The sequence below is a fragment of the Tasmannia lanceolata genome, unplaced genomic scaffold (assembly GCF_043159265.1).
Source record: "Tasmannia lanceolata isolate RefF3 unplaced genomic scaffold, GAP_Taslan_0.1 ptg000007l, whole genome shotgun sequence".
NCBI classification, from domain to species: Eukaryota; Viridiplantae; Streptophyta; class Magnoliopsida; order Canellales; family Winteraceae; genus Tasmannia; species Tasmannia lanceolata.
In genome coordinates, this window is record NW_027518684.1 from 12552223 (window position 1) to 12609252 (window position 57030).

At 37.8% G+C, this 57030-nt stretch overlaps 4 protein-coding genes and 1 long non-coding RNA gene across 9 annotated transcripts; 3 read left to right on the forward strand and 2 right to left on the reverse strand.

Annotated features, from left to right (window-relative positions):
- Positions 1-2492: 2492 nt before the first annotated feature.
- LOC143881928 (uncharacterized) lies at positions 2493-8835 on the reverse strand. 2 transcript variants are annotated; one of them, XR_013252046.1, is made up of 3 exons: positions 8668-8831; positions 4095-4367; positions 2493-2703 (listed from the first exon to the last, which is right to left on the reverse strand). It is a non-coding gene; the product is annotated as an uncharacterized LOC143881928 (long non-coding RNA). The 2 variants fall into 2 exon arrangements; XR_013252045.1 differs by having other exon boundaries at positions 2493-4367; positions 8668-8835.
- Positions 8836-10689: 1854 nt separating this feature from the next.
- On the forward strand, positions 10690-15642 carry RTL1 (RNAse II-like 1). Of its 2 annotated transcripts, none has more exons than XM_077383969.1 (4): positions 10690-10813; positions 13860-14185; positions 14999-15145; positions 15227-15642. In XM_077383969.1, exons 1-4 carry the CDS (start codon positions 10720-10722, stop codon positions 15548-15550), a joined length of 891 nt encoding a protein of 296 aa, XP_077240084.1. In that variant the 5' UTR covers positions 10690-10719; the 3' UTR covers positions 15551-15642. The 2 variants fall into 2 exon arrangements, with proteins under 2 accessions (XP_077240084.1, XP_077240083.1); XM_077383968.1 differs by lacking the exon at positions 10690-10813 and adding an exon at positions 11030-11143.
- Positions 15643-23823: 8181 nt separating this feature from the next.
- LOC143881929 (large ribosomal subunit protein uL3-like) lies at positions 23824-31142 on the forward strand. The gene is made up of 6 exons (XM_077385269.1): positions 23824-23957; positions 25114-25215; positions 25868-25978; positions 27577-27881; positions 29395-29804; positions 30666-31142. The coding sequence occupies exons 2-6, from the start codon at positions 25131-25133 to the stop codon at positions 30922-30924; spliced, it is 1170 nt and encodes a 389-aa protein (XP_077241384.1). The 5' UTR covers positions 23824-23957; positions 25114-25130; the 3' UTR covers positions 30925-31142.
- A 3154-nt stretch (positions 31143-34296) lies between these two features.
- Positions 34297-42145, reverse strand: LOC143881930 (uncharacterized). Its single transcript, XM_077385270.1, has 9 exons — positions 41988-42145; positions 41620-41742; positions 39986-40066; positions 39771-39859; positions 39595-39669; positions 37849-37910; positions 37705-37767; positions 35357-35563; positions 34297-34648 (listed from the first exon to the last, which is right to left on the reverse strand). The coding sequence occupies exons 2-9, from the start codon at positions 41740-41742 to the stop codon at positions 34560-34562; spliced, it is 789 nt and encodes a 262-aa protein (XP_077241385.1). The 5' UTR covers positions 41988-42145; the 3' UTR covers positions 34297-34559.
- A 5985-nt stretch (positions 42146-48130) lies between these two features.
- Positions 48131-55926, forward strand: LOC143881931 (polypyrimidine tract-binding protein homolog 3-like). Of its 3 annotated transcripts, none has more exons than XM_077385271.1 (15): positions 48131-48284; positions 49796-49893; positions 50003-50074; positions 50186-50262; positions 50492-50579; positions 53165-53297; positions 53578-53642; positions 53731-53780; positions 53881-53922; positions 54062-54113; positions 54228-54285; positions 54382-54395; positions 54581-54688; positions 54775-54918; positions 55317-55926. In XM_077385271.1, the coding sequence occupies exons 2-15, from the start codon at positions 49837-49839 to the stop codon at positions 55704-55706; spliced, it is 1350 nt and encodes a 449-aa protein (XP_077241386.1). In that variant the 5' UTR covers positions 48131-48284; positions 49796-49836; the 3' UTR covers positions 55707-55926. The 3 variants fall into 3 exon arrangements, with proteins under 3 accessions (XP_077241386.1, XP_077241388.1, XP_077241387.1); XM_077385273.1 differs by having other exon boundaries at positions 54228-54276; XM_077385272.1 differs by having other exon boundaries at positions 48156-48284; positions 49810-49893.
- Positions 55927-57030: the final 1104 nt, after the last annotated feature.

The following is a 57030-nucleotide window of genomic DNA, read 5'->3' on the forward strand; positions in this document are numbered from 1 at the left end:
GCCACCATTTTTTCTTGGATTTTGATGTGTGTCCCACAATCTCCACCCAAGCCCATGCATAGGGCGGGAACAACCATTTTGCACCCAGTGTTCTGATGGGGTGGGGCCATTATTTTCCACCCATGCTTAGCAAGTTAGCATGAGCCAAGAATGCTGGTAAGGTGATAATCATCAAAGATTGTCGATGAGTTATTGAAAATAGCAAGTGCAATAATATCTAAATCACAACGGGTTCTTGCCTTCTTGCAGAATTTAATAAGCCAAAAGTCTCTTATCATTGAATCCCCTTCAAGCATATGGCTCAAAGCCCTTCTTAGGACAGATATGAGTTAAAATTCTTATTCGACTGCCCACTAACCATTTCCTTTAATTGTTTAAGCAATTTCATGACTATTTTCTCTCTGTGTTCATCCGCGAAAGTTTTATAAGATCACCTTCCTGGTTCTTTATTGCTTTGGAAGACGGAAGACTGGAAGAACTGACATACTAAATGCAAAAATTACTTATAGCCACTTAGAATAATTATAGGGGCTGTTTGGTTTGTGGATAGTAGAGTCGGACTAATGGATATTCCAGGTTTCTCTGTAAATCCATTGTTTGGTTGCCCAATTAAAGCAGAATAGAGATCCTGCAGAACCATGTTTTCCAGCTTATTCCAAAAGCATGAGGGTAACTCTGTCCACACAATTCAATTTTGGGGGTAAACTGGAACTGGGTTTCCATGGCATTCCATCCCCAGTTTCAAGGATATTTTGTTCCCGGGATTGGCTATCCTGCTCGGATAAGTTTACCTTGAAATTATCTCCTCTGCTGTACATCACTTTTATTCTGATAATATCTTGTCCAAGAACAAAGGACGAAGTGAAACCCAAGCTTTGGATAAGCAAGTCTATCCAAAGATAAAATAGACCCAAGCTTAGGGGTGTTCATTATTCGGTTAAAACCGAATAACCGAACCGAATTGGTCGGTCGGTTCGGTTTTTTTCCGTTTCGGTTCGGTTTCGGTTTTTTTTATTTGGCAATTCGATTTCAGTTACCGAAATTTGATAACCGAAATTATTTCAGTTATCAAATTTCGGTTATTTCGGTTCAGTTATAACCGAATAACCACCCCTACCCAAGCTTGCTATCTCCATTGGGAATGTTTCAATTCTAACGAAAGGTTCATACCATTTTATACAGAAACATAAATGCATGGCATCCTCAAGGACGTCCCAAGTAGAAAAATGTTTTTTCTAGTAATTTTTTGGTGTTTGGTAGCCAATTTAGCATCACAATCCCTAGAGACTGGTGACAAGATTCAAAGCTAATTGTTTCTTGTCTAGTGAAGTGGCATCCATGTTCCTTATACCTTCCATGCCATCCTACTCAAAAAATGAGAAATTTTGTCAAGTAGAATGTTGACTTTTCTCTTTCTCTCTCTTCCCTCTATCTCTTCTCTTTCTATATATCGGTAACGACACCGCTCCCATTACTCTTGAGAGATTGGCAACCCAACATCACTTATCACTATTCTACCAGGTAAATCCTAGGTAGATCAAACATACATATATTTTTCTCCTCCCTATAGACTACTTATACCACTAATCTACTAGGTAACTATCTGCATCCAAACAGACCCACTCTTATTCCATGGGCTTTGATTCATGAGCAAACAAATAATCTGCATAGCTTCCTTTTAAAATTGAAGCCTTTTTCCATGGAAGAGCAACAACAAAAAGTACATAGCAAACATTCTTGTCTTGCAAGAATTACTATTAGATTTGACTCATTCAAGTACACCCGTTTTGAACCAAGATTTTCTCTTAGCGTTGGCCTACATGCTCTGTTAATCTTTGAAAATTTAATCAAGATGGGCACGGCTACCATTGTTGGACTTCAACTAGGAATTATTTGTAAGTACGAGCCATCAGGTCCCTGCCCTTTGTACACACCGCTCATTGCGCCCACCGATTGAATAGTTATCATTCAAAAAAATACTAGATCTGTTTTTGTAAAATGACAAATTTAAATTATGCGAAGATCAACAAGCACATGTCTTCTCATTTGATTGAGAGATTTCTAACTTAGCCAATGGTTTGACCTTACCAGGAAGGTCAGCACTTGATTAAGCTGCAGTTATTTCTACATGCAAGCATGCTCATTAGGAACACTAAATAATAAATGGTATGTCATGTTGGTTCACCGCCCTAGGGTAGTCTTTGGAAAAAGATGAATCATGGATGGATGATGATAATTAAGGGAAATGATATTTCCCCCCACTTTTCCAGCATTTATTATCATAAGCATTTCGTTTGACATAAAATGAGTGTAAAACAAATTTTACACCCATTTTTTACGACCATTTTACATCCAAAGAAATGGAACCTAAAGAGTCAAAACAAAGAGAGGGAGCAAATGCTATCATTTTTAGAAGAAAGATAACTGGAAATACCATTTCCCTGATGATAAATGCACCCTTTTGTTTAACTATAAACACCTCTTAATAGTGCTTTTGAGTATAATAATCAGTTTTGGACTCAAAATCAGTACTCAAAATCCAAAACAAACAGGGCCTAAAGAGTACCTGTCAAAAAATATTTATGCATCTAGACCTTTTTGCCTTTTGGTCACCATCTTATTCTGGTACACAATTTGAATACAGTTGCTTCCTGCTTGTTACCAAGATACCCACATGAAATTTGACACATCATTACAAAAGATCTGCAAGAAAAAATAATCAGTTTAAGAGAACAGAATTAGCAACTAAACGGAAAGTAATTGCTAAAAGACACCTGAAAAGATAGAGACAGGTCAATTAATTCTGTCTAACAAGCAAATCACTATGGTTTGTATTGTCAATAACACCAGTGACACCACTTTGAAAATATTCGCCTGCACAATAAGAAAATTAGAACAAGCCTTGGGGCCTCCTTGGATACCACCAAAACCAATCCTTATTTGCAAATAACATTATTTTAACTCAATCTTATTTGCGAATTGAAAACTAAGCCAACTTTGGAAGCCATTAAGACAGATAAAAGTATTATAACCATTATTTGGATATAATATTATCTGCAAACAAGACTATATGCATAAAAGATCATATGCAAATAAATTTTAAGGGTATCTAAGGAGGCCCTTAAGTTGCAATATAATAATAACAAAGTCTTCGGCTGCAATATAATAAAAACAATTACTTCCAAAAATATATATACAATAAACAAAATCCGTTTAACATCTTTTGGGTTTCAACACATGATCAAAACCTTAAGACTAGGGCTCTTTACCTCGACCTTTTAGGTTTGATTCTTCATGTGCTAATAATACCCATCAAAGGCATTCAATGTTCATCTGATGGGAGATTAATGCATATAGAAATGTAATAGATATCCCTAAAACAAGTAAAAGAAAAGGATAAGAAAAGAAAGATGATTCAACAAATAAAAAAAGTAAATTCATGACATAAGCTTTTCATTAGCCTACTTTTAATACATGAAATTTACACCCATTGTGATAAGGACCCCTTGCACCATAATATGAATATGTTGCTCTTTCAATTTGGATAAAACACATTTTCCAGTGACTCTTCTTGATACCTTAAATCATTTCCTGACGTAGGGATGATCGGGCCAAAGTTTTTCTCATAGCAAGGTGATTCAAACTAGTTTTGAATGTACTTGGCAAACAACTTTCAAGCACACTTTATTGCTCAAATTTGGCTCTTAGTCAAGTAGGACCCTTGGTTGTGTTTAAGCTTTAATGAATGTTGAGCTAAGAGTTTGAGGAAAACCGGACAATTGCCAAGTTGGTAGGTTCTTGTCACAAGTCCTGAGTACCATGTAATTTTGGGTTTACTCTCTTCAATTTGACTAGAGACTAGAGATAGATGACTCCCATCAAATTATCAGCTGAAAAGTTTCTTCAAAAGACGAGCTAAGCTGCCTTAAGTATTTTAAATGTTGTTAGTGATGATCCTTAAATAAGGCAACTCAAAAACATATGGCATAATGTTAATTGGCATTTCTCTCAATTTCTGCCTGTTTATCAAACAAAATATGAAGACACACCATGGTTGAGGCATTCATACAAATAAGAGCCAAGCAGATTTTTACCTCTGAGCACCAAGTTCCAGAACGATCAATGATAATCCATTACGAAACTGAATATTAGAAGAAAATAAAATGATCGGCCAACTGTTCTAGCAGATCAGTTGTATGACCAATTCAATTTACTAACTCTAATGGAACCGAATAGCTTGCAAGTGAATCTGAGTGGATTGGCTCCGAAATCTGAGTGGAATAGCTTTCTGTTGTCTTGTATTGCGTGGGTTTTGATTTCCAGTCCATCAGAAAATTTGGAGCTTTCTGGATTGATTTCCAGTTCCTCTGCAAATTGCATCTAGACATACTTTAGTTTCTAAATTGTTATAATCAGTTTTACACATGACAGAGATGGGCAATCTTGATTTATTTCAAAGAAGAAAAGCCTATAAGCCAATGCCTAAATTTCACATGTGACTTACACTTAAATCATGAAAGAAGGATTATTGTCATGTATAAGTACTAATCCAACCATCGCAAATCCAATCATCCCAAGAATCAGAAAATACAGAAGATCTAGTCATCCACAAGCACAAGTTACAGTAAAGTCCATTGCTAATTTGCTATGAACCAATAAATCAATAGCCGAAAATAATTACATGTGAGGGGAATCCAATGCACGATATTCAAAACTAATAAGCCTAAAAATAAAATAAATAAATAAAAACATGCAAAGGCAAAGACATTCATGTGAATCGAACAAAAATATCAAACCTTCAGAATAAATTTTAAGAAACCTTACCATTCAAAAAAAAATTAAGAAACCCTACAAAAAAGTTGGTGCATAGTATAAACTGATAGATTTGGGTTTGTATGTTTTCTTAAATAACTTTAGACTTTCTCTAATAGACATGGGAATTGGGGTGCGAACAACCCAAAAAAAAATGGCTTATAAAATAGTCTTTCTTTTTACTAATTTTTTAATAAAATTTCTCATCATTCAAAAAAAAAAGACATGGGAAGCCAAAAGACCTAAAAGGCTAAAACCTTCCCTTTATATGAATTTTGTATGGTTTTAGCATGGTGTATTTGCAATTGTACCCAACTTTAAAATGTCTATAAGGATTTGGAACAGGATATAATGAATGGGATTAACCATCCATCAAAAGATGGCAGAGAACTTATGGTCAAGAAACACAGAAAATAATCTCTATTAGTCAGTGTGACCGAAACCTTCACCACATCTACAACAAGAAGTATCATACTGACTATAACAAGTGTTGGTCATATAAAACGTCTCTTAAGGATTTGGACCATCCACTAATGAATGGCATTAATCATACATCCAAAGATGGCAGAACTAATGGTCAAGAAGCACAAAAATAATCTCTATTAGTCAATGTTTCCCGAACCTTCACAACATCTCCGACAAAAAGTACCATACTGACATTGGCCGAAAAAAGTTTTGGGTATTTTAAAAATCATAAAAGCCTCAGTCCCATTTAAGAGTCTCAAAACTAGTTTTTTAAATGCAACTTCTAGGAATCTCAATCCAATATATTTCAGAACCTCCTACTACCATGATTCTATCAACTTCACATTTTGTGTCGCCAATCCTTCATTGTTTGAAGATAGTCCTGTTTCTGATTCTAGACAGTACAATATTAAAAAGTTAGCTATTTTCATATTTTAATGAATGTAAAAATATATTTGCATATTAACATTATTGTCTAGAGGCCCTTTCCTAACACCCCTGCTTCCTAAACACACCAGTCATGTTCGATCAACTGAGCACCATGGAATATGAACATACTATGCCTACTAGAAAGAGAGAAAAAATGACATCGTTAATCATAGTCCTCAGTTCCTATCCATACTAGGCAGAATTTCAAGAATGTTTCACTCTGGTAAAGAAACCATAATGGGGCCTGAATCCAATTATACCAGCTTGTGCTCTGAAATATTCCGAGTATCCTAGACCGTTATTGTCGCTGTAGCCCTTGTTAATCAGTTCCCTTTTATCACTTTTCCTAAGATGCCTTTAACAACTTTGTTTGAAAAAACAATCGCCAGTTGACTTTGGAGGATCTTCTAACAATAGCAAAAACCTTTATTTATGTGAATTGTTTGAATGATACTAACATTAAATTCATTGCATATGGTTGTTAACATGATATTTGTTTTTTCTTGTTTTTCATCCTAATTCTTTAACTTAAATTTGACATGTGTATTTTCCGAAACAGGTGGACCATTTCCAAAAGAAAAAATAGGACGCCCATCAGAATTGAATAAAAAAACTATGTTCGCTAACCTGTCATGACCTATGGGATTAGAAAAAATTATCAAAATAGATACAAAAGGACCGAAATGTTTCTGTCTCCATCCCCACCGAAATGCATACCGAAACCAAAACCGTTGGTGTACTATATCAGTACAATGAAACATCGTGGTGTATTAGTGGGATACTATATCAGCATGTAAGGCATAATTATATTTATATTAATTGCATGTGAAATGTGGTGTTTGTTTTATGTATAAATATTTTACATGAATTACATGTGAAATGTGGTATGCATTGAAATACCAGAGATTCATGATAGCGAATGTCACTAAGTGTTCACCGTTGTTAAACAATTATGAATGGTCGGCTTCCATATGTGATAGCTTCTAAGCGTGTATTTGTGCTTATTTTAACATTTCTTGAAGTTTCATCTTAAACTTCTATTATTTGCATATGTTTCCATCGTTCTCATGATTTTAAAGAATTTCTACTGAAATTTCCAATCTACTGAAATTTCCAACCTAAACTGAAATGTTTCTGCTTCTATGTTGACAGAAGGCAAAATTTAAAACCTTGCATAAAGTGAGCTTGCAGAAGTTAGCAATCTTGAAGTTGGAAGCATGAATAAGCTGAAGTGAGGCATGAAAGTTGCGGATTTGTGAAGTTTCATTCTCCAAAAAAGTCAACAATTATTCCTATAGTATCAATAAAATGACCACAATGAATCTCAACAAAACAGACAAGAGAAAAGAGCTCTTCTGACACTGCTAGAAAGGATTATGAGGATTTAGCTGAAGAAAGGAAACTATAATGTGTGATATGTCAAGCAAGAAGATGGTAATACCTTCAATTTCCTTGACGTGTGATGTGCATACTAGTCAACATTTTACTTGTAAAATGTCAAATTAGTATTAGTAAAACAGCTTTTGACAAGCATCTACAAAGCCATTCATATCCTTACAGTTTGATATTCTTTCACCAAGCTAGATCCCATGATATATGATGCATATGCAAATCCCACCAACAAATTGTCAGATTATAAACAATATGTTACAAGTGAAGGACTCTGGGTATTTAACAGAAAGAAAAGCTTCAAGCACAATCCACATTTTACTTGTAAAACTTCAATGTTGTGTTCTTGAAGACTTTCAAAGATGAAAATAAGAGGTCCTTTTGTGGTCTTTGAACCAGATAATAACCCACTCTGTTGAAAGACTTATCCTATGCATCCAACAACCTGCCCAGCACACCTTTACCAAATGATCAATAGGTACTTTCATTGGTCAGAATAACTGTTATTTTTTAAACACATACCACTTTTCATGAATTAACTATCATGTTTTCTACTTGTTATTGCTAGGCATTCGCAATTATAATTTTGCGGCCGTCCACCTTTCAGAAAATTACTATCAACTGCATCTTATAAGCTTAATCTAATAGATTATTATTATATTTTATTTGTACATGTCTTGTGTCTTATCTCATGGTTCTAGATAATATTCATTTCACTTCCCGCACTTTTATATCTACAATGTTGGTTTTCTTATCTTATAGTATTGGATAATATCCATATGATTTCCTGTACTTTTAACAGGGTCAATTTATATCTCCAATGTTGGTGTTCTATCTGGGTATCAGTATCAAAGAATACTATTGCCTCCAACCTACACACAAAGTTGTAAAACCAACAAGTTCCCAATGTAAACATTGTCAATAGCTTGTTAGACATAAAGGCCAAAAAGAACCCACATCAATGTGTACAAAAACATTGAGTTATAATGGTAAAATCAACCTCAGAATTTTAACAGTCACTAAGTGCCCACTATAGAAGGCTAGAAGCTTTCATACATAGCCAGAAGCTGATTTTAGAGTTCCAAACAAGTAAGAAGCACCCATCAAAAAAAAAACAAGTAAGAAGCTCATAAAATTAAAAAGGCACTTTAAAATCATCCAAACAGTTCAAATGTATAAATCAAATGAATAACAGATAAAACCCAATTAAAATCAGTCAGAAATCTCGTGTGGAAAATGCCACTCATCGCATAAAAAATGCTATGTTAGCACAAGATATTCATCATCCTGAAAGGAGAAAACGAGTAATAAAATGTGGGTAAAAACAGCAAAACCGGGTAGACTCATGAGGGTTTATCCAAATCGATAATAAAAAGTTGGGAAAATGGGCAAGAAAATCTGAGATGTGGGTTTTGTGCAACTCATTTCTATCATGTGAAAAATGAAGCAAAAACAAATTAATGGAAATTTTCATGGTAATAGGAAGGTAACAAAATGGGAATACGTTGAAGAGCTAGATAGAAGAAATACAGGGCTATGGTTTTATAGAAGGGGAAAGAGTGAAACCCTAACCTGCAAATGCATAGATCCGCTCATAAGTACAAGATCGACGGTCTTGATATCACATACATGTCTCCTATGGGACCTAAATATTTCCTTTTAAAGTTTTAACCATTCATCCCTAGATGGACTTTCTGCCAAGTCATCATCCTCTTTTTTCTAGGCCACTCATAATGGCACTACCATGTTTTAATTATTACAAAAACTCAGCTTGTCCTTCCTCTTCATTTCTCTTCCAAGGCCTTGGTACGGTGGAGTTACCACCCTTGATATTTGATCCAACAGCAGCTTCTCAAGAAGCGAGCTGATGATGACTTGCACCATATAAATACTCTACTTTCTAGATAAATATGAATATGAGTGTGAAAGTGCACCACGTGTACGGTTTACATTGTACTACGTACCACATCTATCCACCACGTGTATGGGCAGACTCATACCATATAAAACCCACTTACTATATAATTCCCTCTTTCTTAATTGGGAAGTGAATTATTCGCCCCCTGTTCTTTCCCGGGCCACCCCTTGTGGTGTAAAAGGAATAGTCATAAACACATTAACGAGGGATTTGGTTGGGTTCAGAGATTAGGATCTGACAAGATATGATTTGCCCAAACTAATTCAGACCGAGTCAGCTGATATCACTTTCCAAACAGGACTACCGTGTCTTTAAGACTAGAGTATCCGTGTTCATTTGTATACTTTTAAGTCGGTTAGAAAGTTTATGTTGGCTGATTCATGTTTTTAGGGTTCTCATGGGATGAATGCTCGTAAAAATATGAGAGGACAAAATAAAAGGTGGGAGCCCAGTTAGATGATCCTAATCCTGTGTAATTGTTAGGCACAGCCGCTTAATGAACGGTGAGAAAGTTAAAAAATAAAAAAAAAGAGCGGTTGGATTTTGCTGCATAGCACATCCATAGTAAGTCCTAGGAAATAGCCAATGTTTTATTATGGCCAGGATTGCAGGAATTTAATGAAGAAGATTGGAAAAGAAAAAGTTTTTCAAAATTTCTTGTTTTTCCTTTGTTAATTTACAAACTAACAAACCAAGTTTAACAATGGTAGTTCAAGTTTTATTTATAGGGACCTTTATTTAGGGAGCAATGATAGGGAAACTTGGAATAGGACCTAAAGGGGGACCGAGCAAATTGATTCACGCCACAACATCGCATGTGACGTGAGCCGGTCCGAATTTTAGAGAAATCATCAATAAGTAAATTATTTTGAGCACAAGGTATATTCTCATGAGAGAGAGGGAGAACGCGACAAAAACTAAGCCTATGAGATCAAAACGCTCATTACTTGTGAATTACATAATTAGCTAATTTGGAAGGAGTATGTTGGGCTCTTTGTGAACGTTTTGGCCAAATTTTCTAGTGAACTTCCTGCTATGATTCATTTGATTCCTCAAGTCATGGAGTCTCTTCTTCACCACAATCCTAATGCTCGATTGGAATCGGGTGGACTTGATTACGTTCATCCGCCAAGAATGCATTCTTTTTTGAAGATTCTTTGGGACCTTTTGTGTTTGTTTGATCGTCCTCCTTTTCTGAGGAGGATTCTAATGAGGAAATCTCTTCGGGGTAGTCCTCTGATCCAGTGTCTTTTTCACTCTCTTCATCATCAGTCTTTGCATCCGAGTCCTGATTATCATTGTCTTTGATGGCTTCTGAGTCCAGGTCTTTGAGAATGTTGAATGTATTGGGTCTCTTTCAGTCTTCTTATCATCTGGGTGGGTATAGAGAGGTTCTTCATGTGCATTTTCTGAGGTTTCTTCTTGATCAAGGAGAGAAACTGAATTCGATATATATGTATCCATTTCTTCTCTCCATACTTCGGGTCATGGGAGTTGAGAAAGAAAAAGTGCCGTTGGATGTGTACTTTTTAGAGAAATCAATAGGGACGGTGGGTGTTGAAAAGATCTTGGGACACCCATTTAAAAGTCCTAAGCTAGTGGAAGAGGCTTTGACACATCCGTCATATAATAATCCGCCCACGGACAAGCTGTGTAATTCATATGAGAGACTCGAGTTTATTGGAGATGTAGTGCTCAACATTTTGATGGCTAAAGAGCTCTTCAACAAGTATCCCAACCTTTTCATATTAAAGCCGGCCGCGCCCATAATTTGTCGTTTCGTATTCACTCTTTCCTACGGTATAAATTTAGGTTCTTAATTTGTTTTTAATGCTTTCTGGTCCAATCTCTTAATGTTTTCTAGTACGTCTTTGGATTTTCAAGTTGAAATTGCTTTGTTCCGAACAGAAGTTGTTATGATTCCCTCTCTATACCTCGATTGAGTTGAGATTTTACGTTTCTTCTATTTCACCTATTTTGAAATTTTTTTCTTCCATTTCAATTTTTCAAGGTTTTTGTATATTGCAGTTCAAATGGCTTTGTTTCTTTATATTGCCATTGAAATGGCCCCTAGAATGATAAGCTTGATTTCTATATCACCGATTTGGCCTGAATGTGCACCAAGTGGAGGTACTTACGAACTCAATGTTCATTTTCACAGTTTTATTGGAATATACATCCTTACCTATAGATTACAACCAATGATCAGTTTTGCTTGTATCCAAAGAGGGTTTGGTCTATTTTTTATGGTTGCATGTGTAATCTTATAATTTCATTCTTTTATTCATAGTGTTACTTCATAATTCTGTCTTTTCTTTCTTCTATTTTTACTTACTAATTTGTTTGTACATTTAGCTATTCTTTCTTTTCTTTTTATAGGGTTGTCAACATTTATCCTCATGGTTCTCTTTAAGAATGCTTCTTTAATTTTAGAACACTATTAGAGCATGAATTTTTTCACAACTAGTTATATACGTGGAATTGAATTGTTCATTGTTTATTAGAGCTACCATCCATTTACGTGGCACCAATCAAGCAGCGTGTTTAAGCCCCCCAGCCACGTGTTTACCCTAGTCGCGTGTTTAATCCCCCCACCCACGTAAACCCCATGCATCTATGCTCACAAGTCTCTAAAAAGGGTATTTGTATTATTTACCATCTGAGTTAGAGCGGAAAAATTGCGAACCTACTGAAGATTTATTAAATGTTATAACTCCGGATTTTAATTTTTTTTTCATTATTACCTGACATTATTAGTTAAATTCGCCTCGACGCCCGTGAACTACGAATTCGCCTCCAAAATACAATGAAGACATGTGAGAGTGTTGGAGACATTTGGGCCAGATACCATTTCAGCTTCTTGCCATTTCAACAAAGTTACCGCTTCAGCCTTGTTGCTGTTTTGGGATGATTGGCTGATTCTTTTGGATTAGACTGAAATCAAATCTTGGCGAGATCCTTGTATCTTCCTCTTTATATATACGTATGTATCTATGTAATATCCATGAGTGAGAGACAAAACATCTATCTTCACCGTGGAGTAGGCAATTGCCGAACCACGTAAAACCCTTTTATCATTTGATAGTATGTGTGTTAGCTAGACGAGCCAATCCAGTCTAACCGAGAGAGTTTTTCCTTTGGGTGATTGCTTAGTAAAAGTTCAATCGAATACATTGGCAGGTATTTTCTTCTAATTCTCAAATTGCTTTCAGTTGTAAACTCAATCTGAAAACCCTCTCTTTCTTCCCAAATACTCTCCTTTCCTCCTAACTTTAGTCCACTACACCCCATCCAAACCTTCCCAAAGTTTCAACCGTGAACTCCCTTTATTTCCTGATCTTCTATCTGGTAACATCACCTTGCTTTCTTTGATTATTATTTTTTAAACCGAATAACCAAAAACAAACACCACCTTCTTTATTCTTGTTTACTACCCATTCTTCAAGCCATTCATGAATCCCTTTAAAAACAAAGGGAAAATTACATTTACACGCTCTCTAGTTTCTGACACATCCACTTCCACCCCTATAGTTTAAAACGTGACAAATACACCCCTGTAGTTTCAATTTGTTTAAGGTAGGCCCCCTCAGCTGAAGGTTCGTCCATAGATTGAAGAGTTAGGATGATCCGATGGAGCTGATTTTTTTGGCACACCGTATCTATGACAGCGCCCATCAAATGAACGCTTTGGATCATCCAAACAATGTGGGCCCACATTATTTGGATGATTTTTTGGTAGTGTTTGGATTCGGGTATGGGCCCACATTATTTGGATGATCCAAAGCGTTCATTTGATGGGTCCTCACATAGATAGGGTGTGCCTAAAAAATCAGCTCCATCGGATCATTCTAACCCTTCAATCTATGGACGAACCTTCAACTGAGGGGGCAAACCTTAAACAAATTGAAACTACAGGGGTGTATTTGTCACATTTTAAACTATAGGGGTGGAAGTGGATATGTCAGAAACTAGAGGGGGTGTAAATGTAATTTTCCCAAAAACAAAAGCAATTCTTGAAATAAATTCAAGAATTTCCTTCCCTCTAACAACCTTGACTCCGTTGAAACCACCCCATAAACACTTTCCATGTAGATGATTTGCGAGGTTCATCTTATGGCATGACGAATGAACAGTCTGGATCATCCAAAAAAAAATATAGGCCCCACAGTACATTTTTAAAAATACTATACTTCATGCGGCTGAACAACATATAAAATCTCGCCATCCAACATGAACCTTATCCTCGTAAAATTTTCATCCCCCAGCAGGACGCACCCGCCCCCCTTATGACGTGAACCGTGGGCTACTTTAACGCTTTTTTGCCCGGGCCCACCCATACACGTGTACGTGTACTTTTCTTCCTTAAAAAACCGTGCACGGCTCCCACTAGCTGCGTGTGTAAACTGTATAGACACCCACCCAACGTGCCCCCCACGACATCTCCAGATCCAGTAGAGAGGGTATTTGTGTAATTTACAATCCTATAATAACCTTATTGCCAACAGTATTATTATTATTAATTACAATATATTTGGGTCAAGTCAATTTTTAATATTTTCCATTATTAGCTGTGTCCTTACTCATAAATTCAACATGCCGCCCTACGGACCCAACCCAATTCTAATACAAAAAGGGCTCTCCTACACTCCTAGTTCAACCATGAGAATTTTCCTACTTATTCACAAAACTTCTCCTCCAAGCATATTGATAAGTACACGTCTTCTCTCCATAATTTCATATCTAATCTATTTTTACTCTCCTCATTTCTTCTCTACCCGATAATATTCTAGATTTTAGATCATGGGTGTTGAGGAAGAACATGAACCGTTGGATCTGTGCTGTGTAGATGAACCAATGGACGTGGCAGGAGTAGAAGAGATCTTGGGATACCAATTTCGAGATCCAAAGTTGTTAGAAGAGGCTCTGACCCATTCATCATTCTATTATCCGATGAAGCCCTTGATTTCTTACGAGAGGCTAGAGTTCATTGGAGATGCAGTGCTCAACTTTTTAATGGCGAGAGAGTTCTTTGACTCCTACCCTGAACTCTCTCCTGGACCTCTCACGCGTCTCCGAGCGGCCAACGTTGATACAGAGAAATTGGCTCGTGTGGCTGTCAACCATGGTCTACATCGTTATGTTCGTCATAAGGTGCCTGCTCTAAATGTACAGGTAAGGAAAGACAAAATTATTTGTGTTTTGTTATCACTGTTTTTCTTTAATTTATCTTGACTGATATTTGCACACCCATCGTTTGATATTGTACACCCCCCTCTTCCATTGAGCCCACCTTTGGTCTTATGTTCTAACTCTAATGCAAATAGGAGAGATAGATAGATAGATTACTGTCCACACTTTCGTGGGCCCACACGAGTGTACACACATTTTGCCACACTGTTTGATGAATAAGTGAAGTGGGCCCACTGCGGCATAGTGGGTTCCACCTCTAATTGATCCTAGCTATCCATTTGAGGGGCTACACTTTGCATCTCAAAATCATCGACCTATATTTGGTTAGATCAATTTGGCCACTGTTGGATACCCATAAGATTTAGATTTGGATTTCTCATATTTGGCAGTTGAGATTTGCATCTAGATCAATAGGATTCATTTCACAGAAAAGTGGCAAAGTTCACTGCCGGCTGCCAACCTGACGCCTACCCTTGTCCTTTATCTTGGCTTGGGACAGGTTGTGAAGAACACGGGCAAAGTTAAATTTACAAATCAGCTACGACAGTGAAAAAAGATCTGATTTTTCAAATTTGTTCCGCAAGATATTATTTAGAAATCAATATTTATGGCAATTACTTTCACCCTCGCTGCTCCTCGACCTTGCTGCAGCAGCAGCGAGATGTCCCTCCCTCCCTCTCTCGTACAGCACGAGCATGAGGCTGATTGATGTACTTTGTATCCAAAACTCAAATCCCAATCCAAATACAAAACATGAGGTATCCAAACGTGGCCTTACTGTATTTGGAAATGCAGATGGAAGATTTTATGGAAGCTATCCTTGAATATCCCATCCATTCCAATGGACTAATTGATGCTCCAAAGTTTCTCGCCGACATAGTGGAAGCACTCCTTGGAGCAGTTTCCGTAGATAGCGGCCATTCTCATGACACAGTTTGGAAGGTAGTCTCTCTATCTCTACCTCATATACATATTTCTATCAACCCCTTGTTTTGATCTTCACACTACTATATCTTATTGCAGGTATTTAGACGATTGTTGGAGCCAGTAATTAGTCTAGAAACATTGGGGAAGCATCCCATGAGCGAGCTATATGAGCTGTGTCAGAAGAACAGAATGCGATTGAGATTCGTGAGGGAACCATGGGAAAAGAACACAACAGTGGAGGTATTCGTGGATGAACATTTGATGGGGAGTGCCACTTCTAGTCAGAAGAAAGAGATAGCACAGAATCGTGCTGCTAAGATGGCATTGGACAATCTCAAGGGCATTCTATTGGGGACTAGCCAAAGTTTTAATACCAAGGAAGACATTTTATTAGGGACTAGCCAAAGTTTTAATACCTAGGAACTATGTATTACAGTGTATCAGCTTCATATGTCTATTATTTTGTGAACTAATTGTTTTAGGAAAGAGATATATTCACCCCCTATTCTACCTCGGTGCAGCCCCTTCCAGTGCATTTATGATTACACTTTAACAATACAAGCAGGGGGCACAGGGACAAAGGGGTGAATTGATTTTGAGTTCAGATAACATCATAACATAATCCAACGGCCAAGGTTGCCTATCCGATCACTGGTCTAGATAGTGCACTTTGTGGGTTTGAACTTTGACTCTCCACAACCCAATTTTCGGGCATTTAGTTCAAACCATTTCCAAATTTTTCTGTGGAAATTAGTCTTGTTGAGTCTTGAGAATTGATTTTGAGTTCAACATTGACTATTGGACTCAAAATTAAGGCCATGTTCGTTCAAGATTTTGAGAATTGATTTTTAAGTCCCAAACCAATTATTAGACTAAAAAAATAAGGGATTATTAGTTTTGGTTGTTGGGAATCAATTTTGAGTCCAAAGTCGATTATTGGACTAAAAATTTACTTCTTAAGTCTAATAATCAGTTTTGGACGAGAGGACGATTATCAATATTGAAAACCAATAGTTCCTAAACTCAATTATGAGTCCAATAATCAATTTTGGACTAAAAAATGCAACACTAACCGAACGAATTTAAGCCATAATAAATCTGGCCAAATGTTGTTAAAAACACTTTGCTCGGGGATATGGGGTTTCAATTTTGAGGTCCTTAGATTTGTAGAACTTCTTGGAGATCTGTAGATTCGTTAAGATCATGGCCGTTGAAATTACCAAAAAAAATGCCCTAATTTGCAGGTGCATAGATCCGCTAATAAGTCCACCTAGTACTAGGGTTTTACAAGATCAACGAACGTGATTTCACATACATGTCTCCCTGTGGGATCTAAAATTTGCCTTTTAAATGATATTGGCACTACCATGTTTTAATAATTGCACTGAGTCATGTTGTCCTGTCCTCTTTAATTCTCTTCCAAGCACTTTTTAAACTGTGATAACCTTCTGACAGCTGTTTAAATAATAAAAGACAAGCTGAGCTTGTGCAAATATCAAAACATGGTCCAACACCAGGAGCCTTTTTCTGACAGTAGCTTTCCAATGTGAAAACAAAACAAAAGGAGGTGGTGACAGTAGAAACAAAAGGGAGTGCCAGTACCATCTCCCTTGGATATCTATTTTTCTTGAAATGTAAATCATTGACCAGTCAAAAAGGGTTTATTTGAATTTAGGGCTGGCAACGGGGCGGGGCCGGATGTTGCATTCCCGTTCCCGCCCTGCGGGGAATACCTAATCCCCATCCCCATCCCCATCCCCACCTCACACAAAAATCCTCACCTTAAAAGAGCTTTTTAATATCCAAAAAAAGAAAAAAACAAGTCGTATTTGTGCACTTATCAAAATATGATAGTGCCAATATCACTAGCATTAAAAAAAATATTTATTGTTAACTTAAAAAACACTAAAACAATACTAAAATCAGAGGATATTGATAATGGCATGCATAGTAAAGCGTGTGGGGCGGGTCCATCTCTATCACCGCCCTGTTCCGTTCCCGTCCCAAGTCGGGGAATCCCTGTCCCGTTCGGGCGGGTTTGGACGGATCCTCGGTTTCACGAGTGAAATTGCCAGCCCTATTTGAGTTTGTATACTGACGTGACGTGCAAGAACTGATTCATAAGAGTCAAACTCAAAACTTTTGCGAACTTTCGAGATGTATGTAAATAAGTCGGCCATAATGTGAAAGTGGACAACTGTACGGTTTAGAATGTATTGCTTCCCACATCTAGTCCACCACGTGTATGGGATAGATGAGCATGCCTCAGCCCATATATGGAACCCATTTACCATATAATTCTCTCTTTCTTAATTGGGAAGTGATTTATTGGCCCCTTTTCTATCCCGGGCCACCCCTTGTAGTGTAAAACAAGTACTAATAAAAGTTTACATTCGAGGGATTTTGGTTGGGGTTAGAGATTAGGATCAGACAAGTTAGCTAATTTAGACCGAGTCAGCTGATATCACATTTCACCTTCCGAACAGGACTCCATCATCTTTGAGACTAGAAAACTACTATCCGGGTTCTTTGTACAGAAGTCCGTTTTAAAGTTTATGTTGGGAACAACGATGAAATTTCCAGCGTCTGGCTTCATTTTGAGGCTTCTCATAGGATGAATGCTCATAAAAATATAAGCGGGTGCAATAACAAGTGGCACTCGCTAAAAGGGAGTGAAAATATCATCTCCCTTTTATTTATTATGACATCCCTCTAAATAAGATACCATTTCTTTGGAAGCCGGAGAAACAAAAAAATAATTCAGAAGCGCTTCTATGCTTTTTTTCAATGCAGAGAAAGAACAAGATGTGTTAGAATATGTGAGATCCAACAGTTGGATTGGGTTGAGAACTCACCGTTGGATCATCTTGGAGGTAGATTGGGTAAGTGGGCAAAGTGAAGCAACTAGATAAGGATTAGAGTAGGCATGCAAGAGAGATTAGGAAAGTATATTAGATTAGTATTTTCTCTTTCTATGATTAACTTGATTTCATTCTATGTTTGTCATGCATGTGCTCTATATAAGGACACCCTTGTGGTTGATTGTAATCAAGCAAAATTTTGAGGCAGCTAGATAATTAGCCGAGTGGATTAGAATAGGCATGCAAGAGAGATTAGGAAAGTAGATTACATTAGTATTTTCTCTTTCTATGATTAACTTGATTTCATTCTATGTTTATCATGTATGTGCTCTATATAAGCGCACCCTTGTGGTTGATTGTAATCAAGCAAAATTAGAGCAGCCACTACATCCCGTGTTCAAGTCATGGAAGGGGCGACCTATGGACAGGACTACCTGGAAAGGGCTACCTGGTAAAAAAGCCAGAGTGAAAGCCGCCAGAGTGAAGTTGCCACAGAGTTGGCCGCCGTGGAAGGGGCGACCTGTGGAAAGGGCTACCTGGAAAAAAGGCCAGAGTGAAAGCTGTCACAGAGTGGGCCGCTGAGGACCACGGATGCGGAAGCGTGGTGATATGTTAGGTCTTATGTGCGGGCCCACCTAGGTATGGGACTGGGTGGGACCCAGCCTGGTATGGGACAGGTTTAAAGGGCCTTGCCTAACATGTTCCATCAGCTCTGAAGCTTTTGGCGCATCAGTGAGGTACCTAAATTTGGTATCGGAGCCAAAGGTTTCGAGTTCAAATCTCCTTGTTATAAAAAAAAAATCTACATGCAATGGTCAACCCACATGTGCCACGTGTTTGCCAAGTGGGTCAGAGGTGAGGGGGAGTGTTAAAGTATAAAAGATTATATACTGCCTTTCTCTTAAGCTATTGGAGAAGTTGCTAAGTTAACAAGACGAGAATGGTATTATGTAAATCCATGTTTGGTTCGTTTCTCCCACTTCTAACTTTTGAGCCGCTTTTAGAGTTGATTTGTGTTTTTTTGTGGAACGAAACCTAATCACTTCTAACAATTCCACTCTGCCCATTTCCTCCGCTCTTAAAACCCAAATACTAGAAGCGTCAAAGAATGCAATCTAGATTTTATGTGAGAAGATTTTATGATGATCCGCACCATTCATTTGATGGGCCACTATGTAAATATGAGTAAATTTGTCCTTTTTGTGTTGTATAGTTACTTTTAGTTGTTTGTTGTAGTTTTCTTTGTAGCAAGCTGGAGTTCCATAGTATATGCTCTCCAGCTTGAGGGGGAGTGTTAAATAGTGTGTTAGGGTAGTATAGTCATTACATGTTTTATAGAAGATATAGTCATTGTATCGTGTCCCCAATTTAGACCTATTTATACATCATTTTACATGGGAGCTCCTTAGTGGAGACTCTCCATCCCTCAATTCCTCTTCTTCTTCTCATCTCCACCTCATCTCCATGGTTTCTAAACACCCAATTTCAAATTTGAAATCGGTCTCATTACGACCGAGCCAACGATTGATGACTTATTCTTTGGGGTCAAGGTAGTTGCATGCCAACTGTGATTTTTCCCAGAGAACGGAGGCAACACTTATGCTCAAACTAAGTAACATGTAAAAAAAATGAAAGTGGGCAGTTAAAGAAAGTTCCCTCTCAAAGACGTCGGGTAGAAGTGAGTACAAATGGAGGCTATAAGAGGAAATGGCTCAGGAGAAGAGGTCCCAAAGCCAACATCAAACACGCCGTGGCATTATCTTTACACATAGTTAAATTTTCCACAGGTACCTTTACTTTTCAGTAGCTGTAGCTTATCTCCAAGGATTGAAATTCAGTGGCTGTAGCTTTTCTCCAAGGATTGAAAACACGACGAAATGGATGATTCATCTTCCCAGCTGAGCATTTCTCTTTAATTCTCTGTCATTCACACTTATGTTTGTCGTGTTAGTAGGAGGTTAATCGGATAATGTTAATCTCTAGTCCTTTGCATTTTGAGTGCATCAACTGCATTCTGTGCACATCAAAATTCAACATGAGTCGTTTGCAATCTGCATGTGTCGACATTGAAAGCCATCACTCCCGCATCACATTGTTCTGGAAAAGTCCTTTTGTCCTTGGCATTAAAGCCCAAGAAAGAAGTGGTGTTCCATTATCCTCCTCAATCGCCTCAAACCCATTCCCAGCAGACAGAAAATCAATCGATCACCCCATAATATCTAATGGAAAATAACCAAAATACCCGTATCTCATAAAAAATAATTTAACACCTGTCTTACCGAAAATAATAAATTACTCATATCTCATGAAAAATGAGTTTCGGGGTACTATTATAACTTGATCATACCGGCCGTGATAGTGAGAAATTTTAATACTTATAGAGGTCAATTTTTTGGCAAAGAAACATGGTAAAAAAAAATTGCTTGATTTTATGGCGTGCAAAATACCAACCAAAAATAATGTTATAGCAAAGATTTACTCTAGGGCCCGTTTGGATACCCCTCGGATTTGGATTTGGAGGGGAATTTGGATTTTTAAATCCAAATTTAGCGTTTGGCAAGCCTTTATGACATCTAGATTTGGATTTGACTGAAATCCACAAGATTTACAAATTCCTCATGTTAGTGTAATTTTTTGGATTTATAAATCCTTTTTGCGAGAGGTTATTTATAAATCTAAATATGACCCGTAAGGGGTTAAAATGACCAAAATATATCAAAAAAGTGTTAAATGACTTAAGTACTCACATGACATTAAAAACTGATCAAAATACATCGTATTAGGTAAAATGACTAGAAAACCCTCGAGTTAGGCAAAATGACCGAAAATACCCTATACCAGGTAAAAATGACAAAATACCCCTAGTCGTGCAAAATGACTAAAATACCCTTATGACATGAAAATGATAAAAATAACCTCATACAGGGTGAAATGATTAGAATACCCAATATCATGAAAAATTACTAAAATACCCTTAGATCAAGTAAAAATGACCAATGGCTCATAAAAAATGACTAAAAATACCATCATGAGATAAAAATACGCCATATTAGGTAAAATGACTAGAAATACCCCTATACCTAGGGTGGCAAAATTGGCCGAACTGAAAATTCGGTTTGGTTACACTAAACCGATTCAAATTTCGGTTCGGCTCGGTTTGGGGATCAAACCGAATCGAAACCGAATATTTCCAATGATTATGAGTAAGGGGTGGCAAAATTGGCGGAACCGAACCGAAAATTCGGTTTCGGTTCAATTTTAGTTCGGTAAAACCAAACCGATTCAAATTTTGGTTCGGTTTGGGGGTCGAACCGAACCATTGCCACCCCTACCTATACCATGTAAAAATGACAAAAATACCCCAAAGTCGTTCAAAATGACTAAAATACCCTTATGACATAAAAATGATCAAAATAACTTTATATAGGGTAAAATGACTAAAATACCCCAAGATCATGAAAAATTATCGAAATACCCCTATATCAAGTAAAAATGACCTATGGCTCATGAAAAATGACTAAAATGACTAAAAATACCCTCATGAGATAAAAATACGCCATATATTAGGTAAAATGACTAGAATACCCCCGGGTCATGCAAAATGATCGGAATACACTTATACCGAGTGAAAATGACCAAATACCCTGAGTCATGAAAAATGACTAAAACACCCTTATGACATAAAAATGATCAAAATACCCCCACATAGGGTAAAATGACTAGAATACCCCCGGATCATGGAAAATGGCTGAAGTGCCCCTATATCAAGTATTTGAGGGCTTTTTGGTTTTGTTAGATTTCAAATTCAAATCCAAAGAGCATCCAAACAAAAAAATAATAATTTAGATTTGAAATCCAAATCTATACGTGGTCATCCAAACGGCATTATTTATAAATTTGTGAATTTTAAAATTCTTGATTTCAAATCCATAGATTTTGAAAATCCAAATTCACCTCCAAATCCAAATCCAAGGAGTATCCAAACGGGCCCCAAGTAAATTTTATCCCTTAAAATTCTGTTTTGTCAAGTTTACACGGAAAGAAATGTAGGCTATGCTCACCCAAGTTTGAGGGTACTTTTGGGCAGGCACAAGCACAATGTTGTGAGCTTGATATAGAGGTAGTGGAGAGGATTTCACAAACTAGTGAATATTTGATATTTCCACTCCAAGATGCTTCGGGCAAGTTTATGGATCTAAATTTGCAGTTCATATGCACTCGAGAGGCATTGTTTGATACCACATTTAGTGCACTGGAGGGGCTGATCAACTTATTTGCCGTGCAAGAGTCGATTTTGCCGGTTTGAACATTATGAATGAATTGGGGTCGGTCTGGTTTTTGAAATGAAGAGAGAAGGCTTGCAAATATGAAGTGAGATAAAGGTTGCCCATATAAGATCATGGGTCGCCATGTAATTGTAAATTTTATATGATGTTTTCGCATGAAGTCCAATATTTTTTAGAAAATACGGTGGGGCCCACTTCTCAGGATGATCCAAACCATTCATTCAATGGTCCATCATGTAAATATGCCAAATCATCTCCATTGGATGATCCTAACCCTCCGATCATCCTATCGAGATGATTACAGATTACGGCCTATTTACACGGCTGCCCATAAATGACCGGTTTGGATCATCCTAAGAAGGGGGCCCCACTTTACTTTCTAAAAAATGTCTGACTTCACTATGCAAACCATATTAAACCTGCTATAATTGATATTGAACCTCATATAAAAATCAACCGTTGAGATTGCATGTGTGGGGCCCAGCAGTATTATTTTCTTTTTTGTTAGTAAGGGGAAATGCTATCCATTTTCACTCAGGACAGCCTCCAATAGGGTAAAAGAGTAGTCATAAATACACTAGAGGGGGCTGTCCCAAGTGAAAAAAGGGACGAATATATCACTTCCTACATGCATTGAAAAAAGGAAAAATTGCAAATGGGGGATACCAAAATACGAGAATTGCCACTCTTTTGAAAAATTACAAATGGTGGTCAAAAATGGAATTTGCGGGATAACCTGACCAAAATGTCCCTAGCGCTTATCAAGTCTAAAAAGTAGTTATCAACTGTTAGTCTAAATATGATTTAACAACTCCTAAATAGGGTTATCAAATCTCGCCCGGAGATATCAAGTTTTCAACAGGGTTATTGAGTCTCACAAGGGGTTATCAAGTCTAAATAAAAAAGTCAGGTTGGGTTGAGTTCAGGTCGGGTTCGGATTGAGGGCTTGGGCAACCTGACTCGAGTGAACCCGACATTTTTAATATTTTATTTTTATTTTTTAAGTTTAAAATCTTGGGTTGTGTCGAGTTGAACTCGGGTTGGGTCGGGTTCAGGTTGGGTCGGGTTGAGCAAATGGTTGCTCAGGTCGGGTTCAGGTTGGCCTCAACCCGACCTAAGTTGCACCGCACCTGATAATTCCTGTTTACGTACTTGATAACCCCTTTTTAGACTTGATAACCCCGTTTTCGACCCCCTTTATGATGTAAGTCGCCTAATGATGTCCTACAAAATCAACGGTCTAGATGGCATGCAGTATTATTTTCTTGATAATAAAGGGAAATGATATATTCATCCCCCCCCCCCCCCCCCCCCCTTCTTTTTTAACTTAGGACAGCCCCCTGTAGTGTAAAATAGTATCCATAAATGCACTCTCGAGGCGGCTGTCTCAAGCGAAAAATGGGGGGCGAATATATCACGTCCCACATGCTCTGAAAAATCAATAACATATGCAAGGATCAAGGGCTTGGCATCATCCATTCATAGAGGGGCCGCTATGAAGGGCCCACACTAAAAACATTTTCTCAGACCTAGGGCCTAAATGCCTAATTTTGATACTCGGACATTTTAATCATATTTTCCAAAAATGCCCTCACTCCACTCCATCTCCCTCTCGATATAAAACTCTATCTAGGGTTTTGCCCAGGAGGCCTCCCTCTCTTTTCATTGCAAAAATCTCAGGTGAGCTCCTCTTCGTATACGTCTCTTTTTTCCTCTGAAATCTAGGGATTTTAGGGTTTTAGTTTTCAATATTTTACGCCGATCTGAAACCAGACAATCATAAATCGCATAACTCGATTATTGTTATTATCGTGAGAAAACATGTAGAGGAGAACTACGGCTAGGGTTTTACGATTTTATTTTTATTTTTTTTGGTTTTGAGATCTCAATGCGTGGTCTTACGCTTTATTCAGAAGACAAAGAGATCTCACTCCATGTAGTCAGTGAATTTTCTGATAGCTTTGATTTTACAAAAATGCAACTAGGGTTTCACGATCGTTGTAGATTGAGATTGATTTGATCTGTTTTTTTTTCTTTCTACATTTGATCTGTTGATTTGTTTTGATATGTTTTTTCTGAAGTTTTTTCTACAATTTGATCTGTTGATTTGATTTGATCTGTTTTTCTTAAGGATTTCACGATCTTTGTAGCACATGTTGATTCGATCTGTTTTTTTCTACAATTTTGAAGGTCTAAAAAATTGTAGACCTTTAATTTTGTAATTTTTTCGATGTATTTGCGAAGATTCTTCTGGTATTTTTCGATGTACTTTCTTTTGAAGTGAAGTAGATCTTTAGCTGTATCGTCCATAAACATGTACTATTGATCTACGAAAATGTTATGTACACATATGAGATTATCCGATGATGTTCATTTAATATATATTTTCATGGGTGCATTTCTGCTGATTTCATTGAATAGTGTTTTCTAGATTTTATTTATGTATTGAGAAATAGTCAGATATGGATTTTATTAAATGGAGACAAAATTTTGCATGATATAAGTCGAATTTTTGTACACGTGCAATTATCCAATGATGTTCAATTACCATGTTTTTTCAGGGTTGCATTTCTGATGGTTTCATTGAATATGGTTTTCTACATTTTATTGGTGTATTGAGAAATAGTCAGTTATGGATTCTATTGAATCAAGAGCGAATTTTATGTAATATATGTCGGCTTTTCGTGTCAACCTTGTTATTGTTGAATTTGTTGGGAGCTTTACTAATTTCTCTGATGACTCTGCCTTTAAACAATCATTTAATACGCTTAGCGGCTGTCTTAAGAGGTGTTGTTTTTTCAACTTTGTTTTTTCTCATTTTAAACTTATGTGACAGGGTCAAGGAGGGGAAAAATGTCTCACCGGAAGTTTGAGCACCCTAGGCACGGCTCTCTTGGGTTTCTTCCAAGGAAACGAGCCTCTCGCCATAGAGGAAAAGGTGATTTAGATTAAAGCTGTAATTTTTTCTAACTGTACATTTCCTTATTTCCTTCTTTAAGACTAACATGTCCTAATTCTGCTGCTAGTTGATTTTTTTTATTTTGTTTTTGTTGTACTCTTCTCCTCTGGGGTTGTGTCTGAGAGCATGTGACATTCTATGGATCAAAATGTGTCTTGGATTCATTCTTCTAATCGGTCTTGTTTTTGGGGATTCTGAAGAGCTGATTCCTTTGTTTCACGATCCATTCAAAATGTTCCAATTATGCTTTCTCTAACATTATGCCATGGAAACTAGTCTGAGAACTTTTTGTTTGCTGAAAGCCATATGCTGCATATTCTTAATCACAGTTGATTCTATTGATAGGAATTTCACCAAAAGCTTTACCTGCTTGTCACTTCTTTTATGGAACCGGCCTTTGCAAATATTTTTGCTTCTTTTACTTCCGATTTTTTCTGAAACGTAGCATTGAGGTTGTTCTCTGCATACCGGACTTTGATGAAATCTTTTTTCGAATCAAACTTCCATTTTTTTTGATAATTTTTCTGTTTCCCCAGGTGATTGATGTGGTCAGGACATTTTAAAGTGTAATTATTTACTGCTTATATCTTAAGGGGCCTAATATTTTCTGTTCACTCACTGATTGATACAGTGAAATCTTTTCCTAAGGATGACCCAAACAAGCCTTGCAAGCTGACTGCCTTCCTAGGGTACAAGGCTGGAATGACGCACATTGTCCGAGAAGTTGACAAACCTGGGTCAAGTAAGTTTGGTTCTAGTTATTGGCTTTTTCATATATTTTCATTGGTGTGAAAAGTAATTTTTTTATATGTACATTATCAGTACTTTGGATTTCACTGTTCTACTTTTTTTCATATATTTCCATTGGTGAAATGAACTAAAAATGCTATAGGCCAAATGGCGAGAACCTGCACCTAATATTACCCCACTAAATGATCGTATTGGAAAAAACAAAAAACTTAGTGCTGCATTATTCCCTGTACTTCAATTTCAACCTTTAAAAAGCTTATTGGATTTTTATGTGTCGAGTGATTATCAATCCAAAAAAATCTAGTTGATTACTTTTTTGGTCCCCAATGTTGCAATCTTAGCTATGGATTTCCAATTAAGTCATAATGTGTTCCTGGTGAATTATACAACTAGAGCTCAATATATCACTATATCATGGGTTGAATACTATTCTGGATCCTAAGATTTGTTAATTACAAATGGCGAGAACCTGCACCTAATATTACCCCACTAAATGATCGTATTGAAAAAAACAAAAAATTTAGTGCTGCATTATTCACTGTACTTCAATTTCAACCTTTAAAAAGCTTATTGGATTTTTATGTGTCGAGTGATTATCAATCCAGAAAAATCTAGTTGATTACTTTTTTGGTCCCCAATGTTGCTATCTTAGCTATGGATTTCCAATTAAGTCATAATGTGTTCCTGGTGAATTATACACCTAGAGCTCAATATATCACTATATCATAGGTTGAATACTATTCTAGATCCTAAAATTTGTTAATTACAAATGAATATGTTTTGCCAGTTATTTTTTTATGATTCAAATTCATTTTTTAGGTTAGCTTTTTATGCTGTAAGTGTAACCATATCCCCCCCCCCCAAATTTATCAAGCACCCGGAGATTGGTGGACAACGTACGAATGTGCAAACAATTTGTTCACGAATGCGTATGCATTGCTGATTATTTGTTTGATTAGCCTTCAGTTTTACTGTAGCCATTTCTGCTGAACCATCTATTTCTTTTTTCTTATCTAGCAAGCATTTTCTCCTGAAATCATCATTTTTAATAGTGGATTTTGTGCATCTCAATGTATACTTGGATCTTATAGTATTTATTTGGGCCTATCTTTATTCTCTAGATTTCCAAAGTTGCTTTCTAGACTATGTATTTCTGAAGGAGTCATACTCAACTGTATATGTATTGCCGGAGAACTTCACACCTGGAATTAATCATTTAACTATCTCTGTCTGGATGTTATTTTGATCCATAGGCTCGATGGCCTGCCTTTGAATTTTCAAAGGAGTTATGCGCTAGATTTTTGCTTATATCCAATGACCTAGTTTTGTTAAAAATTGTCTTTTGGCTCACATCAGTGTTCCTGATGTATCCAGTTTCTGTTTTCTATTCTGTACCCTGGATTGTGGCTTGAAATCATTCATTTCTGAGATCAAAATTTGTGCAACTCAGAGTGTTCCTTGCTAGATTTAATCGCCATTGAATCCTGTTTTTATTGTTTTTGATCTGGGCAGTCAATTGGAATGTGCTTTTCCCTCTGATAAAACTTATTGCTGGAAAAAATTGTCTCATGGTTATCTATTTTCATGTAGAGCTTCACAAGAAAGAGACATGTGAGGCTGTAACAATCATTGAAACTCCGCCAATGATTGTTGTTGGAGTGGTGGGGTATATAAAGACTCCCCGTGGTCTTCGCTCTTTGAACACAGTTTGGGCTCAGCATTTAAGTGAGGAGGTGAGAAGGAGATTCTATAAGAACTGGGGCAAGTCTAAGAAGAAGGCTTTTACGAATTATTCAAAGAAATATGACACTGAAGAAGGAAAGAAAGATATTCACACACAGCTAGAGAAAATCAAGAAATATGCATCTGTTGTTCGTGTTTTGGCTCACACTCAGGTACTCGTCTTCCTTTTCTGACATCAAATTATCCATTTTTTATTTATTTCACTGTCTTTGTTTCCATAAGTTGCCTTCTGACTCTGAAAAATGATTGTCTTCCTCCCTACTACAAGACCTCCCCCCCATCCCCCCCCCTCCCCCCGGCACACACCTTTCGTAGATACTGTACTGACACTACAGTGTCTGCTATCATAATTATGTTATAACAATGCAGTGGTAGTGTATGCTTTTGACAAGGGAGAGTGTGGCCACTTGTGCTCCCTGCAAATTTGTGTGGTGTGCTTTTGCACATGGTAACAACAGTGGCAGAACAACTACGCCTGCCATTTGTTTTACAGGTGACCCTGCATAATTTCAGGTTTTGGAAGTTCCTAGATTTTTCCTTAAAATTCCTTCCTCTTAACTCACTGTTTTTTGCTTTCAAGTATTTCACAAAAAAATAGTTTTTTATTTGATTATCAAATTTTGGCGTAGGTGAATATTTTTTATTTTTTCCATATTCTTCTGAAGCAAAGTGTGTTGGGATTGTGCTTTTTGCCTTCTAATTAGTATTTTGTTATGTGAGTGGTGAGCCTATATTAAGTATTCTATTGTTGGTTATATGGTCTGTTAAGGCATAACCTTGTTTTCTGCATCTGTGATGATCTTCTGAAAGCTTTTAGGATTACTTAATGTTAAGAAATAACCTTGTTTTCTCTTCTAAAAGCTCACAGGATTACCTATTAGATAATGTCTTCAGCAGTGATAGTTTAATGTGTTATATAGGTTCTGATTATTTAAGTTACATTTTGCATTCATATAGATTTTTGTCTCCTGTGGCTTTGTATTGTGTTGTGTTTGATTTCTCCTAGTTAAGTTTTTAGTTAATGTTATCCCTGTTAGTAAATAAATTTATGGAACACTTTGAACTTTAAATGGATCGTAGTTCTGGAATTGAAGTGCACTGCAACTCAATTCTTGCTTTTACAATACCAATATCTTTGAGAGTCTACTGGGATCTCATAATATCATTGCTTAATCCCTTATATGAAAAACTGGAGATCACTTTATTTTTGTACGAATTTAGCATTTTTTTTTTGTATGAATTTAGCATGGAGATCCCCAACTAGTTTGGGACAAAGGCTTTGTTGAGTTGAGTTGAGTTGAGTTATGAATTTAGCATGGAGATCACTGTTATGCGCTTGGATCATTGTTCTTTTTATCCGGGAAGTGCATTGCGTGTGGTGATGTGAAGGTTGCCGGAGTTCCTCTTTTCACTATAGACAGTGAAATTGATAGTAACTTAGGATTGGTGATCTCACTAAGAAATGTCTCCGAATTTGCTTTTTCATTACAATCAGTATGAATAATTCTTTTCTTTTTCTAGCATTCATTATTTATTGCTTTCTTGCAAGTTCAAAAATCATATTTCTATTTTAAGGTAGTTACTCTATAGCCTTTAGTCATTACCATCCAGAAAAAAAATATCTAGCCTAGTTGAACATGCATTTTCCTGGTTTCTAATCACCAGATAAGGAAGATGAAGGGCTTGAAACAGAAGAAGGCACACCTGATGGAAATCCAAGTGAATGGTGGGACCATTGCACAAAAGGTGGACTACGCATATGGCTTCTTTGAGAAGCAGATTCCCATCGATGCTGTTTTCCAGAAGGACGAGATGCTTGACATCATTGGTGTTACCAAGGGAAAAGGTTATGAAGGTGTTGTTACTAGGTGGGGTGTCACTCGCCTGCCTCGCAAGACTCACAGAGGTCTGCGCAAGGTTGCGTGCATTGGCGCTTGGCATCCTGCTAGGGTTTCCTTCACAGTTGCCAGGGCTGGTCAAAATGGATACCACCATCGCACTGAAATGAACAAGAAGGTCTACAAACTTGGAAAGGCTGGGCAAGATTCTCATGCAGCCATCACAGAATTTGACAGGTATTTCAACATATTTAGAAATTCCTTTTTATTTGTTTGCGGACGAGTCTTGTATTTGTTATCATAAAATTTCTTTTAAAGGGACCTGAAAGGATATTTCTCCAACTTCTGAGAAAGCATTCAATTTGTTGTCCAACTTATGTGAAAACATGAAATTCCTTGTCTTCATAAAGTGCCAAACTAATTCCTTCAAATTAACCAAGATCAAACTTTGAACTTCATTTCTAGGCAAAAGCTCGAGTAATATCATAGATTCTGCTTCATTTTAAAAAAAAAATAATAATCATAGATTCTGCTTATAGATAACATTTTTGCTAGAAAGAAGATTGTCTCTTTACCAAATGATAACTTGATATTTCACACTTTAGAGCAGAGTAGGTCTACTTTAGTTTTTTCTACTGCTAAAGACAACTTTTCTCCAAAAAAATGTGAGAAAAAAGAAAAAAAAACTAAAGAATATCGAGTGATTGATTTTTATAAGATATCAGGTGTGTCATGATTCCATTTTTTGCTTTGCTATCCGCCTATCCCAGACAGTTACAGTTTTTCAACGTTCTTACTCTTTTTTTTAATGGCAACGTTGTTACTTTTTATCTTTCAGTTCAACATTTGTAGGTTTTCCTGTGGAGATTATAACAATTTATATGATATTCGGTCGTGCATTCATTTCTATTTTATTTTCAAAAATAAGATTTTGTTCCATTTCTGCTGTAAATAGGTTTGTTTTTCACTTGACTGATCTGGCATAGCAAATCTGTTTGAAACCAAACTCTCAGAAATGGGAGTGTTCTATGTTTTGCTGCTCATATTTCTCTTCTACCTGTATTTTTCTTAATTCTGGTTATGGTTATCCACGAACAGGACTGAGAAAAACATAACACCCATGGGTGGGTTCCCTCACTATGGTGTGGTGAAAGATGACTATATGTTGATCAAGGGCTGCTGCGTTGGGCCGAAGAAGAGGGTGGTTACACTTCGCCAGTCCCTGCTGAAGCAGACCTCGCGTCTGGCTCTCGAAGAGATCAAACTCAAATTCATCGACACCTCCTCCAAGTTTGGTCATGGACGCTTCCAGACCACCGAGGAGAAGCAAAAGTTTTATGGACGCGTCAAAGCTTAAGACTTTCTTCTCAAGTTTTTCTGTGGGTCGTTTATGAGGTAATTAGTTTTTCCTAAGCTTTTTTGGGGAACTTTTTGCACTTGGTTTCTATTTTTGGCTCAAATGGGAGTTTTAGTTTTGTGCTCGAAGACATAAAACGTTTGCATTTTATTCTCATTTAATAGAGGGACACCTGAGGATGACATTATTATATTTTCTTAGTGAACTTTTGAAGTCTCTATGGTTGCTTTAAGTTTGATCATTAATGGTAATTAAACATTCTTCATGTTTAACATAGGACAATAATTCTGTAAAGTATTCCCAAAATTGATGACCCATAACCCGAAATTGCTAGTACTGAATCATTCTCACTATAATCTGGTAAGGGCCCTGCAAATGAACAAGATGAAATCTGATATGGCCCAAACTTGCCCCCTCTTTCTGCTTGTTGAATGGCTGGTCTGGATGTTGCTCATTTTGCTACTCTAAATAGCATTAGCATTGAAATTGAGAAGTTACATTAATTCCTCTTTTGTGTTGGTGATACCGATCGATTCTCCTTTACGTTGAACTGGCACTATTCCAGCCGTTGATCTGGACCACTTGAGAAAGATTTCCTTTTGCTTAATCATCTGTCATTAATCTAATTCTCGTGAAATTCTTATTGAAAATCCCTCGTGATTATTGTGCTCGGGAACTAATTTTGAGAAAAAATATATTTTAGGGCCTGATCAGTAGCTTCATGTGTGCTACCTGTGATGCAAATCCAGTAATAATTCAGGAACCCGTTTACTTCACTTGGTCTGTGAACAGCTTCTTTTTCAGTTTGTGTTTCTGTTTTGCCGAGTTTATTACAAACCTGTTTGCATTGTACAATTTTTTATTTTTTTATTTTTTTTGTAAGTTTGAAAATGGAAAGTGTAAAAAAAAAAATGAGTTGAAGATAAATCCAAAGTGAAAATTGGGCATCCAAAGCCCTGTTTTTGGATTTTGAGAATCGATTAAGTCGGGTAAAAGACTATTGCAGACTACTCAAAATAATGGAAAAAGGAAAACTGATGATCAGAGTCAGATAGATTAAGTGTAATTTTTATGTCCAATAACAGACTATTGCAGACTGCGTAATGCTGGCATGTAATTGGTTGGTTTTGGCAAATTACTATGAACTATATTGGGAGGCTGTTCGCATGTGGCGTTTTGTAATCCTGTATGTCAGAGCTAAAGAGGCAACTCAAGTTGAGGGATATTACATGGTGAGCCTCACCTTTGATAGATCCAAACCTGCAATTTGATTGGCCATATGATGGATCTTATTTGCCCAATAATCATGCCAATTAGGCAACCTCAAGATAGGTTGAGAATATAAAAATCTCAACCCTGAGTTTTCAATATTAGAGTTTCAGTGAATCGTCCCAACCTTTTCCTAAATCTCCCAAACACCCCTTTTGTTTGCCTCCTCAAAACCATCATTTAGCTCCTTATGGCGAAGATTTCATGCTGAACCTATAACGAGTCTCAAGGTCATACCAAAACCAACTTTTAAATCTTGGTTATTCCATTTCTTAGTTCTCTCCTATTTCATAGATGTAGGATTATTCGAAGGGAAGTAATATATCCGCCCCTTTCGATTACTAGGGACACCCAGAGGCAGTGTATCAATGACTAAAGTGGGACTGATGTACTTGATGTCAGAAGAATTCAATGGGCCTGATTTCCACGTATGCTGGCGCTGGGTGTCCCTAGTAATAAAAATGGGGCGGATATATCACTTCCCTTATTCAAATGGTATACTTTCGGACCTGTTTACAGCTATGGTTCTTGAGACCAGACACCTAAACCTCAGCAAAAGCCATCAATTAGGCCATTTTTGGCAACCATCAAAAAAAGAATTCATGGAGTATTCATGCGCCCAACTATGAGGGGCTGAGAAGGAGAGTGGGTGGAGTAGAGAACAAAAAATCTCTACAAAACAGAGAAGAAAATGAGGTTGGCGCACCTAGGGCGGCAAGGCTTCTAAATCTCTAAAAAACAGAGAAGAAAATAAGGTTGAGGCAACTAGGGCGTGTTTGGTAAGGGTTCTCATTCAAGCCGGTTTGATTGGGCAGAAACGGGTGGATGAGAATCTGCTGAAGCCACTCTGAGTCACTCCGTGGAATCTCATGCCACACCTACAAACACACTTACAACCATTTTAGAGATGGTTACCGAACACGCCTCGTGGAATCTCATGCCACACCTACAAACACACTTAAAACCATTTTAGAGATGGTTACCAAACACGCCTCGCTTTGAAATCAACCAATCACTTTTTTGTTATTTTTGCGAAGGGCTGCGTTTAATCTCGATAGAAAGCAAACTTTCTTTCTAGTCTCAGCCCCTGACAAAGTTTTCAGATATGTATACGAAGGCGAGGCTAGGAAAACACCTATTTAGAATTGATTTTTTTTAAAATTTAGAATTTGTTTGTTTTTCTAATTTTTAGGAGCTTTTCATGCACTCCTCACACTCACCTGTCAAGTCTCTCCTAGGGATGCCACTCAACCCGATTTACGCTTAGGTTGGGTTGGACATCCACCGCCAGTTCGGTTGGTTCAGGGTTGGGAAAAGCCAACCTGATTAAATTTCAGGTTGGGTTAGGGTTGACGAATTGGCAAACCCAACCCCTCGGAGTTCAAATTTTATCATGATTTCTTGGGATTATGATTTCTTTTGTATTTTCTGTTAACCTGAAACCAACCAGAACAGATTTGGAAAAAACAAAAACAGGTTAGACAGGCTGGGTTAATGATGAGAGATTTAGAGGCAGGTTGGGTTAGAGTTTGACAGGTCAGGTTACGGTTGAGGGAGTGTTATCTCAGGTCGAGCTAGGGTGCCTGATCCAACCCAACCCGCTCAACCTGAGTTGAACCCCTGTTTCCTAGTCTCTGCATCTCCTGCCCATCTCCCCCAACTGGGCCCACAAATGTTCCATGGAATATGTTTTCATGCCAATCAAACATGGCACTATAGTATCACGTAGGCAAGCAACAAGGTGGGCCTTCATGTGAGAAATACATTCAAACCGATTCCGAGTCAAACTCAAGGTGGCTCCCCTCAACAAATTCCCGAAAACAAATCCAAAGTTGAAAGCTAAGTGGAAGCCAATCAGAACCTATCCAACTCTCCGTTCTGCCAAATGCTAACAATTAAATGTGGGCACTTCTGCGAGCATGGTAAGAACCGAAATTCAACAGAAGAGCCTAGTTAAGTTTTTGGTAGAATCAGATTACAAATGGCTAATGGGTGTTGGTAAGGAGATTCAGGTACTCAGTAGAGATCCAAAAGCCACAAGAACATAGCAGTTACCACTACTCATATACCATTTTTAGTTTAACTAAGATAAAAATTTAAGAATGAAAGAATGTACTGCTCTATTATTCCTAAAGAAAGGTAAAAAATTATACAATTCCCCGGGCATTATAGACACCGCAATTTTTAAGCAAGAAATGAAGAGATCCTACCTACAAAAACATCTCAACAGTATACGATACAACCAACAATGCCTAGAGAAATATCTCATGCAAGTTCTATTTCTTTTCCTAAAAGCAACATAATGAGCAGAGCAGGCATCCATTTCTTTTCCACTAAACCAAATGTTGTACCTTAACATAATATGCTTAGGCGGTTTGCGGGCCCGGACGGGCTGGCCCATCTGATCTGAAATCAAAGCCACGGCCACGGAACCTTCCTCTGCCACGACCGCGTCCTGAAAAATGAATTCATGGAATAAGAAACACATACACTGGTTCAACAGTTATAGTGCAAATGAGTAAATAAAGAATACATATACTGGTTGGACATTCTGTGCAATTGAGTACTGTATATGAAATATGGCTGACCATTTGGGATTGAAGAAAATGAAGCTGCAGTTCACTGTGATTTGGGACTGCAATATAACTGGAGATTTGAAAGAAGGAAACAATGAAGAAGGATCGATTCATGAGGATCTCATGAGTGAACATAAACAAGGGATCTGATCCTCAGGAAATGACTTTAAAGAGGATGGATGGTTATGATTTCCAGCTATGTTATGTTACATGGATTCTTCTGAATGGGTGATGTACGCATGTCGGACATGTTGGAGCATATTGATGAACTCGGCAGAAAAGATCGCCTGTCTGAATACTTACAATAGAAGCATGTATTGTGTGTGTACATCATAGTGTACATACATGGGATTTGCTAGGCACTTTTCCATAAAGGCATTTTGCAGCTGGCTTTAGCATGAGAGAACAGCCACCTAAGATGAATTAAATGAATAGGATAGGACAAAATCTGCTGATAAATGAATCTCTGTGGCTGTTCTCTCATGTAGAAATCATCCAAGATATGGCTTTCCGCAAAATTGCCTAGCAAATCCCTACATACATATGTATAAACGTAAGTATGAATTGGTAAGTTTATGAATATGTACCGCGGAATTGTGGAGGCGGTGCATCAGGGCCACCAAAGTCATTGTATCCACCCGATTCTTGCTGCATGTCTCCGCCTCCATAGCCGCCTCTTCCACGCCCACGGAAACCACGGCCTCTTCCTCGGCCACGACCCCTGCCACCATATCCACCACGTCCTCCGTCCCAACCTCCATCTCCGTTGTACTCCCCAACCCCATTACTGTTCCCTGCAAGAACAGAAACACAAGAAACCTTAAGATGGCTGGCGGTTTATAAATCAACATGATTTTTTCTTTTTTCTTTTGAATGGTATAAATCAACATGATAAATGAATAAATTGACAATCAATTACAAAAGAAAAACCAGTTCTGAAATACGGAAATAAGTTGTCATGATCGTGACCAAATTCACATGTGGTACACATCCGTGGGTTGAGTCTGTTGATCTAGTTGGCATAAGTGCATAATCATATTCAGGAAAAGTTTGGAGTTTTTTTTTTTTTTTTTTTTTTGGAAATGAAGCTCGAAAGGAAAAATATTTCTTAAGGTTTGTACGTTTTTTACACACTAAAAAAGATGACTTGAACTATATTCAATTTTTACTTAGAGGGTCCTTTTTTTTTTTTTTTTTTTTTTCGAGAATTGACTTACTTAGAGGAACCTTAAATTTTTATTTTTTCTTTTGAATGAGGAACCTTTGATTTAAGAGAACCCCTCTAAATTAACCATAAATCATATCATTTCCCTCTAAATTGTGGAAAGGAAAAAAAATATTTTTCTAGCTATCCAAACAGGGGCCCAGTGAAAGCTTTAACTGCTTCAAGGCCTTCATCTAGCTCTGTCCAGAACTGGCCAAGACCTGTGACCTAGTTGCTTTCCGACAATACCCAGCCACCAAGAATGTGTGCCATGGTATCCAAACAGGGGCCTAGGGAAAGGTTTAACTGCTTCAAGGCCCTCATCTAGCTCTGTCCAGAACAAGCCAAGACCTGTCACCTAGTTGCTTTCCTACAAAATAGACCCAGCCACCAAGAATGTCTACAATGTGTATCGTTTGGGGCAGTTCCTAACGAAAGATCATCACAATCAGATAAATAGTCCCAACCACCCAGAACGTGTGCCATGAGGATTGTTACGGACAGTTGCTAACTTCTAACAAAAGATCGCCACAATTACATAAATAGTCCCAAGTCCCAACCACGACGAGTGTCTACCATGATTGTGGTCGGGGATAATTGCTAAGGCCCTGTTCGTTTCAGATTGAGGAAACCGATGGTGAGGCCCCAACCGATTATTGCCCCAAAATTAAAGATAAATTTGTGCCAATAATTGGTTGGGACCCTCACCATCGGTTGTCACGATCTAAAACGAACAAGGCCTAAATAAAGATCATCACAATCACCATCACCATAACAGGATCATTACAAGGATAGCAGAGTAACAATTAAGCTAACTTTGAGCAGGCAATAAATTAAGCTTGAAAAGCAAAGCAAGCCACCATACTACAATTGGTTTTTCAACTATTGAACCCCTAGTTGTCAACACTGGTGTCGTTCGGCATTTCGTTTTGGTCCATGGAACTAAACGCTTCGGTGTTTCGGCGTTTTGTTTCGGAAAAGGCACTAGGATCGGAGATGCACCTATGGAAGAGTTAAGAACTAAAATGTAGCGTAGATGCAACTAAGTTTACATGGTAACTCTTTCGAATACGTACGTACGTATGTATTCTATACTGTTGTGAAGGGTACGTACGTATGTATTCTATAATGTTGTGAAGGGCTTCTCATCTTCCAAGCCTCCCTTTGAACCAAAATAAAATGTTTCGTCCGTTCTGGCCAAAACAAAACAAAATTGACACCCAGGATTGAACCCCTATCAGCCATCCAATTTCCAATATCAATTTTACACAAGGCACTGAAAAGGGTCAAAGGTTTATCTTTGTGTTTTTCCAATGAAAATAACTATTAAACAAAACACCCAGCATATCTTATCCCAAAAATGAAAGCAGCCCAGAAATATCTTAGCATCCTTCACGTCTATTTCTAAAGCAAGTTTTGTCATTTGTGTCCGATATTTTCATCACCATCATAGATAAATATTAAACAAATTACCCAGCATATCGTATACCAAAAATGAAAGCGGCCCAGAAATATCTTGGCATTCTTTGCGTCTGAAGCTAGTTTTGTCCTTTGTGTACTACATTGCGATCATCATCATAGAATTTTCAGTATTTTATATATGCAGGTTTTAGCGACATTTTAAATATTTATTTGCAAGCTCTAGGGTTTTTGGGGGCCATACTCATTCATCCAATAAATAAAGAAGGCCTAAGTGCTGATTTATTCTTATCCAAAGTACATGCTGCCTACCTCTACCCCTTCCGCCCCTTCCACGACCTCCACGTCCTCTGCCTCTTACACCGGATGAGCCCTCTGAATTTCATGTTAGCAACAGGATGTGAATACAACAATAGAATTTAATTGAAGCAAATCAAAGGCAAGAATAATCATTACCTCCTTCATACTCTAATTCTGTCCATGGTTTCACCTGATCAACCGGTATAGGTGACTGGTAACTGCATGGAAAGAAAAGAGGATACAAACGTCAAAGAGCAGAAATGAAGTCAATTGATTCACAGAAAGCACAATAGATTGCAGTTGCGAGGTACATAATACAACATATATAGGACAAGATAACAACAGAAATTGAGTAACCTATATAATACAACAGATATTGTACAAGATAACAACAGAAATTGAGTGACCTAAACACTGGTTTTAATAACAACAGAAATTGTGTGACCTAAACACGGTGTTTAACCAGCCAAAAGATATCAAACAAGACTTTTCAACTAAAATACAGCCCAATTTAAAAGAACCCTACGACTTACATAACTCCCTCTCTCAACAAAACATGTGAAATTGATAGCAACCACATGGATGATTTCATGCTTTTATATTAATTATCCTGCCCCAGAAATCATTTAAAATAATTTTTTTTATCTAATGCCTTCATTCTCTGCAATGAAGCAGAGGGACATCAAATTGAAAGCATAAATTACCCTTTCCCAAAACCATTTAAAAGTTATCCTCTCAACCTGAGCTAAGGAGCCACAGTCCATCGCCCATCTTGCTTTCCTTGTCTATTTTTTGTCCTCTAATAATGCCTCCATTTCTCAGCAATGAAGCATAGAGGAACATCAAATTGAAAATTTTAAGGCCAATTACACTAAGTTTTGATGCACACTACAACTTTAAACCAGTGTTTAAAAATGAGGATACGGCGCGGAATGCGGCCGAAAAAATCCTAGTCGACTCAACACGACGCGGTCGAGTCCTCAGTTGACGCGGTCGAGTACTCGGTTGACGCAGTCATAATTCGGGAGACTCAGAGGAGTTTTTATTGACTCTGTAGGGCAAAACGCAGAAGGCGGCGGCAAAATGCGGAACATGGTGGCAAAACATGGAACACGCTTGGGGAAGTCCACTATGACGCAGGGGAGTTCTAAAAATATAATGTAAATATGGAAACGCTTGTGTCATGGTTGCCCCAAACAGTCCTCTTGGACAGCAAATAAAAAGAAATTCCTACGTTTTCTATTTATATAGGAACGACTCCCTCCCTCCCTCTGGTGCACATTGCCACATCCTTTTGCTAGTATAGCAAGAAAAGCAAGAACGAGAATATTCATAAATGTGCATACAAGGCAACAAGAACTGGAAATCAAACCAGAAACAAAGCGTTTAACTAGAGTGGATAACAAACAACAAGAACTCCAATAATTTCAATGTGTGGAACATAGCATAACCTAAAAATAATTTTGAACCATCATAACTATATAAGCACATTTATATCATTTCTTTTAGAGGTCAAGATAAATCCCACATCGAATAAGTGTTTGGATTTATTAAGTATTTCCAATGATTTCAATGTGCAGATCATAATATAACCTAGAAACAATTTTTTTATTTGAAAATTTAAATCAACCTAGAAACAATTTTGAAGCATCATAATTATATAAGCACAATTATATCATTTCTTTTAGAGGTCAAGATCAATCCCACATCGAATAAGCGCGTGGATTCATCAAGTACTCCCATTATCTGGGAAACATCACCAGACTTGAATGAATCATCAAGATAATCAACAAAAATACAATAGCAATGCAGATACACCAAAATCTATCAAAATAGTGAACTCATAAAAAAATATGCAGCAACTTCTTATACAGGGTGTGTGATCTAAATAGACTGATTTACCCTGTGGTAGACACATCCAGCTCCTTCTTGGATAAAGTTATTGTGATCATTGATACATGGCGTGTAGTTTCCAGGCTGCAACATAAAGATACATATCAAACACTACAATTTTTGGTAGCATAGTATGTCCTACAAAGATTACTGAAGGACCAAAGGATCATAAAAGAACTCCATACGGAAGTAGGCCTTCTTCCAGTGGCTCCCACGTGTCTGTAATATCAGTGGATCCAATAGATGTGTTTTGATGCAGACCAGCAATCCTTCTCTAAAAATGAAATGCACTTTAGTACTTGTGCAATAATAAAGAAAACCATTCTTTGAAAAAGACACAATGTAATCTTTGTTGTGTAGATCACCGCTGATCTAAAAACACAGTCCACGAATAACCCACCTTAATTAATTCAGCAATCATCACAGTCTTGTTGATAGCTCTTCCCATGGCTTTAAGTACAATTTCATCAGATCCCTTTTCCTACAGATGCGTTGGTGAAAATAGAATACTAAGCTAAAGAACAGAATGTAAAAAAAGTGTATTCAAGCAGGAAAAAAAGAAAGAAAAACTTAAGCATGCAAAAGATGAAACAAAATAAAAATAAGCTAAAATATTTTAATCATCTACAAAGCTAAACTATTTTAATGGTCTACAAAGGTACAGAAAGCAGCCAAAGAGAGATGCACTGCCAATCATGTGGAAACTGCATGTGCAAGTTCAAATTACCCATTTCCCTAATTAGCTTCTCAACTCAACTCAACAGAATTAAGCCTTTGTCCCAAACTAGTTGGGGTCGGATAATGAATCCCTAATTAGCTTCTCTAGTCATATATCGCAACTTGGTTTGTCCAGATCAAAGCCTAGTCGCCTGTATATTTTGGGAATTTTAGAAGATATGACGGTTATGAAATAACACTAAGGGCATGTTTAGCAACAAAACCTACCCAGCCGTGAGAGAAGGGCGAGGACAGGAGTGACAGAGGATGGTGGGGTTTGGGTTTTTTTTTTTTTTAGCGGGGGGCAACTGGGGTGATCTGAAAAACAGCGAGGAAATCTTCATTTACAAAGTAGTTTTTTTCCAATTTTTCAGCTCGGGTCTCACAAGCTCCTCTCTCCATTGCCTCAAGCCATATATCACCCACACTCCCTGCACACCTCTCATTACTGGGTATATGAAGAATCCGTAAACTTTTTTTTTCATGTTTGCCAAACAGACCTAGTCAATAAGCCGGTAGCCCCAGCATGTTTTTGAACCCCAGGCCAAGTTGTGCAAGGTCTGAGTTTTGGCTCAACACCCACGAGAAAGGCATAGTCCTGACATTCATTGGAAGACTACAGAAGATTCCGGTAGACCTTAATGGTGAGAACCATTGGGCAAATAACTGCATGTACATTGGTCCCCCCCCCTAAAAAAATTTGGGACATTGCAAAAGAATGAAGTGATTTATAGTGTATTTCCAACTCTATATGAATTACAAATAAGTAAAACATGTAAACTTCAATGGAAGAAGTGCGTTGGACCTTGTAATGCAAATTAGTTTCAAAAGAAGATACAACAAAACACTGGAGAAGCATGCACGGGACGTAAGAAAGAAAGGTTACACATAACATGTCTTAGCCTACATGCCGCTAAACCCACAGCTTCCATTCAACACATAAAATAAGAGATCCAAACTGTATGTATATAAAGGTCAGATTTTTCGAGGACATGTCAACTCACCACCAAAAGCAAGAAACCCATGTAAGAAAAATAACAAACTCCTTCAAATCAGTAAAAAAGAAAAAAGAAAATTTCTTTCTTTTTTCTTTCAAAAAGGAAATAACAGGGTGGCCGGAGATTCGGCCACTTCATCAATATCAACAAAAGAAGATAGAAATAAGTAGTTAATGAACGTTCTATACAAAGATTCTATAAGGAAGTGAAGTGAACTTTCCATATCCAAAACCGCTGATTTTGTAACACGACATGAATAAAAAACACAGATTACTGAAATAACAAGACAGAAAATCAGAGAGATAGATAGAGAGATTGCCTGAAGAAGAGTTGTAGCATAAGTTATGTAGTTCCTCATCCTCCCTTGAGTAGTTATCCGCATCTCGTTTTCATTAATAGGTGTCTCCGTCCTAGGCTTCTCCACTCTCTGGTACCGATCCATCTAAATCACCAATAATCGATTAAAATAAAAGTCCTTCAGCTTCAGAGAATCAAGAACGCAAAGATTTCGTAAAAAACACGAAAAAAAATCCAGAAAAGGAACCTCGAAACCCTAGAAAACGAAACAAAAAGAACTTCAAGAAAAAACAAACAGATCTGAGATAAGAAACCCTAGCGTGAAAAAATAAAGGCGAGAGGGAGAGAGGAAAGAAGAACAGATTTAGGGTTAGGGTTAGGGTTTGGTACCTTTGGTTAGTGTCGTTAAAGCGATGAATAACCTCTCTCTCTCTCTCTCTCCCTGTCGTTCTATCTGTGTGCCTCTATTTCTCTCCAACCCTCTCAACAGCCCTCTCTGGCTTTTTCTTCTCTTCCGCTCTAAAAGCCTCGTGAACCGCCCATCTTTCCTTTTTATAAGGGAACTGACTATTGGGTCCGGATGGAGTTTGGGTCCGACTAGGGCTCATGATGGCCCCACGAGAATTTTCTATACCATGAAGGGCTCTCCGTCTCATACTTATCTTCAAATTTTTAGGGCGGTTTGTATACACGGTTTTATAAACTAGGGTCGTAAATTCCCGAATTTTACCAAGTTAAAACTTAGATTTTAAAAGCTCTAAAATCTGTAAAACCCAATCGATCCAAACCGTTGATCGAGCCGATCAAGATGAACGCATCTCGTGCTTTGAATAAATGATTTTGTTTTGGAAGATGATAAATTTGCCCCTTTTCTTTACATGGGACAGCTAACTTTTTTTTGTATCTGGCAATCAAGATCGTTGAATCCTTCCCTCGTGAAGTAAATCGGCCCCTCTGAAGTCTATACACAGGAGGTGGCTGTCCCGAGTAAAAAGGGGGCAGATATATCACTTCCCTTTAGTCTTCCCTTTAGTTTTTCTTTGTGAGACCCTAAACAAGGCCTAAGCCTAGGGCTGCAACAGGGTCGGGTTTTGCAAAACCCTAGCCCAACCCTAGCTGCCATTATCTTAGCCCTGACCCGCCCTGACCCTGAATCAGGGCCGGGGCGGGCCGGCCCTGATTGGACAAGGTCGGGCCGGGCTGGCCCTGCTTGGGTCAAACCGAGCCGGGCAATTTTACAAGTTTTCAGTCTGTTTTATTGTCAAAAATCAAATTACTTCCACACAATCTATTATTCTAATTGATATATGATTTTTGGTGATAAATACATAACCAAAACCCAATAGATGGAGAAATGAAAAACAGAAAGGCTCAAGGGTGGGCCGCGGGTAAAGTGTAAAGGGGGTCGGGTCGGTCAAGGCGGGCCGGGTAAAGGGTAAGGGGGGTCGGGTCGGCCCGTGGTATCAACCCTAAACCCGACCCGACCCTAAGTCAGGGCCAAAAAAATGTACCCAAACTCGCTCTCAGGGTCAGATTTTCCAACCCTGACCCTGTTCGGGCTCAGGGCGGGTCAGGGCTCACAGGGCCAAACTTGCGCCCCTACCTAAGCCCCTGTTTGTTGGGGATTTAGAGAACCGATTGTGAGTCCATAAGTGATTATTAGACTCAAAATACACTTGGGTCTATGAGTGTAGGGTAGATTATAACACCAATGAGTTATGCCCTCAGCACATATCAATGGCGCTGTGGGACTGCATTTTCACAATTGGGTCGATAGTTTTTACCGAGATTGAAGAAAAAAGATATTTCAAGCCAAAAATTTCCCAGCGTAAAAAGGATTTAAAAAATTAAAATCTAAACTCTAATCAACTACTGAAGATCTAATGCTCTATCATGCTTGACTAAGCACATGCTTAACTGGGTATAAGAGACGAGGATTATTTTTACAAACTACTGTGCAGGGTCTTTTAAAGGCAAAAAAGGGAAGAAAAACTAAAATAACGTGAAAATTTACTTAAAACGAAGAGAAGGGAAGTTGATATTTACGGAATACTCCTCGGTTTTCTTTATTTATTTATTTTTTCTATTTTCATCTCAATTGGCCTAGTCCAGCAGTGGCCGGCAGTGGTGGAGATGAAAAACAGAAGAAAAAAAATTAGAAAAGAAGAGGGTATTTTGTCTTTTACATCGAGGAAAGTGAAATCAAATAAACCGCCATAAACCCGTCATTTCAAAAATATCACACAATTTTTTGTAAATTACTCATTAGGAGATGATATTTCCGCACCCTTTTGTTTGTCTTTTCTGACAAACAATTTTTCCTTAAAATGATAAAATTACCCTTCAAAAATGAGAAAAGTGATAGACTCACACACTGATATAGGGTGCCATGTGTCTTTTTTATGCCAAGTTGATGGAGCAAAATGAGGTAGGGGCAGACCAGAAAACAACTTGGGTGAATAGTGAGGAAAGACTTTAGGGCTAGGAACATAACAGAGAACATGACTTGGATAGGAGAGAATAGAAGAGAATGATCAATGTAGACGAATCCAACTAGTGTCAGGATTAGACTTAGTCAATTTGAATCGGTTAGATCCTTTCACCTTCTTCGTGAAAATTTTATAAAGGATTCATTAGCCGACCCCAACTAGTTAGGGACAAAATTTGATTAAAAATAAAAAGGAAAATGCTAGCGTCCATCGCAGAAGGCATTTCGCGGATGGTCTGTTGCATATGACAGCCCGCCTCGTTAATGAAGACAAAATCTGCTGAAAAGTGAGCCTGTGTGGCTGCTGTCAGATGCAACAGACCATCCGCAAAATCCCTTTTGCGATGGACATAAGCAAATCCCAAGTGAAAAAACTTACTCTTTGCTTTCCCATAACTTCGAAAATTGACGGTTTTCCATTCGATCCTCATGCGGAGAGATCTGTGCAAGGGTTTTTGAAGTCAAATGACAATTTCCTCTCCGACACTATTCCCATAGTATAAATACCACAATCCTTTCTGGTATGAAGTGGACAGACCTTCTATGCCCAGCCCTTACTAGTTCTTAAGGGAACACCACCACCCCATTGTCATGTTGACAAGGAGGGAGTGTTCATTTGGACTAAGATGGGACAATAACTCCTTGTTTTCAAGGGAACCAAGATGCCCACACCCCCCCCCCTCCCCCGGCGGCAAGGATGTAGATATTAGTATTTTTACTAAAAACAAATAGGTTTCTTAAGATATACTTCTTAGATGGTTTTATTCGTGTGTAACAAAATAAGATTAGGGCATTGGTATTTGTTTTCTTTGTGTAAAGAAATTGAAATTAAGGTTTTGTGTACGTATGGGATTTTTGGCACTAGGATACTTAACCCTGGATAACTATCCTTAGCAACCGAGTACCCTTTGCTGACCATAAAGGAATGAATGAATGAAAAAAAAAAATTCCTCTCTTTATACACACATGTCCTGCAAAAAGACTAAAAGAGATCAACTCTCGGTAAAAAATTCTCTGTTTTTTCATCTACCCATTCTCCCACCAACTTCCACTAAAAAAAATAGGGAAAAATACACTTAGACCCTCTTTGGTTTCTGACACATTCAACTTAACCCCTAATGTTTAAAAAGTTACAAGTAGACCCCCTGTGGTTTCAATTTGTGTAAGTAGACCCCCCTCAGTTGACGGTCCGTCCATAGATTGAAGAGTTAGGATGATCCTATGGAGCTGATTTTTTGGGCACACCCTATCTATGTCAGGGCCCATCAAATGAACGCTTTGGATCATCCAAACAATGTGGGCCCACATTCAAAGTGTTCATTTGATGGGTCATGACATAGATAGGGTGTGCCCAAAAATTCAGCTCCATAGGATCATCCTAACTCTTCAATCTGTGGACGAACCGTCAATTGAGGGGGGGTCTACTTACACAAATTGAAACCACAGGGGTCTAAGTGTATTTTTCCCAAAAAAATATTACCACATAACTCTTTCTCTCTCTCTCTCAAAAGTTGCTGAGTTTTATTTAGTGTATTTTAAGATGGTCGGAAAAAGACCCAACCTTTAACCTATTAGAATATATGAGATCTCACTTTGGATTGAGTTGAAATAAACCATTGGATTATTCTGGTGGCAGATTAGGTAAGTGGGTTAAATGAGGGAACCCAGCTAGAATAGGCAGCTAGACTAAATTAGTAATTGGGTTAGACAATAATACTTTATTCTTATCTCTTTCAATATTTATCATAACATCTTTCTATATTTATCCTTTTGAGTATTTTATTTGAGATTTTATATGATGAAAGGCCTTGTGAACACATACTCAATATCCCATCCTTGACATTTGATCCAACAGCAGCTTGCGTTTTTAGGAGCTGAAGTTGGATCAAATATCAAGGTGGTACATTTACCGTACCAACTTTATGGGTTCATACGGCCTTTCATCATATAATTTCTCATTTTATATAAACATACAATAGGGCTCTTTGTAATTCATCCAATAAATCAATATTAATAGAAATTTTAGCAAATTCGCAAAATTATTTTTTTAGCCCCTCTTTTTTTCAATAGAGAAGTGCCGCTTCCATTAAAAATTTTATTTATTACTCTTAAATTTCATTTAACATGAGCTCTTCTCTCTGCCTAAAAGAAGGTCTTCAAATAGGCAATTTGGCAAAAGCAATTTCAGAGCCCGACTTGTCACTTCATACGAATTAAATGGGTAAGAAAATTTTAGTTACATAGTATTTCTTCTATTTTGAAAAAGTGGTGGTGCCACCAGACAGCTTTGTTCGAAATTGTTAGACACTCCTATAAACACTAGTACAATGCTGGGCGCCCTAATGCATAGGTTTGGATAGAGATGGCGGCCCCCAAGCCATCAATAACAATAGTGGCCTCCACTCCATGCACGGGGTTGGATAAAGATGAGGTGTCAAATAGTGGGCCCTGCCCATGCATGGCTTTGGGTGGATCATGGGCCCACTGCATCAAAACATTCGGTGTAAAATGGTTGTGACCCACCCATTGGTCCGGTATGGTTATAATATGTACTAACTGAATTTCAAGCGGCAAGATTTTCACTATCATAAATGGAATTTTTTCTCCCCATTTCAAATCGTAAACGTGGAGGGGAGACATTTTAAAAACCGACTAATTAAATAATTACATGCACCGAATTTCAAGGTGCAAGATTGTCTTTCCATTCCCATTCTTCTTTTGAGGAATTCTAGACTGAAGGGAGCCCTTCCAAAAAAGAGGTGAAAGGGCTCTCCTATTGGCTACACATCACCATCATGCATTCAAAACGGCTGAAAAGTCAAACATGATGGTGATGTGCAGTTAATGGGGGAGCCCTTTCACCTTTTTTGCAAACATCATATTTGACTTTGCAGCCGTTTTTAATGCATGATGGTGGTGTGTAGCCAATATGAGAGCCCTTTCACCTCTTTTTTTGCAAGGGCTCCCTTCAGTTTAGACTTCCTCTCTTATTTTTCGTCTCCCTTCCAATTTTTTTCTTCATCTTCCAAGTTGCACCAATCATCACGATAGTGGTGGATAAGGAAAAAAATAAGAGGAAGAATAGTGCAAGACACATTTTTTTTCGTAAATTTCTCTTCTACTACAGTTGGAGCTCTTATATTTTATATTTGTAAAGCCATCATTTTTTATAAAATATTAGAGAATATTAAGTATTAGAAAATAAGTCTATCACCTCTTCCCCCTTTTTTTTATCTGGAAAACAGTTAATATCCCTTATGGTTACGTATATGCAGCTGTTTTCTTTTTGATTGTTTTCTAAAAGAGATGTTTTTATCTATGTTTTGAGTAATACGGGCCAAGAGATTGATGGATTTAACCGTAGTTTTCTTTACTACAATATTTTGAATTTTTTCAATTACCTGAAATACTCTACAATTCTACAAATAAGGAAGGAAGCAGAGAGTAACACCTCAATGCTCGTGCTTGTGACAATAGTGAAGGCTTGACTCGAAAAGAAGATCATATAACGATGATCAAAACTGAAACTATTTCTAACCATTCAAACCCTATGTTTCTCACTCATAACTGTTATTTCTCTCCCCATTCCAACAGAAAATGCGGACGAAGAAATTCTAGAAACTGACTAGTTATTAAATACCTATATGCACCAAATTTCAAGTGCAAGATTTTCTTCCCATTTCGAATCTTCTTTTTCCTTATTCTCCCTGATCTTTCTTCGTCTTCTTCCGAGTTGCAGCGATCACCGGTGGTGAAAATGGAAACATACAAAATTAGAGAAGCGAAAAAAGAGCGCACAACCGTCATTTGAACTACACACTGGAGGGATGTAAAATCAAATAAAAATCAAATAATGGTGCCATTCACCTCTCATCTAAGGTATATAAAACACATTTTTTCTTAAAATTTTCTTCCATGATACAAAAATTCAAAAAAAAAATTTCACTAAAAATAATAGAAATATAGTTGTTCACACGAGTACTTTAAAATAATGCTGCGAGTCTGCGGCAAGTACAAGTATATCCAGATGTCACACGTGCGTGAAGGAATCAACAAATCTAGGGCAAGTCTATATATAAATTACGCTTGCTCATTTTCTTCTTCTCTGCAAAAATCGCCCCCAGCTCCTTTCCCTGTTATCAGGATCTCCTCTTTCTTTAGGTTTAGAACAAGGAAAAAAAAAACCCATCAAACCTAGGGTAAGCGTGATCGTTCCTTATTTTCCTTTTTTTTTTCTCTGATTCTTTTTGTATCGTTTTCTTTTTAACTGGTTTTTGATTTATCTATTTAATCTGAAGAGGCTTATATGCGTAATTTTTTTTATCAGCTGGAGATGGTTTTTAGGGTTTGAATTTGCTGTATTGCTAACCGAAAGCGAGATTTTCATGCAAAAAAGAGTTTTTTTTTTTTTTGAACTTTTTTGGTATGGAATATTGTTAGGTGCCTAATTGGCCGTAGCACAAATAAACAAGAAAAAGGTAGAGATAGAGAAGGGAAAGAGGTTGATTCGAGGCAACTGGACCTCCTAATAGCTCGATTCGAGAGGAACCATGACTCTCCAAGAACAAAGTTTCCTTTGTTGCTGTAAAATTCTCTTCTTTTCTCCTTTCATTGAAATCAAGAACTTAAATACAAACACAAAGAGAAAGCCACATTATCAACCCATTTACCCCACTAACATGACACATGATTAAAACTAACACCCATAACCCTAACATAAATAACCATCTAATAACTACTTTGTAACCATAGCACATACACCATAAGAGGTATCAAAGATTTTACCCTTTTTCAGTTTATGTGGGTGTTTAGGGTTTTCTTTGTCTCTTGAAGTACTAGAGATCTTGCTCGCTATGCGATTGCATTGTTTGTGTTTTTTCCCCTTTTGGTGTATAATGGTCATGGATGTGTAGGATTGATTTTTAGGGTTAGAGTAAGGGGGAAAAACCCATGCTTTCAAATCCACATGCTTTCAAATTTACATGTTTTATTTATGTAGATTTAATAGTAGTTTTTGAAAAAAAAAGGAACACATAGGTTTCATTTGAAGCTCAAGATGATTTTTTAAGTTTAAATACGCTCCTTAGATATTATCTTCGACATTATCGGATTGAGAAAATTCTCTTTTAGGGAAAAAAAAAACATCTAAATAGGAAGGTACTATTAATTAGGAGGAAGCACATAGGAAGCGGGGAAGCACGCTTTTTCTAAATTTGGGAAGCGAGAAGAACTTAGGCCATGTTTGTTTAAGATTTTGACAATCGATTGTGAGTCCAATACCGATTATTGGACTCAAAATTACATTTAATTTTGAGTCCAGTAATTGGTATAGGACACATAATCAGTTGTCATAATCTTAAACGAATACTGCCCTACGTCCTGTTCGTTTCAGATTGTGATGACCGATGGTGGGGGGGCCCCAACCGATTATTGGCCCAAAATTAAATATGACCTCCTACCATCGGTTGTCACAATGTGAAACGCACATGGCCTTAGCTTCTTAAGTGAGTTTCCGGGGGAGTGAGCTTCCCATCCAACTAGGGAGTTTCCGCTAACTATGTTGGAAATTATCGGATTCACAGCAGTGGATGTGATATTTATTTTTTTTCTCCTTAAAAATTGTCTTTTGAAGTTTGACACTTGAATTGATTGTGGTCTTCCTGTGTTAATTTGATTCATCAGCATTTTACCTGCGATTTTTTAAAACCAGGATTTTGCTGCTAGTTGTGCTAGCCTGATTGGTTTGTGAGGATGACGGAACCTTCCAAGGTTATTCATGTCCGTAATGTGGGGCATGAAATATCTGAGGTATTTAAGATGCTATTGTTTATTTTAAGAAAGTAGAATTATAATCTTCTTCTTTTTTACCTGTTTTTATGTGAAAACTTTTGCTCTGAAATGGTGTATGCTTTTTCAGAATGATCTGCTCTCGCTGGTGCAGCCTTTTGGCGCTGTGACTAAGCTTGTGATGTTAAGGGCAAAAAATCAGGTTCTTCTGACTGGGTTCTGATTGTTTAAACATCTGTAATTACTAGATTTGTCGTGTTTCTATATCACTCTGTTCCATTTTTTTTTATCAATAATTGGCTTTATTATTCAGGCTCTTATCCAGATGCATGATGTGGCTTCTGCTGTAAATGCATTACAATTCTACACAAATGTTCAGCCAAGTGTCAGGTGTGCTGATTTTAAGTCTTTTGGTCACATTTGAATTCTTCATTTTCAAATTTGCCATTGTTCTATAGTATCTGAATAGTATTAAGTCAGTTTACTTATGCTATCTGTGAAAACTAGATGTGATTTAATTTATTCAGATCCTTTGAAAAACATACTTTGGCTATGATTAGTTTTAGTTTGCACTTTCCTCTAGTCCCTTTTCAAGTTTGAAATTGTTGTGTAATTGTAGGGGGAGGAATGTTTACATTCAGTTCTCATCACACCAGGAACTAACAACAATGGATCAGAATTCTCAAGCCCGCAAGGGTGGAGACCAGGTTGGTATTCTGATATTTGAATGTCCTTTTGATAGGTATAGCATGAAGGAATGGGTGCATGCTTTTGCAGATGGTTACTGGACAGTAGGCAAAACCTGATGGTATAAGTGTTCCTAAAAGAATACTGCCTTTGTTTTGCAGTTTTTTAAATGTGATTATGCATTTTTTTTTACATTTTTTTATGCATTTGAGGCATTTTTCATGTTCGTAATGCAGTTTAGAAGGGGCATGAGTGAAAGGGTAGAGTTTGAGGGTCCTTGCTTATACGTAACATTTGACTAAAGTTTATTCATGTTAAACCTTGTCTGTTTAAGTAACTGCATCTACACTTGCAAAGACAATATCTGTATGCATTTAAGGAAGGTGCCATTCCGCCTTGTTTTTTTTCCTTTTTTGTTTATGAATCTAAACGATGGTACCCCTTTAATCATTTATTTTCCCTTTCCTTTTGAAACATTTATTTGCGTCCGTGGGCTCCCATCCCTGTCATTGCGCGAACACTCAATGTTCGCTTCATATTGGGATGTGCATGTGTCTTCACTCTTCGTTTATTGAGATTAGAGCAAAAACCTCATTCTCTCAGAATTGACGAGTCTCCCACCTAGGAAAGGGCCTAGGACTGGATATTGACTATGTGAGCACCTTTCTGCAATCCAAATGGGTTTGTAGTCGGGTTACGAGACTAAAAGGTGTTGGCACCGTTCTCACCTGGTTCGAAAACCGATCTCTAATTATACGTGAGATCTTCATATTAGTTTTAAACCATGGATTAGTCAGTCAAGATGAGGGGCTCGGACTTTACACTCTGAAATGGCTGCTCAGGTTCGGCTCCACGCTAAGCTGGCTGGGAGGTTGCATGGGGGCAGCGCACCCCCTGCGTGGGGGTTTAGTTGCGGAGCCCCAGAAGGAAATTTTTGGGTCACACGCCATGCTGATCACTGGTTTGCTAATAGCGATGCTGATAGATTAGCTAGGATGGGAGTTTACAAAGATAGTCTAGAGACCTTTGATTTCCTCCTCATTGAAATACTTGTTTTCTCCTTGTTATTAACTTTCTCCAATTTGTTTCTTCTTCGTACCGACAATCTCAGTTGCAGGCATCCCTTTCTTTTTTAATAAAATCTTTTGCCATTCAAAAAAATTAAAAACATTCTTTAATTGGAGACAGTATAAGTAACTTTGTCAGTTTAGGCGGAACAAAATGAGAGTGTCTCACCAACTAAGAGGCATTGATTCTAGATCTGTGTGGAAGGTAATTAAATGTATCTTTCATACTCAAGATAATAAGTCTCTAGGTCAGTGTTTTGAGCAACCCATCTTGTACCCTGTTGGACTTGAAATTTTATAAAATAAAGAATATAGTAAAATCTCTAGTAAATCAAGAATAGAGAAAGAAAGGGGTGACTACACGTTAATTTATTCCCCAAAAGTGAAAAAGGATAAGTATAAAGTCAAAGTACTTTAATAAAGAGAACAAAAATGGGCCTACGACTACAGGAAGAGAAATCCCTAAACTTTAGGGAATAAAGTAACTTTCGCGAAGGAAGAAGTGGGTTGTTCACTTTTCAAAAAAAAGAAGTTATGTAACTCCCCACAAAAGGGGAAGTGAAGATCATGAAGTTGAGGGATAAGGGTTGAGGTGGCAGTTGCCAACCACTTCAAGAGACTTCTATAAATAGATATCCGTTCTTTGAGAAAAGGGATCGCATCTTTTAAAGGAAAGAAGTTACGAAAAGAAAGAGCAAAAGAAGGAGGCGGAGAAAGAAAGGAAAGGTAAAGATCTCCCTAAAAACTAACAGTTCTTTTTCCATTTCAGTTGCAGACTACATCTAAAAAAGCCCTAATTTTTCTCTGCCCGGTCAACCCTGAAACCATGGTATAAAGTTTTCATTCACTTTGGATTTCATTATTTGTGAATGTTTCCCAATATAAGTCTATAACTAAATCAAGAACAACAGTCTTAATAACATTTTTCCTGTTCTTGATTTAGTTATAGTCTGATAGACTTATAAAAGCCTTGTAATGGAAATTCCAATAAGCATTTAATCCGGAACAACAGTGCTCATTAAGAAAGCTCAAGTATTTCCCTGTGGCCGTGAGCAACTACTCGCACAGTGCATGCTATATTGTGCATCCTATGAGCGGGCCTTTACTCTCTCTCTCTCTCTCTCTCTCTCTCTCTCTCTATTTTAATGGAAGTCTTGATGACTATTTGGTGTTCATTGATTTTGGAAAACATATAATTTACAGCTGGGAATGGTTATTTGACCTTCTTGAACCATCTTAAACACTGCATGTTTGAATTTCTTGAGAATCACTGTTTATTTGGAGGGTAACTTATTGTCCATGCTGTCAAGTTGAACCTCTTAACAGTACTAAGAAAATCATGGAAATTTTTAAAGCTAATATGTTCTTTTACTCAAACAATGAATGTCAATATGTTTGTGTCATATACTGTAATAACTGATGGTTTTCTTGTATTCTTTTCTTTTCCTATTGTTCTCTCTTCTTTATCTCCATTTTTTTTCTTCTCTATTCATTCTTCTCTCTCTCCTGTCTCTGCTGGTGCTGTTGGGTACTCTCAGGATTCAGAACCCAATCGAATTCTCTTAGTTACAATTCATCACCTGCTCTATCCTATAACAGTGGAAGTGCTGCATCAAGTGTTTTCTCCTCACGGATTTGTAGAGAAGATCGTCACGTTTCAGAAGTCAGCTGGTCAGCTTCTCCAAGGCTTCTCTCTTTCTCTTTCTTTCTATCTTATTTTTGACGTGCACACTCTGAATATTGATGGGTTTTGCATATTAGTTTTCATTTATTGGAAAGGTCATGGAAGTTCATTCTTTATTGTGAAAATATGATTCTTCTATGTTCTGACTAAGAGTTCTTTGCATGTAAAATGACCGTTGTTTTCTTGAACTGTGTACGTGACGTATTCTAATTGTGCCAGTGAACTGCTCATTACTCTTTTTAAATTTTCCTGTGCTTAACTGTACAGGTTCTCAAGCCCTTATCCAGTATCAGACACGCCAGAGTGCTGTTCAAGCGAGAAATGCTCTGCAAGTAAGCAATTTATTTCCATTGGAATCTTCTTTGACTGGGAGTTTCTTGAGTTCAGAAAGCTAATTCAGATCGGGTTATTTCCTCGTAGGGCCGTAATATTTATGACGGTTGCTGTCAGCTAGATATTCAGTTCTCCAAGTACGCCCCATTCAGAATTTTATATTGCAGTGATGTTTTGGGTTTCTTTTAGCTGAATTAGCTTTTGTTTGTTTTTCTTCCTTTTTCCCCCTGTATCCAGCCTCAGTGAGTTACAAGTAAACTACAACAATGAACGATCTAGGTACGTTGATGGGTTTTTTCTTATTTCAAGTCATGTGCTTTGAGAAGTTTTGTGTTTTGTTGACCATTCGGAAAAAAAATTATGTGTTTTGTTGATATCATCCAAACCATGCTGCTGAGTGTACTCTGTCCATGTGCAGGGATTTCACAAACCCATCTTTGCCTTCTGAACAGAAAGGCAGATCCTCACAGGTAAGTTTTCAGTGCCTTGTTCCTAGATCCTTAGCATAATGGGTTTGTGGTTTTTGCTTTCTTTGGATTTTGTTTGTAAGGTACCTGGTGTTTTGTACTTTGATTTTGCAACAGCCTGGGTACGGTGATGCGGGGGGCATGTATGCACTTCAACCTCCTGGAGGTAGGGCAGGTGCTTATTATATGCGTGCCTTGATTTTTTTATTATTATTATTTTATCTTTGTCATCTCACTGCGGGCTGATGCTTGTATTTTTTTTTGGTTTCAGTTGCATTTTCACAGGTGGGTGTTACTCAAGCAATGTGACTGTGATCCGTCAGGCTATCTTGTTTTGATGGTTTTATGTTTTATCTCTTTTCTGGTTTGATCTGGTTGTACTTGCTTTTTTTTTTGCTGAGTCCATTTTTTTGTGGAAAGACTCATCAGACGTGCAACACGAAACCTTTTTTTTCATGGTTTATTGCTAGATGGGAAGTGCTGGCGCCATTGCAGCTGCATTTGGTGGGAATTTGCCTCCAGGAATAAGTGGTACTAATGACAGATGCACACTACTCGTCTCTAATCTGAATCCAGATGTAAGACACGTCATCTTCTTGTCTTTTTGCACGCCTGTCATTCCATTCTCATCTTGTTCTAATTTTTCTTTGTACTCTCATCTCAGAAAATCGATGAGGATAAGCTTTTCAATTTGTTCTCCCTCTATGGGAACATTGTAAGAATCAAACTGCTTCGCAACAAACCTGATCATGCTCTCATTGAGATGGGAGATGGGTTTCAGTCCGAATTGGCTGTACACTTCTTGAAGGTTGGTTTGCTTTTGGCATTTTCCACATTTTCTGAGGTTTAACGATTGTTGTTATTTAGAAATTGGATTACTTACATATATTCATCATGGTCAGAGAAGTTGTGATGGGATTCTGGTACAGGATTCTGCCAAGATGCCTGCAAACTAGGTTTTAAACGAAGCACTGGTGTTTTTTAAGCTTAATGAATTAGCTTCTCTAACAGCATAAATAGCATTTGCCATGTTTCATGTTTGGCTGAGTCATGGGTGGTGGTTTGGGCTATATATCCACAATGTATCAGTAACTCTGTCAGGCATAATCAAAGTGTTTGGTAGCATGCCATTAACTGTATTGATGCTTCATTCTTTAAAAAAAAAAAAAAACTGTTTTTGATGCTCTTCTTCCATGGTATCCACAGGGAGCTATGCTCTTTGGCAAGCCGTTGGAGGTGAACTTCTCGAAATTTCCGAACATAAATTCAGCTCCAGACACCCACGATTATTCGGGTTCGAACCTTAATCGTTTCAACCGCAATGCCGTGAAGAATTACCGCTACTGCTGTTCCCCAACCAAGATGATCCACATCTCCACTCTTCCACAGGACATTACAGAGGAAGAGATTGTGACCCACCTCGAAGAGCACGGCACCATTGTCAACAATAAGCTCTTTGACGTGAACGGGAAGAAACAGGCCTTGATCCTATTCGAGAACGAGGAGCAGGCCACTGAGGCCCTCGTGTGCAAGCACGCTAGCTCCATCGACAGGTCAATAATTCGGATTTCCTTTTCTCAGTTGCAGAACATTTAGAAACTTGTGATGGAAGGATATAGAGAGATGGGATGAACAGGCTTTCCCCTGTCTCTTCTTCCATTTCACTTGTATTGGTTATGTAACCTTTCGAATTTCCCGTAGCCATCACCGAACAGTTGGGTTGGAATTCCTTGAATTCCTTTTTCCGTGCTTGTCTTATTATTGATTTATACTGTTTTTTTCTTTGGATATTTATGAGATGATAAGTTGATGTGCATCTAGAAGATTCTATAAGGTGGGGGTGTTGACTCTCTTTTTTCACTGTAGCATGTGCATGAATTACAGAGCACTGGTAATTCACTCATCTGATTGATCAAGTTTCAAATGCTGTACTTTCCTGTCAAAAAGAAGTTTTTCCCCAAAATTGGCACGGGCTCAAATTGCAAACTTAGAAGCCTTTGAATAATTAGCTTTAGTTTTTGATAAAATCACCTGGAATCAATCAATCCCAATCTATCCTTCTCAATAATTTCCTTCTTTGGCATAATTATTAATAGAAATAAGTTTTGCAATATATTTTGGGCACTGATAAATCGACCCCCCCCCCCCCCCCCCTCTCTCTCTCTCTCTCTCTCCTTTGGGTTAGAGAGAGAAAGACACATGGGGGTCGATTTATCACTCCTCTGTGTTTTTCTGTAATAAGAGAAGTCTGCCTGCGTTCATTTTCGAATTGAATCATTATTGATTTAATCAAAGTTGTGAAGAAATAAGAATTGAATGGATTTCAAGAGAAAGAAGGGCCTGTTTGGATACCTCGCTCGAGCTCGGCTCAAGCTCTGCTCAAATCCTTAACGAGCCAAGCCGAGCCGGCTCGCCAGGCTCGTTAAGCTTAACGAGTCGAGCCCAATTTAGGCCAGGCTCGGCTCGGCTCGTTAAGAATTTAATATATTTAAATATATATATTATATATTAATTTATACATTAAAAGGGTTGTCCAGGGAGTGAAAGGGGAGGCAAAATATGTCACTTCATTCTTGGAACCCCATTTGTTACTAGGACCACCCCCCATAGTGTAAAAAAAGTAGTCAAATTACACTAGTAGGGCTGTCCAGGGAAGATGAGGGGGTGTGAACATAATATAACCCGAGCTCGGTAAGGCTCGCGAGCCTGACCGAGCCAAGCCGAGCCGAGCCTGGCCAAGCTCGGCTCGGCTCTACTCGCTTACACCCCTATTTGAGAGGGCACAATTGAGATGAGGGTGAGAAGTGGCTAAAAATCATGAAATAAACGATCCTATTTTGAGCAGAGTCGCCTGCACCTTAGACTAGTCCACAGAAATGCCTTCTTTGGAGTCCCTTATATGTAAAGGCCCCAAGACGAG

Coding starts and splice junctions, on each gene's coding strand:
- LOC143881931 (XM_077385271.1), top strand. CDS start 49,837: ATGACGGAACCTTCCAAGGTTATTCATGTCCGTAATGTGGGGCATGAA. Junction 49,894..50,002: donor TGGGGCATGAAATATCTGAG/GTATTTAAGATG, acceptor ATGCTTTTTCAG/AATGATCTGCTCTCGCTGGT. Junction 50,580..53,164: donor CCCGCAAGGGTGGAGACCAG/GTTGGTATTCTG, acceptor GGGTACTCTCAG/GATTCAGAACCCAATCGAAT.
- RTL1 (XM_077383968.1), top strand. CDS start 11,047: ATGGCTTTGTTTCTTTATATTGCCATTGAAATGGCCCCTAGAATGATA. Junction 11,144..13,859: donor TGAATGTGCACCAAGTGGAG/GTACTTACGAAC, acceptor TGTGCTGTGTAG/ATGAACCAATGGACGTGGCA. Junction 15,146..15,226: donor CTCATGACACAGTTTGGAAG/GTAGTCTCTCTA, acceptor ATCTTATTGCAG/GTATTTAGACGATTGTTGGA.
- LOC143881929 (XM_077385269.1), top strand. CDS start 25,131: ATGTCTCACCGGAAGTTTGAGCACCCTAGGCACGGCTCTCTTGGGTTT. Junction 25,979..27,576: donor AGTTGACAAACCTGGGTCAA/GTAAGTTTGGTT, acceptor ATTTTCATGTAG/AGCTTCACAAGAAAGAGACA. Junction 27,882..29,394: donor GTGTTTTGGCTCACACTCAG/GTACTCGTCTTC, acceptor TCTAATCACCAG/ATAAGGAAGATGAAGGGCTT.
- LOC143881930 (XM_077385270.1), bottom strand. CDS start 41,742: ATGGATCGGTACCAGAGAGTGGAGAAGCCTAGGACGGAGACACCTATT. Junction 37,911..39,594: donor CTGGATGTGTCTACCACAGG/GTAAATCAGTCT, acceptor CTTTCCATGCAG/TTACCAGTCACCTATACCGG. Junction 35,564..37,704: donor AAGGGGCGGAAGGGGTAGAG/GTAGGCAGCATG, acceptor CTGTTCTTGCAG/GGAACAGTAATGGGGTTGGG.